The sequence below is a fragment of the Sciurus vulgaris genome (genome assembly GCF_902686455.1).
Source record: "Sciurus vulgaris genome assembly, chromosome: 7".
Lineage (NCBI taxonomy): Eukaryota > Metazoa > Chordata > Mammalia > Rodentia > Sciuridae > Sciurus > Sciurus vulgaris.
Window position 1 is genome coordinate 51,990,702 of NC_136467.1, and position 72,089 is coordinate 52,062,790.

A 72,089-nucleotide genomic window follows, 5' to 3' on the forward strand; every position below is an offset into this window, starting at 1 on the left:
AACATAATCAAAATGCAAGCTACTAATATTGATCATCAGAAAAGATGGAGGATGCATCTGGGGCTCTGTCAGTTTTCCCCAGTCCTAAAATGGGAATAAGTGTAGAGTAGCGGAATTCATTGGAAGTTCTTGGTTTAAAGGTGCAGGATTCTCAACCATATTGAGTCCTAGTCTTCTCATACACCATATCTGTTGAAGAGATTAAATATCATGAATTTTATTTCATGTCATTGTTAAGATAGAAATTAACATGACTCCAAAGCATACTGAACATATCAACATCCAGCTGGCAGAAATAAGAGGAAAGAATGTAGATGATAACAGAGAGGTTTTGAGCATGTGTAACACATCTGTCCATATTTCTTTGGCCAAAACACTGTCAAATGATCACAATAAACAGCAAGGGCAGCCGAAGAATAAAGTTTTACTGTTATTACTGTGTGTGCTCATCAGATTTTCTTCATTGTGACAAAGTACCTGAGAAAAATAACTCAAAGGAGGATTTATTTATTTTGGTTCATGGTTTCAGTTCACAGGCAAACTGGTCCACTGTCACTGAACCTATGGAATTGCAGAACCCCATGGTGGAAGGTCAGGGTAAGGCAAGCTGCTCACCTTTTGGTGGTGGGGAAGTGGAGTCAGGGAGGGTTGCAGGGATAATATGTACTCTTCAAGGAATTAACCCAAGGACCTACTTCCTTCAACTAGGTTCTACTTCTGATAGTTTCCACCACCTCCCAGTAGTCCCATCAGTTAGGAATCCATCAATGGACTTCCACTGAGGAAGTTAGAGCCCTCTTATTTAATTACTTTCCCAAAATCCCATCTCTGAACATTGTTGAAGTGAGGCCTACATCTCCCACATATGAGCCTTTGAGGGACATTTCATATCCACTCAATAATACCGTGTGCTCAGAAGGAAAAGAAAAATGCTTAGTGAATAATTAGCTCATTTCTGCCACAAGAATTGAAGAACAGGTTTTACATTGCAGGTCTCATCCTGTATGCCACATTTGTGGAGAGATATCTTTGCACAGACATTTCATGTGATTTCTGATACAAAGCTGTTTGCTTGGAGGAAGATTTTCACTCCATCAGTGTTGTGCTAGGATACATTATAAAGTGTGTGCTGATCCTTTTCAGATTTGGTCACAAATGTGAGAGAAGAAAGAATGAAGAGTAGTTTCTGTGATTCTAGGATCTACTTTAAGAATTTTCTTAGAAATAACACTCTTTATACATTCCCAGCCATCTTCATTAAGTGAAGAGTTGGAAGCTGACCGCAGTGTCCCGATCTGATGCTGGGGTGACCAATCTGATTCCACAAAAGAAATTGATCACTGGGACAAGCAATCCATACAATTCAGACCTTAATTCATTTATAGTAAATTTTTTGATGTACTTACAGCATTTTATTTTTCAAATGTATGATACTAATAACTGTTTCCATTTTAGTACATCAATTGTTTGTGCCAACTAGGTTTAGTTAAAAATGGCAAATTAATTCATGTTACATTTGATCAGAGAATATAAGAAATCTGTGAATGAAGTGAAATTGAGCTTTCTACCTATTTGATGAAAGCAATCACAATTTCATTTTACATCAGGAGAAATGATTCACAACTAATTATTTTCCTGACAACCAACATATAGATCCAAAACAACCACACTAACATTTACTATTAGGTGTTTTGTATTAGAAAATCTAAATTATTATGGAGGTATTTCTAAATCAATGAATGCTATGAACAGAATGATTTAAAATTGATTATATCTATAGCATCTTATGAATAAAATGAAAATTCAATTAATAATCAAGGTTTTAGCTTTGAGAATTAAACTTCCTAAGGTAGGTATTTTTTAAAGCTTTGAAATTCTTAGATCATGAATGATATGTAAGGCAAGTTTAAGAGCCATTTTCTTAAATGGAGGCCCCTTGCTTTTTCTATGCATCTCTTCAAAACTTGTCATTGGAAATTCCACTTATTTAGTTCACAGATGATTCCTATGATTTATAGCTCTGTAACACGAATATCCCTAGAGGCATTACTCACATAGATGCACATTTTATATTTAAACCCATGTTCTTTTTTTTTTTTTTTTTTTTTTTTTGCCTTTATGCTTTTTTTTTTTTTTTTTTTTATTGTAAACAAATGGGATACATGTTGTTTCTCTGTTTGTACATGGCGTAAAGGCATACCATTTGTGTAATCATAAATTTACATAGAGCAATGTTGTTTGATTCATTCTGTTATTTTTTTCCCTTCCCCCCACCCCTCCCACCCCTCTTTACCCTCTATACAGTAGTTCCTTCCTCCATACTTGCCCCCCTCCCTAACCAAAACTCTAACCCTTCCCTCCCCCCCATTATGTGTCAACCTCCACTTATTAGCGATATCATTCGTCCTTTGGCTTTTTGAGATTGGCTTATCTCACTTAGCATGATATTCTCCAATTTCATCCATTTGCCTGCAAATGTCATAATTTTATCATTCTTTATGGCTGAGTAATATTCCATAGTATATATATACCACAGTTTCTTTATCCACTCATCAATTGAAGGGCATCTAGGTTGGTTCCACAGTCTGGCTATTGTGAATTGAGCAGCTATGAACATTGATGTGGCTGTATTTCTGTAGTATGCAGATTTTAAGTCCTTTGGGTATAGGCCAAGGAGTGGGATAGCTGGGTCAAATGGTGGTTCCATTCCAAGTTTTCTAAGGAATCTCCACACTGCTTTCCATAGTGGCTGCACTAATTTGCAGCCCCACCAGCAGTGTATGAGTGTACCTTTCTCCCCACATCCTCGCCAACACCTGTTGTTGCTCGTATTCTTGATAATCGCCATTCTAATTGGGGTGAGATGGAACCTTAGGGTGGTTTTGATTTGCATTTCTCTTATTACTAGAGATGTTGAACATTTTTCCATATGTTTGTTGATTGCTTGTAGATCTTCTTCTGTGAAGTGTCTATTCATTTCCTTAGCCCATTTGTTGACTGGACTGTTTGAATTCTTGGAGTAGAGTTTTTTGAGTTCCTTATAGATTCTGGAGATTAGTGCTCTATCTGAAGTATGATTGGCAAAGATATTCTCCCACTCTGTAGGCTCTTTCTTCGCATTGCTGATAGTTTCCTTTGCTGAGAGAAAGCTTTTTAGTTTGAATCTATCCCAGTGGTTGATTCTAGCTTTTATTTCTTGTGCTATGGGAGTCCTGTTAAGGAAGTCTGGTCCTAGACCAACAAGATGAAGATTTGGACCTACTTTTTCTTCTATAATCTGCAGGGTCTCTGGTCTGATTCCGAGGTCCTTAATCCATTTTGAGTTTAGTTTCGTGCATGGTGAGAGATATGGGTTTAGTTTCATTCTGTTGCATATGGATTTCCAATTCTCCCAGCACCATTTGTTGAAGAGGCTATCTTTTCTCCATTGCATATTTTTGGCCCCTTTGTCTAGTATGAGAAAATTGTATTTATTTGGGTTTGTGTCCGTGTCCTCTATTCTGTACCATTGATCTACCTTTCTATTTTGGTACCAATACCATCCCGTTTTTGTTACTATTGCTTTGTAGTAGAGTTGAAGATCTGGTATTTCAATACCCCCTGTTTCACTCTTCCTGCTAAGGATTGCTTTAGCTATTCTGGGTTTCTTATTCTTCCAGATGAATTTCATAATTGCCTGCTCTATTTCTGTAAGGTACGTCATTGGGATTTTAATTGGAATTGCATTGAATTTGTATAGCACTTTAGGTAGTATGGCCATTTTGACAATATTAATTCTTCCTATCCAAGAACATGGAAGATCTTTCCATCTTCTAAGGTGTTCTTTAATTTCTTTCTTTAGTGTTGTATAGTTCTCATTGTAGAGGTCTTTCACCTCTTTTGTGAGATTGATTCCCAAGTATTTTATTTTTTTCGAGGCTATTGTGAATGGGGTAGTTTTCCTAATTTCTCTTTCTGAAGATTCATCACTTATGTATAAAAATGCGTTGGATTTATGGGCATTGATCTTGTAACCTGCTACTTTACTGAAATCACTTATGAGTTCTAAGAGTTTTCTGGTGGAATTTCCAGGTTCCTCTAAATATATAATCATGTCATCAGCGAACAGGGATAGTTTGAGTTCTTCTTTTCCAATTCGTATCCCTTTAATTTCTTTGGTTTGTCTAATTGCTCTGGCCAGAGTCTCAAGAACGATGTTGAATAGAAGTGGTGAAAGAGGGCATCCCTGCCTTGTTCCAGTTTTTAGGGGGAATGTTTTCAGTTTTTCACCATTTAGAATGATATTAGCCATGGGCTTAGCATAAATGGCCTTTACAATATTAAGGAATGTTCCCACTATCCCTATTTTTTCTAGTGTTTTGAGCATGAAGGGGTGCTGTATTTTATCAAATGCTTTTTCTGCATCTATTGAAATAATCATGTGATTCTTGACTTTAAGTCTATTAATATGGTGAATTACGTTTATTGATTTCCTGATGTTGAACCAACCTTGCATCCCTGGGATGAAACCCACTTGATCATGGTGCACTATCTTTTTAATATGTTTTTGTATACGATTTGCTAAAATTTTGTTGAGAATTTTTGCGTCGATGTTCATTAAGGATATTGGTCTGAAATTTTCTTTCCTTGATGAGTCTCTGTCTGGTTTAGGTATCAGTGTGATATTGGCTTCATAGAATGAGTTTGGGAGGGTTCCCTCCTCTTCTATTTTATGGAATACTTTGAGAAGTATTGGAATGAGCTCTTCCTTAAAGGTTTTGTAGAACTCGGCTGAGAACCCATCTGGTCCCGGACTTTTCTTTGTTGGTAGGCTTTTGATGACTTCTTCTATTTCAGTACTTGAAATTGGTCTATTTAAATTGTTTATGTCCTCCTCATTCAGTTTAGGCAATTCATATGTCTCTAGAAACCTGTTGATGTCTTCGAAATTTTCTATTTTGTTAGAGTATAGATTTTCAAAATAGCTTCTAATTATGTTTTGTATTTCCATCCTGTCTGTAGTGATATTTCCTTGTTCATTCCGAATTTTAGTGATTTGGGTTTTCTCTCGTCTTCTCTTTGTTAGTGTGGCTAAAGGTTTATCAATTTTGTTTATTTTTTCGAAGAACCAACTATTTATTTTGTCAATTTTTTGTATTGTTTCTTTTGTTTCAATTTCATTGATTTCAGCTCTGAGTTTAACTATTTCCTGTCTTCTACTACTTTTGGTGCTGTTCTGTTCTTCTTTTTCTAAGGCTTTGAGCTGTAGTGTTAGGTTGTTTATTTGTTGAGTTTTACTTCTTTTATTAAATGCGCTCCATGAAATAAATTTCCCTCTAAGTACTGCTTTCATAGTGTCCCAGAGGTTTTGATATGATGTTTCTTTGTTCTCATTTACCTCTAAGAATTTTTAAATTTCCTTCCTAATATCTTCTGTTATCCATTCATCATATAATAGCATATTGTTTAATCTCCAGATGTTGGAATAGTTTCTGTGTTTTACTCTTTCATTTATTTCTAACTTCAATCCATTATGATCTGATAGAATACATGCTAGTGTCTCTATCTTCTTGTATTTGCTAACATTAGCTTTGTGGCATAATATATGGTCTATTTTAGAGAAGGATCCATGTGCTGCTGAGAAGAAAGTGTATTCACTATTGGTTGGATGGAATATTCTATAAATGTCCGTTAAGTCTAAATTATTGATTGTGTTGTTGAGATCTATGGTTTCTTTGCTCAATTTTTGTCTGGAAGATCTGTCCAGTGGTGAGAGCGGCGTGTTAAAATCACCTAGTATTATTGTGTTGTGGTCTATTTGGTTTCTGAAATTGAGAAGGATTTGTTTGACATACATAGATGAGCCACTGTTTGGGGCATAGATGTTTATGATTGTTATATCTTGCTGATTTATGCTTCCCTTAAGCAGTATGAAATGACCTTCTTTATCCCTTCTGACTAACTTTGGCTTGAAGTCCACATTATCTGAAATGAGGATGGATACTCCAGCTTTTTTGCTGAGTCCATGTGCATGGTATGTTTTTCCCCATCCTTTCACCTTTAATCTATGGGTATCTTTTTCTATGAGGTGAGTCTCTTGCAGGCAACATATTGTTGGATCTTTCTTTTTAATCCAGTCTGCCAGTCTATGTCTTTTGATTGATGAATTCAGGCCATTAACATTCAGGGTTATTATAGAGAAATGATTTGGTTTCCCGGTCATTTGGTTCATTTTTAAAATTTTGTTTATTTATTTGTTTGACACAACTTGTTTCCTCCTTTATTTGACAATTCCTTTAGGATAATTCCTCCCTTTGCTGATTTGCTTCTTTGTTTTTCATCTCTTCCTCATGGAATATTTTGTTGAGAATGTTCTGTAATGCTGGCTTTCTTTTTGTAAATTCTTTTAGCTTTTGTTTATCATGGAAGGATTTTATTTCATCGTCAAATTTGAAGGTAAGTTTTGCTGGGTATAAGATTCTTGGTTGGCATCCATTTTCTTTCAGGGCTTGAAAAATGTTGTTCCAGGACCTTCTAGCTTTTAGGGTCTGGATTGAAAAATCTGCTGATATGCGTATTGGTTTCACCCTGAATGTAATTTGGTTCTTTTCTCTCACAGCCTTTAAAATTCTGTCTTTATTTTGTATGTTAGGTATTTTCATTATAATGTGCCTTGGTGTGGGTCTGTTGTAATTTTGTGTATTTGGAGTCCTGTAAGCCTCTTGAACTTGATTTTCCATTTCATTCTTCAGATTTGGGAAATTTTCTGATATTATTTCATTGAATAGGTTGTTCATTCCTTTGGCTTGTTTCTCTAGGCCTTCCTCAATCCCAATAATTCTTAAATTTGGCCTTTTCATGATATCCCATAGTTCTTGTAGATTCTGTTCATGATTTCTTACCATCTTCTCTGTTTGTTCAGCTTTGTTTTCAAGGTTAAATATTTTGTCTTCAATGTCTGAGGTTCTGACTTCCAGGTGTTCTATCCTATTGGATATGCTTTCTATGGAGTTCTTAATTTGGTTTATTGTTTCCTTCATGTCAAGGATTTCTGTTTGGTTTTTTTTCAATATCTCTAACTCTTTATTGAAATGATCTTTTGCTTCCTGTATTTGCTCTTTTAACTGTCGATTGGTGCGATCAATCAATGCTTGCATTTGCTCTTTCATCTCATCATTCAATGCTTGCATTTGCTCTTTCATCTCCTCGTTTGCTTCTCTGATCATTTTAATTATGTACATTCTGAACTCCTTTTCTGTCATTTCTTCTGCCATGCTGTCATTGGGTTTTATTGATGTAACATCTAGATTTGTTTGCAGCATTTTCTTTCCTTGTTTTCTCATGTTGTTCAGATATCAGTGGACCGCTGAGATATTGCAGATTTCCTCTGTTGATTTACAATGACCCTGAAGATTTCTATATATATCCCCTCTTAGCCTTCAGTAGGCTGAAGTCTTGGAGGAGGTTGATAATGCGGTGCTCCACAAGGAAGCTGCCTCTCTAGGAGTGGTGGCCTTCAGGTGGGGTATATTCCCTGCTAGTGGGCAGAGGTGCCTCCACTTGTTGACCAATGGTCATCCAAAGGGGACCTAGGCTGTGGGCTGAGGCAAGGCCTGTTTGGGCCTGAGTCTCTGGTTTTACCGACCTTGTGGGAAACCTCACCCAGCAGGGAAGACTCACCCGGTGGGGAGGTCTCGCTGGTCAGTTTCCTCCTAGAGGTTCCCCTCAATTTACAGCTACTGCCTGGGCTGGGCTGCCTTCCTCTGCAAAGTTTCCAGGGGCCCGGCCCTACCTCCTGGGCCTGGGAGCCTCACCCTTCGCAGATGAATCTCCTTAGGCTGCCCCTCCTCAGAGAATTTGCCCATAGGCCTGGAACCTTCGCTCCGCCCTAAGCCTGTCTCTGTGCGGCTCTTCCACCCAGAAGCCTCCTAGATCCTGGGACCCTGTTCTGCACCTAATCGCCTGGCTGCGTGGCCCCTCCTCTGAGCAGCCACCTGTGGCCCCGAACAATCGCTCTGAGTCCCAGAGACCCGCCACAGGCCTCTTCCTCCAGACAGCCGCCCAGTATGCCGGTGCGGTCACTAGGAGTCCAAGAAACTCACTTCGTGCCTCCTCCTCCCACCAACCACCCGTAGCCCGGGGCAATCAATCACTCCGAGTCGAAGTGACCCTGCCCGTTCCTCCTCCTTCTCCAGATAACCCCCCGGGTGTTCAGGAGCAGTCCCTCTGAGTGGCTCTGAATCCACGTGACCCGCTGCACGGGTCCTCTGGGCAACCGCCCGGAGCTCTGGTGTGGTCCCTCAAGACCAAGCGTCCCACCACGCTTCTCCTCCAGGCAGCCCCCCTGTGTTCAGGAGCTGTCACTTTAAGACCAAACAACTCACCACTCGCCTTCTCCTCTGAGCAGCCGCCTGGAGCGCTAATGCAGTCACTGCGAGTCCAAAGGACCCGCCGCGCTCCTTCTCCTCCTTCTCCTACTCCTCCGGGCAGGCCCCGGGGTTCAGAAGTGGTCAGGGTCCAAACAGCTCGCCACGCAGCCCCTTCTCTGGCAACCGCCTGTAGTTCCCGTATAGTCACCCGAATCCAAGCGGCTGCTCCTCTGGCAACCGCCTGCAGCTCTGGTGCAGTCTCTCCGAATCCAAGTGGCCACGCTCCTCTCCTCCTCCTCAGGGCAGGCCCCGGTGTCCTGAGTCCACACAGTTCTCCCCGCCACTCCTCCCCCGGGCAGCCGCCGGAGCCCCAGTGGCTGCTCCGAGTCCCAGCGCTGTGCCGAGCGGCCTCCTCTATGGCGCTCCAGCGGGGGGAGGGGCGTCTCGCCGGCAGTTCTACTTCACAAAGTTTCCTGCGTTCCGGGACCCCCGTCCCATCCGGGATGCCCCCCCAGGGGGTGAGAGTCACCCGGCTACTTTGAGTTGGTCCCAAGCGTCTCAATATCTCCTCTCTTGAATCCTGAGTTCTGGAGCAACACGTAATGCAGCCACCCTCTAGGCCGCCATCTTGAAAACCCCCCGCCTTTATGAACCCATGTTCTTTTAAGGTGTTATTTTTTCTTTAGAAGAATAGGTGGAGGAAAAAAATCCACACAATATTTCAATAATTTAATATATTCTGAGAACCAGTCACCTTCTTCTTTCAGGGATTTCCTCTTTCTCTCTCTCATAGGCTCCTCCCACCACAACATCTGTCTCTCCTCAATCAGTTGAACTTATATTAAAATTTAAAAAAAATCTATGGCTAGATTTCTCCAGGCAAAAGAAGGAAGACCCCGATCTCTTGCAAAGGGAAGCATTCTAACCCTACTCATCTTCACTCTTAGGCCACCAATAAATTCCGTTACCTTTCGCATCAGCCACTCAGTTGTGATGACAGAGGAACATCTAATACAGAAATTTAAAAACAGCATTAAGAATTCAAAAACAACATACAAGAAACTCAAGTTAGACTACCTCTTCTTATGTGCTTCATATATTTAGTATCTGCAAATTTTAATGATGTTAACCTCTATACCACATGTTGCAAAGTCAGCAGCCAGAATATAGAAGTGTCATATACTTTTCTTTTAAAAAGAGAGTACTTAGTAAGTTTGGACTCAGCAGTCATTAAATGAAGCAGTTATTACACTGAGTAAATGTTTTTCATGATCATTTTAATTTCCATAAACCTTTGGGTGGCAATTTTTTTCTATTGCAGAACTACTACTTAAAATATGTATTCTTACAATATTCACAGGTTGATAGGTATATTTAACAATTAGTTTATACTGATTCATTATGATATGTTGAAAGACATTTCCCTCTGTTTAATAACCATTTAAAAATATGTGAAGAGGTAATATACCTGGAATACTTCCTCCATATCAAAGCACATTGTAGCCACATGAAGAGATGGAATGCTTTCAGCCTCAAATACTTCTACTTTAGAAAAAGTGCCTGTGCTATGAAGAAATCATCCTTATAGCACTGCCACTAGTTTTCATTCCCTACAGCATCAACATCAAGAACAGACTCTGTTTGTATTTCCCTACAGCTTTTTATGTGTTTGTCAGGAGAAAGATAAAAATTTATGTTGTGAAGCATGTTTTATTTCAGGTGTTATCAAAAAGTAAATGCAATCATTTTCAGTACAGGTATTAAATTTGAAATAGAAAACATATGAACACTTCCCAAAAAAAGGATGAACAAAGAAGAGTATCCAATACTTAACACTATTACTGGAGGTCATCACTAGAGGAAAAAAGTTTTGATTAAAAATAAATTACTTTAATTCATCTAATATTCACAAATACTTATAAAATTATTACTACAACTCAGGCATTATGCATCAGACACTATATTAGAATTTGAAGATTTATTCCTGCATTCAAGGATGTGAAGGTATAGCAGGAACAGGAAATAGGTAGTAAAATCTATTATAGATCAGTATGTTCGTAAGAATGGAGTTATGTCCAGAACACTTGGAAAGAGAACAGAGGACAAGCATATAGCATGCCTGGGGGCCAAAATTCTAAAAAGGAAACAAGTGATTATAATTTTCAGGAGATGTGAAGTTGGACAAATCCATATAGAGGATAGAGAGAGAATTGTAGGCAACTGGGAAGACAAATATAAAAGGAAGAGAGACCAAGATATGTTTAAGGAACAAAGGCTGCTCAGCTTCACTGGAATTATGAAGTGCAACATGGGGGTGAGGGTCGCAGAGCTATGGATTGAGGCTGGAAATGATGTAAATGGTACCAATGAAGAGGATTTCATTTCAAAAGATGGCTCCCCAGGGTAAGTTCTTGAAGAACTATGAGTATAGAAATCAAAATAATGTTGTAAGTGAGCATGTGTGCCATAAAGAACATCACCTTGCATGCAGCGAAGAGGATGGGTAGGGTGTTTGTAAAGGTGGCAAAACAATAAGCAGGGTGAGTCACCTTGAGGTGACTACAGTTTCCAGAGGTAGGAACTTGGAGATGTTTAGAAGGTTGAATCAAAAGTGCTTGGTGATCCCACAGACATGGGTAGGAAAGAAATGTGAAGGAATGAAATGGTCCTTAGGTTCAAACATGTGCTTCCTCCACCGACTTTTCCCTTTCTTCACTTTCTTGGTATGTGGTTATTTCAGGGGTGTATCACTCCTCTGCTCTTTGACTATAGCCATGGGGTGGAAGGGATATGTAGTGAAGGACTGAATTTCAACTTTCTAATTCAAATTCAGTCGAGGCTGTCTCTTTTTTGAAGTATTTATCCTATAAGGCATGATTTTTAATGACTCAGACCCAATCTTTCTGATGTAGTTACAAGTGGATAGCACATACTCATGATATATTGAGATAATTAAAAGAAATACATATTATGTGAAGTGCTTAGCAGAGTGCCTAACAAATGGTAAGTGTGCTGTATATGATAGGTTTATTATAATGACAGTTAAAAATACTACATGGCAGGTCAAATAATTAGGAAAACATTAGTTTACTATACTTGGGAAGAGTTTAAACTGCCACCCTTAAGAGAAAACACCTTTCCATTTTCATTTTGAGATTAACATTGGTTTAGACTTGCTCAAAATGAGTTGACATATTATACTTCTTCAACAGTGAAAACACTTGTAAAAACAAAACTGTAATAGGTTAATTCGAACCATTTTCTGTTTCCCAAGAGTACTTTTATTATGTTTTTATTTCTCATAATGATACGGTTATAGAAAAAACAATCTGAGTGTTAACCAAATTAATGGTACTCATAAAAATTGTTAATTTGATGATGCGTTGATTTTATTATTAATGGTTTTTAATAAAACACTCTCCAATGGATGGTAACAAACAGCTTATAATTTTATAAAACTAATGTTATGTTTCAGAAAAAATATTATCATTTTCTTTTGATTTCAATACAGCTGATGTCCTTTCACTTGACAAAATAGTTACATGAAATTCACATTTCTTATATGTTTTCACATGCAACAATGAAAATATTGATTCCTTGTCTACAGGAAGTCATATGAATGATTGTAAAGAAAACCTAAAATTCCTTGTTTCATGTTTTTATTGCAATTCTTAGTTGAAGAAGAATAGTCCTCATATGAAAAGTGGAAAATATGCATTAATAAGAAGAAAAGGAAGTCTTTAAAGCTGAGAATATTAGAGAAAGCAGGCTGATGGACTAAAACATAATCTTTGACTAGTACAAATAGTGTCATGGTAAATAACTGAAGTCCCAAGGAGATTTGTATATGTGATAACTAAACACTGGTAAGAATCTCTAAGAAAAGGGCAGAATAGGAAAATCTCCATATCTTAAAAGATGGACAATGTAATAGAATATTTATTTCATTATGAATTAAAATAAAAACCAATTTTTTTTCTCCAAAGTTATAGTCAAAGGATGTTTATGTAGGTCTTGGAATAGAAACTCCCATAGATTTACTAAGGTCATGTCTTGACTACTGGTCTTTTTCTTTCCTTTCTGTGAACAAGACCAAAACTGATATCTCAGAGAATTTTTAACAATATTGTTACACATAATTTCTAAATTTGAGCATGAAATCAAAAATCTCTTGCTATAGCTTTAAGAATAACATGAGACATTATGTTCTTTGCAAGAATGCAGTTTGGAATGTTTATGTCAGTTTTAATACTAAGCATAATGAGTGTTAATTAGGAAATGGAGACTTTTTCTGAATCTGCTTCATTGAATAGATAGTTCTTTAAATTTTTAATCTAAGTAACATACAAAAATATTTATAACTCTCCTAATACAGAGTAGTTTGTGATTAAAACCCATAGTTCCTACCCCAGCCCAATCACAACTATAGAAGCTAGCATTTTGGTTTTGTCACTTTCGTTTTCTAAATCATGTATCCTCATTGCCATTAGCTGCCCCCGTTCTCCTCAATGATAGGTCCATACTAACATTTGTTGACGTACCAATTTATACATCAATTTATTTCTTGTCATTTTATGGCTTTAGATATGTAGCTTACTTTAAAATCTTCTTCATTCCTACCTCTTCTCACTAAAGTTACAGCACTACTTTTAATATTTTCAAAAAAATAAAGAATTTAAAAGAGGAATTGATAAATCAAAACCCATTGGCCAAATCAATCTTGCTACCAGCTTTTGTAAAGAGAAAAAAAATATATATGTTTTTTTGGAATGCAGCCCTAGCCACCTGTTTGTGGTTATATCTCTCCTATAATAGCTGATCTCTGTAGAGCAACAGGACCTATTACCAACAAATTTTAAAATATTTACTGCCAGGAACTCTAAAGAGAATACTTTGCCAGACCCTAGTTTAAACTCCTGTTTCAGTTTGTTGTTTATCAACTATAGATAGCATTACCGATTTCCTTTATTGCTTGACAAGTAAATACTACCCATAATCTCTCCTACGCTTCCCCATCCGTCTTCTATTCACCAACTGAAAGAAGCCCTAATAGTTCAAAATTTGAGCAACAAAATAGGATATTAAATCATAAACAAAAGTATAAAATAAATACCTGTGAGCACATATTACCATGATTGAAAATTAAAATGGTAAAGAAGAGACAAATGTTTTACACAGAAAGATTCTAAACAATTTATATTGTAAGTGCCCCCTCAAGAAGGTAGAACATAATTCCTCACCCCTCAGTATGGTCTTTTCTTACTGACTGGCTTCTACATAGTTCAGTAGAGAAAGGAGGAAAATAAAATAACTGCAATAGAAGGACCTGGAAACACTGTCTAAGGAGGGGAGAAAGTCCTTTTCTTCGCCACAAGAATGGCACTTCACCTTGTGGACTTCCTCCCCAGACCCACATAACCTCAGGAGAAGATCACCTCAACTCAAATCAAAGGCCATTTTACAAAACACCTGACCAGTAGTCTTCAAAAGGGAAAAACAAATGAAATATGAACATAGTATGGGGCTCGGTTAATACTGAATCAATATTAGTGGTGAATTGTGACAAATGTATTAAATTCACTTAAGATATTAACAATTAGGGAAATGCTACAGAGTGTTAGAGGGATTCTATACTCTGCAACATTTCTGTAAATTTTTCAATTAAATTGATTTTACCTGATAGATAAAACCCAAAAAGTGCGTATATATTAATGGGTTTCCTTGTGATGTCTTGATACATGTACACAGGTGTCATTGTGTTAAACATATCCCCAGACACATTTTTCACTTCTTTATGTTGAAAACGTTTAAAATTCTTCATTTTTTAGAAATATAGTACACAATTGGTGTCTATAATCACCCTACTATACAATAGTACACTTGAAGTTCTTACCCATATTTAACATCAGCTTAATACCCATTGATCATCCTTTCCTCTTCCTTCTCTCCCTCCACTTTACCTTTCCACTACCAATTTCAATTTAGATTTCTGTAAATTTTAATTCTAAAATAAAACGTTTATTGAGGAAAAAAAGCAATATAGTTTCTGTCTTTTTCTCTCCCTTGGGATATGTGTCTTAGGATCCCTGGGCTAACATGTAAGGTGTTTAGCAATCCTGAAGCCACCATGCTGGAAGGATTATATGGACAGACTGTACAGAGACAGAGATGCCTGAGGAGACCCAGCTGTTCATTCCAGATGTTTGAGCCTTCCCAGACCCAGGCATGTGAGAGTGAACTTCTGAATGACTCCAATCCAGTCTTTATACAGTCCCAGTTAACATAACAAAGAACAGAAATGAGAGGAGCCCTGCTCAAACTGCAGATTTGTGAGTAAATTAAATGTTGCTATTGTTTGAAGTATTAAATTTTTAAACTTTTTTTTTTTTGCATTGACAAATAAAAATCGTGTATATTTATGGTGTATAACATGATAACTTGATGCATGTGTACATTGTGGAATGACTAAATCAAGCTAATTAACATTTCCATTGTGGCTTGTCATGCACCATTAGCGTCTCAGAATATTGCTATATATTATGATTTTACAAAGAGATATCTAGAAAGTAGTTTTACAAGTATTACTGATTTTTCTTAATATTTGTCAAACTCTTTTAGTTTGAAAACATCTTGCTTAGCTCTAGAAATTTTCTTCTATTTTTACAATAATTTCATCTCCACTCTTTTCTGTCTTCCCCTCTTAGAACTCTAGTTCAATGCTGAGTACCTTAAATAGATACTGCATAAGTAACTGCTATCTTTTCTCTCAGATTTTTCCTAATTATGTGTTTTAATATATATTTGAAGAATTTCTTTCACTTTATCATCTAATAATTTTTCTATTATTAATTTAAACAGTATTTTAAATTTAAAAATTTTTTCTTTGATCCTTAATGTTATTAATGTTATGAATTATGTACTATATACACATATAGCATATATTCATACATTTTATGTGTATTATATAGATGCATAATACACACACATAAATCATTCTAAGGAGAAATTGTGCTATTTATGGCATTACCTTTATTTCCTTTCATATTTCAAAGTAATGCAATAAAATAGCTGACTTATTCCACTGTGTTCAAAAATGGATTTTATTAACTGGTAGATTGTGCCAAACTGTGAATAGGGCTGGATGTCAGTCACTGTGCCTGGAGTTTCCTAAATGGCAAAATACACCAGTTGTATTGACTTGGAGAATGATTTTCCTTTGACTGTTTGCTTTGTTGCATTTTTTTTGTTCCATTGCCTAACTTCTGCATAAAGGATGGAGGAGGTTTGTTGCACATACAGGAATTCAGTCATTCTTTCTCATTCTTTCTCTTTCACACTCACTTCTCTCTGCAGTCCTCTGTGGCCACTTGCTCTGTTGTCAGGGGCAGCTTTGTCCCCCCCTTGGTTGCAGCCACCTCTGGGCTCCATCAGTACATTTGTTTTTTTATCTTCAAGTCCTGCTCTGCTAACACCTCACTTTGTATTATGTTTGTGGTGGTAGAATTTTATCATCTTGATGCATTTATTATCATTTTAATAGGTATCAGTGGATAGGAAATAAAACTCTGAATTAAAAGTTGAAAACTGTGTTAATAACCCAAGAAAGCATATTAACTAAATGCAATTCAAATGTTCACAGTACATGAAATTGAAAGGGAGAGCTAAATACAAAATGCCAAATTCTAAAGGCTGAAATGGTTACTGGATATTATTATTGTTGCTATCATTTTTTTAATTACTATTTTCATCATTACCATTATTATTCCAGGTACTCTACTGAAAGTTTTACATATTTTGTCCATAAAACCATCCACTTCTCATCATGTGATCTGTTACTGTTCTAACCAAAAGCAACCATCATTTCTCAATTGATTCCTGCAAATGCCTAGTAAATGTTTCCATGCTCTCTTCACTTTCCATAAACAGAGTCATCAGAGAGATCTTTTAAAAATAAAGATCAAATCATGTGACTTCTTTGCTAAAACTGATCCAATCGGCTTGCTGAATAAAACCAGTCTTTTTTTTAATTTTTTTAATTAAAAATCATAAATTTACATAGGGCAGTATTGTTTGATTCATTCTGTTATTTTCTCCCCTTCCTCCCCACCCCTCCCACCCCTCTTTTCCCTCTTTACAGTCCTTCCTTCCTCCATTCTTACCACCTTCCTTATCCCTAACCCTAAACCTAACCCTAACCCTAACGCTAACCCCTCCCACCCCCCATTATATGTCCTTATCCGCTTATCAGCGAGATCATTCGTCCTTTAGTTTTTTAAGATTGACTTATCTCACTTAGCATGATATCCTCCAATTTCATCCATTTGCCTGCAAATGCCATAATTTTATCATTCTTTATGGCTGAGTAATATTCCATTGTATATATATGCCACAGTTTCTTTATCCATTCATCAACTGAAGGGCATCTAGGTTGGTTCCACAATCTGGCTATAGTGAATTGAGCAGCTATGAAGATTGATGTGGCTATATCTCTGTAGTATACTGATTTTAAGTCCTTTGGGTATAGGCCAAGGAGTGGGACAGCTGGGTCAAATGGTGATTCCATTCCAAGCTTTCTGAGGAATCTCCATACTGCTTTCCAGAGTGGCTGCACTAATTTGCAACCCCACCAGCAATGTATGAGTGTACCTTTTTCCCCACATCCTCACCAACACCTATTGTTGCTTGTGTTCTTGATAATCACCATTCTAATTGGGGTGAGATGAAATCTTAGGGTAGTTTTGATTTGCATTTCTCTTATTACTAGAGATGTTGAACATTTTTTCATATATCTGTTGATTGCTTGTACATCTTCTTCTGTGAAGTGTCTGTTCATTTCCTTAGCCCATTTGTTAATTGGATTATTTGTATTCTTGCTGTAGAGTGTTTTGAGTTCTTTATAGATTCTGGAAATTAGCGCTCTATCTGAAGTATGAGTGGTAAAGATATTCTCCCACTCTGTAGGCTCTCTCTTCACATTGCTGATAGTTTCCTTTGCTGAGAGAAAGCTTTTTAGTTTGAATCTATCCCAGTGGTTGATTCTAGCTTTTATTTCTTGTGCTATGGGAGTCCTGTTAAGGAAGTCTGATCCTAAGCCAACAAGTTGAAGGTTTGGACCTACTTTTTCTTCTATAAGATGCAGGGTCTCTGGTCTGATTCCGAGGTCCTTGATCCATTTTGAGTTGAGTTTTGTGCATGGTGAGAGATAGGAATTTAGTTTCATTCTGTTGCATATGGATTTCCAGTTTTCCCAGCACCATTTGTTGAAGAGGCTATCTTTTCTCCATTGCATATTTTTGGCACCTTTGTCTAGTATGAGAAAATTGTATTTATTTGGGTTTGTGTCCATGTCTTTTATTCTGTACCATTGATATACCTGTCTATTTTGGTACCAATACCATGCCATTTTTGTTACTATTGCTTTGTAATAGAGTTGAAGATCTCATAAGTGAATTCAGTAAAGTAGCAGGTTACAAGATCAATGCTCACAAATCCAATGCATTTTTATACATAAGTGATGAATCTTCAGAAAGAGAAATTAGGAAAACTACCCCATTCACAATAGCATTGAAAAAAATAAAATACTTGGGAATCAATCTCACAAAAGAGGTGAAAGACCTCTACAATGACAACTACAGAACACTAAAGAAAGAAATTAAAGAAAACCTTAGAAGATGGAAAGATCACCCATGTTCTTAGATAGGCAGAATTAATATTGTCAAAATGGCCATACTACCAAAAGTGCTATACAGATTCAATGCAATTCCAATTAAAATCCCAATGGTGTACCTTACAGAAATAGAGCAAGCAATTATGAAATTCATCTGGAAGAATAAGAAACCCAGAATAGCTAAAGCAATCCTCAGTAGAAAGAGCGAAGCAGGGGGTATCGCAGTACCAGATCTTCAACTCTAAAACCAGTCTTATAAAAATCAGTGAGCCTAACATACACTGGTCCCTGCCTAAATCCTGATTTCATCTCACATTTCTTCTCTTCCTTATCCCCATACTTCAGATGTATTTCCCTTCGCTCTAAGCACAGTAATTTTGATTTAATTGCTTGAAGTTAAAGCTTGTCCCTGTACCATCCTTTGCATGGATGGTATTTGCTCATCACTTGTCTCAGAGTGAAACCTTCCATTAAAAAGGTCCTCCCAACACCTCTGAATCTAATCAGAGTTTCCCTCCTAGTTCATCTGTGAACCTGGTAGTTACTTTTTTTTGGCCTATATATCTATGTATCTTCCACATTTACATCATTGCTTGCATGTTTAGCATTTATCTTTGTCAATAGAGTGTTGGACATGAGCAAAGGGAAATTTATTTCATTGTACAAGACTCATGGTCCTGACATCTAGTAGGGACTCAGAAATAACTGATTCAATGAGAGAATTGTATCCATTTTTACACAGAGTATACGAACAGTTTAAATAACTGACCCAAATTCATATAGCTAGTAAGTGGTAGAACCAGATTCAGACATTTAGTTAGGGATTGGCAAGTTTTCATTACAATGATGAAATAAATTAAAATTGTTTCATTTCAAGTTTTCTCAAGACTCCATACTGCTTTCCAGAGTGATTGTTTCAATTTGCAGTTCTACCAGTGATGTTTGAGGGTATGGTTTTCCCCCATATCCTTGCCAACATTTATTGTTATTTGTATTCTTGATAATTGCCATTATGACTGGAGTAAAATGGAATCTCAGTGTAGTTTTAATTTGTATTTCTCTAATTGCTAAAGATGTTGAACTTTTTTTTCATATATTTTTTAAACTCATTTTCTTTTGTTTGGTTCCTTTGTCCATTTATTGACTGGTTTGTTTGTTTATTTTTGTGTTGTTTTTGAGTTCTTTATATATCTTGGAAATTAATGACCTTATAGCAGCTCAATTCACAATAGCTAAGCTATGGAACCAACATAGGTACTCTTCAATAGATGAGTGGACAAAGAAAATGTGTTATATATACACAATGGAGTATTATTCAGCCATAAAGAAGAATGACTATGACATTTGTTGGCAAATGGACAGATCTGGAGACTCTCATGCTGTGTGAAGTAAACCAGTTTCAAACAACTAAAGGGTGAATATTTTCTCTTATTTGTGGAAGCTAACCCACAATAAGGAGTGGGTGAGAGGAAGAATAGAAGTGCAGTAGAATTAGATAATGGGAAATGGAAGGAAAGGACGGGGCGCAGGAAAAGGAAAAGCAGTGGAATGACTCTGACATGATTTTCCCATGTACATATATGAAGATAACAGTGAATCCCCCACCATCATGTACATCTATAAGAATGGGCCTCTATCTAGAATAAGATACATTCCATGCTTATATATTTATGTCAAAGTGGATTCTGCTATCATGTATAACTAAAAAGAACCAATAAATTAAAACAAGAAATTAAAATAAAATAAGCATAATGTCTCAACATAAAATGAATCAATTTCCAAACCACCTCAAGCAAATACTGCTGCCCCAAGGGTGGCCTCCTCAACATGGTGAATTGGAATCCCAAGGTTCTTGTTTCATATGGCTCTCCCTTCTTATTGCTGTATCTAACCAGCATAAAGGAAAGAGAACATAGGATAGTTTTGTAGGTCAAGGCAGGAGGTGTCACATCACACTTGCTTTTCACTGAGGTCTGCTAGCTAGACCTCAGTCATATAACCTATACAATTATATGCAACTGCAAGTGAGTGTGGGTAAAATGGTATTGTGGGCTAAAATATTCCTCTCCTAAGAAAAAGATAAAAATCCTTACCTCCAATACCTCAGAATGTGATTGTATTTGAAAATAAAGCCATTGCAGATATCATTAAATTTAGAATGAGTTCATACAGGAGTAGAGTCAGTCTCTAATCCAGTATGACTGGTGTCCTTATAGGAAGATGGCCATGTTAGCACATAGGGAGAAGCACTTTGTGAAGATAGAGGCAGAGATTGGAGGGTTGCACCTACCAGACAAGAAATAAAAAGGATTACCAACACCAACAACCACCAGAAGCCAGGAGAGAGGCAAAGGACACATTCTTCCCCACAGCCCTCAGAGCTGGCCAAACATGACACACCACTTCAGACCTCCAACCTCCAGGACTGTGGCAGAGTAAATCTGTGATTTTTAAACCACAGAGTCTATGCTATTCTGTACAGCAGCCCTAGGAAACTTACCAAGTGACCTCCCTGGGTCCCCTAGGAAACTAATCCATGTGGCCTACCTGTGTGCCTGGCAAGAATCAGAAAAAGATTTTGTTGAATGGAGAATAGTCTCTACCACACCAAGTCTGATTTCAAAACATATGCTGTCACATAGTTTCATAAGATGAAGTTTAGTAAATAAAAATCGATTTGAGTTCAAATAAACATATGGATAGGAGCAACTAGAGGAAACATCAATTTACAGCAAGACTAAAAAAGACAAAAGAAAAAAAAAGTAGAAATGAAGACAAACAGTGAGAACCTGAGCTGAGCCTGAATGTTGTATGACATTGTAGAAATGAAAAAATAGAAAACAGACACAGAAATAGCACTGTGTCCATAATGTCTGTTTTTCTCTAGTGCATTCAAATCAAGAATATTGTGCCCAGGTATAAAAACCTAGATATACCAAAGTCTACACAGAGCTCCAATCCAGGGTGGAGAGGGAACTGAAAAACCTACATTTACGAGGACCAAGTGAAGGGAGTGAAAACATTAAGCAGGAAAGTAACCATTCAAGAAGGATGTGCTTTGGGAAATATTTTTCAAGAGAAAGAGAATTCTTATTTTAATTAGGTCCGAATTCTGAAGCTGGAGCTAATAAACACAAATACAATTACAAAGACAGAATTTGACTCAGGATAAGAAGGTATTCTATAAAAAAATCAGGATTTTCCTGAGGCAGGCTCTGTTAACAACTATGCAAGTGAATTTCAATACAAGTAAAACATTCATAGAAAGGCTGGAAAGAGTAGGGACTTCACAGTGAAAAATAGGCACAGAGGGTAAAGTGAGAGGTATTATATCATCCCTACAGAGTCTTCCAAATCGATTAACTGATTTTGGCGAGATTTTAGGGGAGCTCCTTGAATTCAGTGCCTTAGGTCAAGGTGTATTTTCATGAAGACCAAATTCTAGGACACAATATGATGTAGTAGGGCAGAGCTCTCAGATTGGAGACCTGAAAACTTGGTTCTAAACCTCTCTGGGGCTCAGTCTCCTATCTCTAAAATGGAGCTAAAGATAGGTACTCTGCCTTCTCAGAATTTTGTCAATCAGATTAAATAAATTTAGGTACATGTTTTCTAAAATACTAAACAAGTGTCAGTTACTAGTAATAACACGCTTAGTTTAGAAGGGTGTGTGTGTGTGTGTGTGTGTGTGTGTGTGTGCGTGCTTGCAGGTGTGTGTGTTAGCAAATTGGTTTCTAGAGAACCTGATATCTTAGTTGAATTATCCATGTCTGAATTTCCCTAGAACACATATTCATTGCACCTGAAGTTTATCAGAGGAATAGCAGAGATTCAACAAATCATACAGTAAACAAACACTTTCTCCTATTTCATACTGTGTATCACTTTACCTAGGAATCTTCTACACAATATTTTCAAAAGTTTATAGAATAATAAAATTTCCATATAAAAGAAACAAATTATTACTTGTTAGGTCAGCAATCCACAGGACTGAAAACATAAAGAGATTAAGGTGGTACAATTAAGCAGATTTAAATAGAACAGCTTTTAACAGAGATGCACCCCAGATGCTATCCATTCAAGGAGACTCAAAGGATGTACGTTCAAAATTCTTCTTGAGACATTGCTAAGCTTCTCTACCCCTTTTCTTGATTTGCACAAAATTTCAGGGGCGGGGGAATAAGCCAACAAATAAACACCTCTTTGAATTTCATTAAGCCATCATGTGATTTATTCATCCCTAAAAGCATGGTTAGAAAGTGCCTGGGGGATTTACAAAGCCATACTTAGTCTAATCTACACAAATACACAGAATCTTCTTGAAATGCATTTCGTTCCAATGCTTTCTAGTTAAATCAGGGGAGCAGAATCATTCAGTAGGACTATAGTTGTAGCTTCAGGCCATGCAAACTGCATTACTAAACTACACTTTTCTCTTTTCATCTTACGAAGTTGATTCAAGGAATTGTTTTTAATGATCAGAATCTGTGACTACTCTGAATACTTTATAGTTAATTTGCTTTGGGATGGAATATGCTCTATTTAACCAATAGACGAGTGAAAATAAATTGGTATTTCAGTCTGAGTCCATCAAGGAAAGTAGAAACCCTTTAAAGTTGAGAAAACTTAATGTGGCAAATTGATGATGGAAGAAACAATAACTCAGTTTGTTAAGCCAACCTAAAGATTATCAATAACTTGAAGCCTCTACACATTTCCTAGGCTGGAATGAAGAAGAAAGGAAGAGATTTTATTTAAGTTCAGAATCTAGAGTTACCCAACAGAAGTTGGAAAAGTAGCAAACTCTTCTTTTTTCCTAATAGAAACTGGAGCCATAAACTGGATAACTGCTTCTGGATACATTTCCTGAGGCAGGAAAGAATTAACCAGAATTTTTATTGTCCCCGAATTCTTCAGTCTCCTCCCATGATGTCTTTTGAACAAACACAAGAAAGTTTAGCTTGATCAGAAGGTTGGGAAGTGACATATGTAGTTTGGGTCTTCTGTGACACACAGCTTAGCAGAGGAAGGGCAGGAATGGATCTGAAGGCAGGTATGCCCAGGAGCAGCACAGAGGAGTTCCCACATAGATCCCCAAATCCCAAGTATTAGCTCAAATTTTAATTATGTCTCCATGCTGAAGGGTCTTATAAAAATTATATTTTTGGGCTGGGGATATAGCTCAGTTGGTAGAGTGCCTGCCTCGCAAGTACAAGGCCCTGGGTTCAATCCCCAGCACTGAAAAAAAAAAAAAAAAAAAAAAAAAAAAAAAATTATATTTTTCAAAGAACCTTACTAAATGAGAATTAAGAACTGAAATCTTGGCAGAAAAATAAAACTTTTAGTTTTGTAAGAAGAACATTCAAGGCAAACTAAACTCTTCCATTTACAAACATGTTCATCTTTATCAGGGTTCTTAAGATAATGTATTTCCTACAACTCATGTTGAGTCAAGTATTAAAAACCTGATCTTATAGACTTCCTGCCACGCTGGTGACCTTTGCTTTTGCAAGTTGATAGTGACACTATTCCTCTGTAGTGGCATCATAAAATGTACACTCTTTGCCACAAAGAGCACTTGGATAGATCCATATGAACTAGTCCCAACAGTATGAAAAACTTATGTCCCACATTCATAGCACACATAATCTTCATATACAACCAAACACATATGATTTTAGAATTCTGATAAACTAATAATTGTGATAAACCATTGTGACAATTAGAGAGAAACCAAAAACTTTCAGATATTCAGTATAAATTTCTGCTTAATCTCAAAGCTCCTTGTTGAAAAAGATATATGGAAATTTTGCCTCCTTAATGGCAACTATCCAGATGTTTGGGAATATTCAGAAGTTCCTTAGAGTATTTTTCATATTCATCAAGCTAACAGGGAATTAAGTCTCAGAAGACAATAAGTAGCTAAGAAAACATCTTATGACTGTTCTCTTTCTTTTTGAAATATTTTTAGATTTTTACATTTATGGGCTATGCTCTACCTAGATAATTTTTAAAATGTAGATGAATAGGAGTAAATAAGCTTCAATATCATTGAAATTAACCTTGAAAGCACACCACAAAGCCCATCCCTTGACCTCTTTCCATTTATCTTGCCCTAGCCTGCTAATAGGATCTCTTTTTCATTCTCTCTTCCCTTGATCAGGGCACCATGAATTTACGAATACTATTTATTGAGGGAGAGCACGTGTCTAGTCCTGTACTAAGCATTTTACAAGGATATCTCCCTTAATCTTCAAAATAATCTATGGTGTAGGGACTCTGTTCATGTATTCGTTTAATTATTTATTCAATGGATTGTTTTTAAGTGTTTTCTTTGTGCTAAGTGATGAAAATCCTGATACTATTATCATTTTACAAGAAGAAGATGCACATTTTAAAAGTTATTCCCATTTTAAAGAACACCAAACACATCTAGCAAAGTTCCACAGGATCACAAAATCTAGTAAATAGAGCCCCTGGAGTTCCAGCATAGAACATCTGAATCTCATTGTCAACAGTCTTAACTAGTGTATGGTTTGAGGTCTTCTGCCTTTATGTTCTGTGTAACCCTTTCTAAAGACAGACTTTAAGTCTGCATTAAAGTGCAACAGTTTGATAAACATCAATACACAGTGAACTGTGGGTATTGATTTTTCTTGCCTTGCAAGCTCTCTTGCTCATTTTCCCTGATTATAGACCTTGTCCCTTGGTCACATGTAGTGGACAAAAGATCTATTCCTGGCCAGCATGGTAGGTAGTGTAAAGTTGTAATCCAGGTAACAGTTATTGGTCCATGGAGAGTACATGTGACACAAATCAAGTAGATGAGATTACCTCAGATCAATATATGGATAACAGGAGAAAAAGGGCTCTCTCTTGCTCTTTCATGATTATTGATAGTGAGGTTGCTGAATATAGGAAAGACCTCTCTGCAGAAGAGAATGAGGCTTGCATGCAAAGCAAATGAAAGATATGAACAGAGAGAAAAGAGAGAGGGAAACAGGAGCAAGAGAGAAAAGAGAGACTTTCTGATAGCATTGAACTCCAATTCCAGGTCTTTTTAAAAAATTCTGTGAATACCTAAAACATCCACAGAACAAAAAAAATTTCATTTTGTTATTTATATGAATTTTAATTGAATCTATTTTCAAGCATGGAATCACAACCAATTCTTCCTTCAAATATCATTTGTATAAAATGTAAAGCTTAAGCAAGTGAGTTTCCATTGTGGGATATCTTGACATTGATAAGGCAATGCAGAAGGTATCTATTTGTGTTGGAAGACTTTTTTCCTATCAAATATGCCTCTTGACTTCTTTGATTACCTGTTGTCCTGGTATTTCTTACTTTACTGAATCAAATTGGACCAGTAGTTACTGGACCAGTAACTTCACAGTGGGGATTCTAGTCTGTTTTATTTGGCTGATATAATGTATGGGACTGGGATGTTTTTAGGTAAGATGGGAACTAGTTAGTTATTCATAGTTTCTACCATTACTGTTTTTTAACATCATGCCTATGTTATTTCTTCCTCGTCCTGAAGACACTAAAGGTTTATGTTTCCTAGATTAGATATTTCCTTGCCACACTGATCCTCCATCAAAACTTCCTGATTTTACTCCCTATTGCCTCAAGACTTGACTTTGTTTTCCAAGATAAAGTTTGTTTTTCTGTTAGATTAATCTATTTGAATATGTTAGATATCAATTTTAGTGGGGTTTTAAAAAAAATTCTACCTAGATAAGGGTACACAGATTAAAAGGTCAGAATATGAATTAAGTAAAAATACCATGTCTTACATTGAAGGAATAATAAAAGTAATAGAAACTTCAAAACTGAGATTAACAAGAATTTATTTGGGGGTTGATAGAAACAATTATTGCTCTTCATATTCATCTAAAAGTGAGTATTTTTCTTTGTCTACCAATTAATAACCCAGTATCTCTTGTTTTTATGTCTTGGGAAGGGAACTTAAATTTCATCATAAAAATCAGCAAACCAATAATGGGATCCTAATTTGAACAAGTTAAACTTATTCTGTATATGTATATGTCAAAATATACTCTACTGTCATGCATATCCAGAAAGAACTAATTTAAAAAAGAATAATACACCAGAAGTCAGAGATTGCAAATTAAAATAGCCAAAGAAAAATGAACAAACCTGATCATCCAAAAGAAATTTTATATAAAATTCTGTCAATTAGTATTTATTTTATGATTGTGAAACATATAGTTGATAAGGTTACAACATACTACTAATGCTATACATTGTAATTCTAAGTCAAATCATTTTCTTCATAGATCTAATTTATTTGACAACCATTATGCAGGTGATTTTAATATTACAAATATACAGCTTAAAACTGAATAGTGTGTTTACTATGGGGCTAGTAGAACGGGAACTGATTCTTTGAGTTTAAAAAAATGCATATAATGGCTTCAAGGAGGTAAAATGCAAATGAATACTTAGGATCATCCAGTCTCCATTTAGATGAATGCAGTAAAATGGTGCAGGAAAACAGTTCAGGGTACTGACTAGGGTACAGTTGAAATTATAAACTATGGATTCTGAGGGTTTTGAAATGGTTTGGGTTTGCTCCCCAGAGGTTCATGTGCTGGAAGCTTACTTCTTAGTTTGACAGTGTTGAAATGTGGTAGAACCTTTAAGATGTAGGGTCTAGTGGAAAGTACTTAGGTCATAAGTCATCATCCTCAGAAGGGATTAGTGCTGATGTTATGGGTAGGTTGATTCTCATGAGAATGAGCTGTTAGAGAAAGAACAAACCTGACCCTAAACCTCTCTGTCTTCCTGCCTCACTAGGTGATCTCTTTTGCACATACTCACATACTCTTGACATAGTGAAGCTATCCACCACAATGCCCTCTTCATGAATTGAACAAATGGACTTTCAGCACCAAAACTGAGTAAATAAACATTTTTTTCTTATAGAGTACATAGTCCCAGATATTTTGTAATAGCAACAAAAAATGGACTAATAAAGATTTTAAACTATATTATGAGTAAAGTTAAGTAAAACAAGGCTTAGTTGATTGGGAAAAGTAGAACAATATAAGTAAAAGAATGGACTAGTGAATGGATAGTTGAATGGATGGATGAATGGATAGATGGATGAATAGAACAAAAAAACTTCTAGAACAAATTCAGATATTTGTCAGTTGACATGATGTGTTTAATTTTAAAAAGTCATCATGCTAAGTGAGATAAGCCAATCTCAAAAAGCCAAAGGACGAATGATATCGCTAATAAGTGGAGGATGACACATAATGGGGGGGAGGGAAGGGTTAGTGTTAGGGTTAGAGTTAGGGTTAGGGAGGGGGGCAAGTATGGAGGAAGGAACTACTGTATAGAGGGTAAAGAAGGGTGGGAGGGGTGGGGGGAAGGGAAAAAAATAACAGAATGAATCAAACAACATTACCCTATGTAAATTTATGATGACACAAATGGTATGCCTTTACGCCATGTACATGTACAAACAGAGAAACAACATGTATCCCATTTGTTTACAATAAAAAAAAATTAAAAAAAAAAGTCAAAACAAAACCCTACATTTTTGTAGCAAAAGTTTGAAAGAAAATAAAGAATAGTCTATCCTCCTGATTATCAAATATTAATTCAGTCAATTTCCTAAATATTCAGTATAAATTCTTTTTTTTTCAAATTTTATTTTATTTTATTTATATATATATATTATTGTAAACAAATGGGATACATGTTGTTTCTCTGTTTGTACATGGCGTAAAGGCATACCATTTGTGTAATCATAAATTTACATAGAGTAATGTTGTTTGATTCATTCTGTTATTTTTTCCCTTCCCCCCACCCCTCCCACCCCTCTTTTCCCTCTATACAGTAGTTCCTTCCTCCCTACTTGCCCCCCTCCCTAACCCTAACTCTAACCCTAACACTAACCCTTCCCTCCCCCCATTATGTGTCATCATCCACTTATTAGCGATATCATTCGTCCTTTCGCTTTTTGAGATTGGATTATCTCACTTAGCATGATATTCTCCAATTTCATCCATTTGCCTGCAAATGCCATAATTTTATCATTCTTTATGGCTGAGTAATATACCATTGTATATATATACCACAGTTTCTTTATCCATTCATCAATTGAAGGACATCTAGGTTGGTTCCACAGTCTGGCTATTGTGAATTGAGCAGCTATGAGCATTGATGTGGCTGTATCTCTGTAGAATGCTGATTTTAAGTCCTTTGGGTATAGGCCAAGGAGTGGGATAACTGGGTCAAATGGTGGTTCCATTCCAAGTTTTCTAAGAAATCTCCACACTGCTTTCCAGAGTGGCTGCACTAATTTCCAACCCCACCAGCAATGTATGAGTGTACCTTTCTCCCCACATCCTCGCCAACACCTGTTGTTGCTCGTATTCTTGATAATCGCCATTCTAATTGGGGTGAGATGGAATCTTAGGGTGGTTTTGATTTGCATTTCTCTTATTTCTAGAGATGTTGAACATTTTTTCATATGTTCATTGATTGCTTGTAGATCTTCTTCTGTGAAGTGTCTATTCATTTCCTTAGCCCATTTGTCGACTGGATTATTTGTATTCTTGGAGTAGAGTTTTTTGAGTTCTTTATAGATTCTGGAGATTAGTGCTCTATCTGAAGTATGATTGGCAAAGATATTTTCCCACTCTGTAGGCTCTTTCTTCGCATTGCTGATAGTTTCCTTTGCTGAGAGAAAGCTTTTTAGTTTGAATCTATCCCAGTGGTTGATTCTAGCTTTTATTTTTTGGGCTATGGGAGTCCTGTTAAGGAAGTCTGGTCCTAGGCCGATATGTTGAAGATCTGCACCTACTTTTTCTTCTATAAGATGCAAGGTCTCTGGTCTGATTCCGAGGTTCTTAATCCATTTTGAGTTTAGTTTTGTGCAGGGTGAGAGATATGGGTTTAGTTTCATTCTGTTGCATATGGATTCCAATTCTCCCAGTACCATTTGTTGAAGAAGCTATCTTTTCTCCATTGCATATTTTTGTCCCCTTTGTCTAGTATGAGAAAATTGGATTTATTTGGGTTTGTGTCCGTGTCCTCTATTCTGTACCATTGATCTACCTTTCTATTTTGGTACCAATACCATGCCGTTTTTGTTACTATTGCTTTGTGGTAGAGTTGAAGATCTGGTATTGCAATACCCCCTGTTTCACTCTTCCTGCTAAGGATTGCTTTAGCTATTCTGGGTTTCTTATTCTTCCAGATGAATTTCATGATTGCTTGCTCTATTTCTGTAAGGTACGTCATTGGAATTTTAATTGGAATTGCATTGAATTTGTATAGCACTTTAGGTAATGTGGCCATTTTGACAATATTACTTCTTCCTATCCAAGAACATGGAAGATGTTTCCATCTTCTAAGGTGTTCTTTAATTTCTTTCTTTAGTGTTCTGTAGTTGTCATTGTAGAGGTCTTTCACCTCTTTTGTGAGATTGATTCCCAAGTATTTTATTTTTTTCGAGGCTATTGTGAATGGGGTAGTTTTCCTAATTTCTCTTTCTGAAGATTCATCACTTATGTATAAAAATGCGTTGGATTTATAAGCATTGATCTTGTAACCTGCTACTTTACTGAATTCACTTATGAGTTCTAAGAGTTTTCTGGTGGAATTTCCAGGTTCCTCTAAATATATAATCATGTCATCAGCGAACAGGGATAGTTTGAGTTCTTCTTTTCCAATTCGTATCCCTTTAATTTCTTTGGTTTGTCTAATTGCTCTGGCTAGAGTCTCAAGAACGATGTTAAATAGAAGTGGTGTATAAAGTAGTATAAATTCTTAGTCAAGAATATTTCCATTCCTTCCTGTAGATAAATACTTGGGGAATTGTACTAGCATATGCTGTGGTTCTTTTATTATGATACTGAATTTTGGATCTCCTACTCCTTGTCAGTTTTAAATGGCAACACTTTCTTGATGTTACACATAGTACAACCTCTTCTAACTTTAAAGTGGTGTTTTTCCCCAGCCCAAAAGAACAGAAAATTGACACTGCCAGAATCTGAATAGGTTGATTTTTTAAATGGATTACTCCTTTTATTTATGCAACTATGAAAAGTATTAGGAACAGAGATCTTAATGGAAACTTATCTTTCTGCTACTTAGAAGCATAAAGTCCAGGAGAGGAGTCAAACATGTAAATAGTGAAATGATGTAGGTATAAGTAGAATTCACTGGGATCTCAAAAATGGGAAAATCTAACTACCTACTGAATTAGAAGTTCATAAATTAAGCAACATTTGTGCCATATCTTGATGGTTATGTCTTGAAAGAGAGTGTGTAGGATACGAGTGTTGATCAGAAAATAATCACCTATCTGCCTCTACCCTTTTAGGTAGAACTGCTCACACTGATAGTGGCTTTGGTCATTTGTTTTGCTTCAGTCAGTGAAACTGAGCAGACATAATGAAAGCTGACTCCTTAAAGGGGTGGGTGTGGCTTAGTGTGGATGCTTACATCTGGTAATGTACCAGAAAGAAAATGCACTCTGTACAGCTGCAGGACCAAGGAGAACAAGAAAACACATGGAGCTGACCTAATTCCAATCTACAGCCTGGAGCCAAGCCCAGCAGATCCCAGCTGAGCTCAGCCTGAGACAGAGAGACACACTCAATGCCTACGTGGCAAATGAAAATGTGTACCGCTTTAAGTCACTGAAAAGGATTTTGAGGTAGTTTCTTGTGCTTTATTATGCCACATAACCAAATAATACTGCTCAAATGGTTGGTTTGTTTGAGAGAATACCATGTGGAAGAGCCTGTGACCATAAGGGAAGGTAGAAGCTGTAAGACAGTTTAAACAGTGAAATCTGAATTGGACTAGATTTCATTGATGATTGGAAGCCATAGAAGTATTTTTTCACAGAAAGAATGTCAGCGTCATGCTCCACAGAGTTAATCCTGTAGCTTCATCTGTGTGCCTATCTACCAGCAAACTCATTCAACATATATTAATGAGCACCAACAATGTACCAAATATCTGAGATGTATTAGTAAATTGAAATAAGATCTCTACTCTAAGGAAAATGGACAATGAATGATAAACATTGTAAGAGACATACATGGTATATTTAAGAAGAGACAAGTGCTATGAAAAGTATAAGAAAAAAAGCAGAGCATGAAAAGGAGACTTTCTATTTGTTAAAGGTTGGTCGAAGTGGGTCTCAGGGAGAAGGCAAATCATCTCGGAATCTGCAGTAATCAAGGATGCTTCAAGATTGGCAGCTATCTTATAGCTATAAACATCTAGCCAAAAAGTCTTTGTAAATGACTCTATAATTAAAGGTGTAAACTGTTCCTTAGAAGAAGGTTATGATTCACACAAACATCAGACTGAGAGAAGTTGTAGAACGTCATGACTCCCACAATAACAGCAAAGATGTCTCTGTCAATATGTACACAGTCCTATTTTGTGATAAAGTGGTTCATGAATAGGCAGTAACTGCTGCTCTGGGGCCACCTGGCATCTTGTGAGGGAACATATTTTCAGTACCATAATCCAAATCTTCACTTGTGAGAAACTGTGGTTTATACTCATCACTGTGTATAGCAGAACATTGGCAATCAACCCCTATTTGGCATTCTGGAAGGTGTTTTTATGCTGGAGAATTCAAACACTATACCAGGCCCTTCTCCATAAAATGGTTGAACAGACTCTTGGTTTCAAGCTAAATTTTATATTAAGGAAAATGTTATGAAAGTATTTGGATGTGGTTGAAGGGGCCCAGAGTTCTTTCTTTGCTTTACAGTGACACAGCATGGATCACGAGTATCTTAATGTTTTGTTTTGGTTTAAGTGGAACTATACTGGTAGCAACTCAGTACAGATGCTGCAGAGTAAGATAATGCATAATTCTTGTTTATTTTTTTCAAGTAGCATAGACTTATATACAACTTATAGCAAGTTAATTCTTGGCACTTAGCCTTGATACCCTCCTCTTGATCACTTTCATGTACATATATATATGTATATATATATGTATATATATATACATATATGTATATATGGGTATATGTATATATATGGTATATATACATATACCATATGTATATATATAGGGTATATATGTATATATATAGGGTATATGTATATATATATATGTATGTATGTTATATGTTAATGATAACCTCAAATAAATATGTCACCCAGATTTAACAGGATATTGCCATACTTGCTATCCATTTTCAGTTTTATTTTATTATTATTTTTATGAGACAAAAATGCATGTAGTGCTTGGTACAATTCCTGGTATAGATAAGCATGATATTTTATTATATGAAATTTCTTTTTCAAGTATTCATTCATAAAATAATTTTAATTTTACCTAAAATGGAGTATTTTTGAAATATAAAATTCTGGAAAAAAGGAGATTTTTTTATCTGAAGAGTGAAATAAGACAGAGATCATTTATTTGACTAAAAAGGACCACTGTCAATCACAGAAAAGGACAAGCAAATATCACTGCAACAGTATAACTACAACCAAGAGGAGAATGCTTTACTACCACTGTACACAAGGAAAGGAAGCAAACAGATTTAGAAAGCTTGGAAGTTACCAAGTTGAATTACCCAGAGTCTATTGCTGAGCAGGATTGCTCTTACAGGCAGATCTTCAAAGTATCCTGACTTCTAGGCTAGGCAAAACTTAATATTAGGACACTGGAAAACACACAGAAGCCAAAGGCTCAGTGCCTTAACTTGTCCTGTCCTTTCCCTTAGCTCTCCTACTTGAAGAAGTTCTGCTGGTGAATTTCGTTGTGTGACTGCTTTACCCAGGTTCCCTACAACACAGCACTGCTGGGTTGCTTTCCTAGCTTTTATTTTCATTTCTTATTTAAATATGTAATTTTAATTGATATACCTAATAATATGAGTTGTACATATTAAAGGGTACCATGAGATGTTTTAATACATGTATATATCGTGTAATGTTTAAACAGGTTAAACATATTTATCTATCATTTCTATGAGGTGAAAACTTTCAAAATTCTTTCCTCTAGCTTTTCTTTGGGGGGTGTGTCCTGGGGATTGAACTCAGGGGTGTTAAACCACTGAGCCACATCTCAGTCCTATTTTGTATTTTATTTAGAGACAGGGTCTCACTAAGTTGCTTAGGGTCTCGCTAAATGGCTGAACTGCCTTTGAACTCGTGATCTTCCCGCCTCAGTCTCCTGAGCTGCTGTGATTACAGGTATGCACCATCTTCTAGATTTTTAAGCTGCACAGGACTTTACTGTCAACTTATAGCACACCAGACATTCTAGCTCCTGTGTAACTGCAGCATAGGTCCCATTGATGACCATTTCCCTATTCATAGCCCAACCTCACTCACCCCAACCTCTTTAACCTCCACCCTACTCTTAACTACCAAACTACCATCTTATTCAGCAGTCCCACTCCTGGGTACATATCCAAGAGAAATGAAGTCAGTATGTCAAAGAGACATTTGCACCACCATGTTCATTGCAGTATTACTCACAAAAGTCAAGAGATGGAAACAATCTAATCATCCATCAAATGATGAATGAATAAAGAAATACAGTGCACATACACAAAGGAATACTCCTCAACCATAAAAAAGAATGAAATCCTTTCCTTTGTGACAACACAGATAGAACTGGAGATCATTAGGTTAAGTGACATAGGCTAGGCATAGAAAGACAAGAATCACGTGATTTCATTCATATGGCATCAAAATAGTTGATCTCATAGAAGTTGCTTGTTTTTTGAAAACCCTGCCTTCTTGGCTAACATGGCATAACTCTGTTCAAATGGTCCTCTCGTTTCTATTGTTTCTCATTTGGTACCTTTACTTCTCCTTCCTCCTCATTTCAAATGAGAGCACAACCTCTCTTGGTCCATCCTTTTTCTACTCTCTACATCCTCTCAATTGGCATTTACATATATTCCCCAAGTTTCAGAAAAATATGTCAAATGGGTAACCCTCAAATCTACCTGAGCCCACCCAAGCTCCAGTTTTATAATCCCCAACGTCACCCAGACTATTGTACCTGGAAGTTCAAGTGATACTTCAAACAAACCCTTGCTTTACTTGTCCTCACTTACCTTAATGTAAATTCATATTTCAAAATTATACAACCTATTCATATCTGTATTATAATAATCCTTTTTAGAGGGTACATGGAATAAGACCAGTTTGTCTAAGTTTAAATCTCATTTAAGCCACTTGTATCAAATGGATTTGAGCAAGTTCTCAAAATTCATGACTTTTAGTTTTCTACATATAAAAGAGAGGTAATAATAATATCCATCCAGAAAAGTTGTTGTGAAGATCACGTAAAACATATATAAAACGGCTAGGGCATCATCTGATATATGAAAGGCACATAATGGATGATTAAATAAATACATTTATTTGAAGCTTGTTGTTTAGATTAGTGATACTTTTTAAGTTCTACTTTAAGCCACTGAATATTTGGGTATCATGATCCAGATACACTCTATTCATAAGTGGCTATTTGCTACATAATTCTGCAGGGGATATGTGAATTTTGTGAAATCAAAAATCATGATAGCATAGCAGTAATTTAACACCCAGGCTATTTTGTCTTTCTGCTCCCAACAGCTATGACCTTGATAGATCTGTTTACTGCTCATGAAGATTAAGCCAAGAGGTGAGAGGGAAGGAAGAACACATGCAACTGAACCGCCACCCCAAAATGCCTCCTTGCCAAAATAACAAGTGAGAAGTTGCTGGGTGTGGGGTGCTACAGGCAGATGAAGTGGTGGGAGAACGCAGGGTGGTGGGCTGTGAAGGAAGGATGCAAGAGAGGAGGAGGGAACTGAGGGAGAATGGGAAAAGGGGGATGGGGAAGATTGGGGCAGAGGAAGAAGTTTTCTAAGGAAGGTGAGATGATGATGGGAGGAGGAGAGGGTGACCCACAGGAGAGAGAAGATGGATTGTGGAGATCCCTTTGGAGGAAATGCTGGTAGAGAAGGTAGTAAAAATTACAAAGATTAGATAACAGCACTTATTTCTTGATAAGCACTTTACCCATAGTGCCCTAAGTAACATACTTAAATATCATCTCTGAAGCAAACACCATTTTTATACCCTGATGATAATTATCCTTGAACTGGTTACTATGTGAGAACATCGATTTATACTACCATATGTCTTTTATATGTGACCCCTCCCATACTCGATGTGACCATGAACATGTTTTGTCTTTTAAAGGAAAAAAAGATAAAATTAAATATTTAACCTATTACACACACACACACACACACACACACACACACACTTTACACACCTGGTATATATGTATACACTTACTATCACAGAAAAAGCATTTAGAATGTTTAGTCCAGATTTTGTATTTATAAGACAAGTTCCCATTTTAAGTGACTCCTAAACAAGAAGCAGAATGGTATATATTCTTATACTTTATCATCACACTGGAAAGGACAAAAACAACTCAATCGTGGGGTATTCTTGGGTAAAGCTTTCTTCATGTGTGAAAACCTATTGACTTATTTTAAGTATAAGTAGGTGTCAAATATTTCATAGGATATACTAATATTAAAATTTGTTTACTGTTTATTTAAACTTCTAACTTAACTGGGTCTACATTTTATCTGGCAACTCTATTTTGGGCAAGTCATTCAATTTGCATTTCATGAGGTTCTCACACAGTAGTATGGGACTTTCTCTTAGTCAAAGCACATTGTACATATTGTTTTTTTCTGTGACTGGAAGAAAAGGAATGGATAAGGTGGTAGTTATTTAGGAATTTTAGCTCAGAAAGATCAATATTCATGTGTTCTCAGTCTCAGGGGTTGGCATTGAGCATCCCAAGATATTTGTAGCCTCTCATGAGTCATGTTTAGAAATCTAGATTGGGTGTTGTAAAGATGAATTGTGTTATATATATCCCACTGAGCCAATTCTTGAATATTCTTAATTCAATAATAAAAATAGATGGCATTTATTGAGTACTACCTGTAAAAGTAAGTGCTTTAAATACAATAGCTATTCTGAGTCTCACAACACTCATATGGTAAAATACTACAATTTTATTGCTCATTTTTGGGGCAAGGAAACTGAAGGATAGAGAAATTGAACAACTTGTCCATAGTTACACATCTAGTAAAAGGTGGAGCTGGGATTTGGACTTAGACTTGCACATCTTAAGATACATGATAGTGATTTGGTTTTCAGGTCAGAAAAGAGTAGGAAGGATCGAACCATCAAGTTAGGTCAACAGGGCACTGAAAGCTCAATAATCCTCTTTGTTCTACTGTGCTTTCTGACCTATAAAAGCAACTTAGAAACTGTAGAATCACAAAATATCTCCCCCTCATTTCATGCTAGGATTTGAAATAAAGCCTACAAATCTGTGGTCAAAAGCAAAAAGTGCTAAATGAGCTTTTCTTACTTCAATCAACATTTGTAGTTTGATCCAAGAATCAGAATAAGGCTTGTCTCCTTTCAGTTCCTCTTAGACGTAGACTCTGAAGACTTCCTGTCCCAGCCAGAGACCAGTTCAGTCAGCTCCTGGGAGAAGTGCCATTTCTCAATAAAACCAAATTATAGATCAGTAGAGGAAATGACAAATAAACTTTCTCTTGACAGAGATAGAAAGGTTCATTTAGCCAGGTTACTTCATGAAAAAGACAGCCATTTCTCTTGATAGACCTTCATCAAAAATAATATGGACCTAGAAAACAAAGTCTTTGTTTAAGCAAAGAATATATATTATCAGATAAACACTGAGTTGCTGGTTTAGCTTTTTTTGTTCTGAGCTGAAGAGAACTTGTTCAAAATCTTACTGCAAAGTTCAAACATGAATATGCAGAACTGTCTTCTTGTTAAGATCCAGAGCAAGAATCAGCCTTTTCTATTTACCTTAAAATAATAATCAACAGAAATTTAAAACTTGTGTTAAAAATTTTCCTAAACCATTACTTTATTTTATTATGTCTTAGTGATATCTAGCATGCACACCAAGTAGAGATAAATCTCAAGTTACAGGATGAAAGAGATGATTCCATTTCAAAAATTCTTTTCTTCAAAAAGTGATTTATTTCTTGGTGTACCCTGAAATTAACCCTATTTGAATAGTTGAGGTCACAAACTGATCACTTACAATACAAAAGTGAGCGAACCATTATGGAGAACACTATAGAACATTTTCTTTCAGAATTTCCCACAGGTTTGTGAAGATCCAGGAGGCATGAATGCCAGGTGGGTGAATTTTCACACAGGACTTCTTCTTTTCAGAAGAAGGAAGTTTGGACTCCCTAGAAGACTTCAGGGAAGGAGCGCCAGTTTTCTCAAATAATGCCATTCCAAATGGTTTTCAAGATCACAAATCAAGCAGGCAAGTGGCCTAAAGGAAGTTTTAGTAACTAGCTCCAAATGAATGCATTTATTTATTCATCAAGTATCTTTTATCTTTCAGATCATGCTCTGGATGAGCTTCATATCTGTTAAGCCGTATCTCCACATCTGCTCTTCCTGATGGACACCATTGCCAGTTTTACTTGTAAGGAGACTACTTAGGTTTATTAAGTTGAAAACTTGCTGAAGGCCATTAGATACAAGTAACTTAAATGGGATTTAAACTCAGACTTAACTCATTTCAAGTCCCTTCTAGAAAGGATTATTATTTTAAAAATATGAGGTGAGAATATAATTTTAAAAATCTGAGTTTACATTTAAGTAAGTTGGAAAAAGTCAGAGTTTGCTGATGATCTCCCCAAACCTCCAGAATATATATAAACAGATAAGTCCTTAAAGTTTTTGAAGAAAATATTCCAGTATTGAAACCACAGAACAGTGTAGCTCATACAAGGAACTTGGAAGACAATCATAATTCTGATGAAATTGAGATAAACAGGGTAAAAGAAAACATCCTGGAGTTGATGCATTATTATTATTATTATTAATTATTTAACTTAAGGGGTGTCTGTAGGAAGAAAGGTTGAAAGTTTATACTCACATAGATAAATGTTAGATTGGGAGGTGAATATGGTATGGGAAGCTGGGAAATGTGACATTTGGAGTTCTTACACCACTGCCTGTTGCTACTCAGAATTCTCAGTCAGGCAACCAGAGGAAAGTATGCATTTATACCCCACCAATTCTTTACCTTGAACTTGATTTCTCATAGGGGCTCAGTTGGCTCCTACTGTTGAAAGTAACTCCTGACCTGGAGAAGTTAGGCATTTCTTGGGGGGAAAGAAAGAGAAAGAGAGAGAGAGATGAGGGAGGAGGAGGAGAGAGAGAGAGAAAGGTGAGGGGGGCAAAGAAGACATGGAGGGACAATTTCTTACAATCGATTTTGCCACAAGCTGTCGCAGCTACATTAAACAAAAAGTCTTCCCTCCCTGACTTCTTCAGAGTGGCTGGAGAGAAAGGACACCCGAGAGACACCTCCACTATTGAGAAAGGCCATGCTCTCTCTTCAGAAGAATTGTCCCTTGGAAAAAAGCCTGAAACAAATACAGAGAGGATCCAAAAATAAGAACTTCCCATTTGGCAGACTCTCATGGTCTTGACATTCTTTCCTCCCTCCTCATGCACCTGAATGGTTAAATAGAAAATATTAATATCAAGTCTTCTTGCTCAAGTTAAAAAGGAAGAAATCAAATATAGTTTAAGTATATAGAAAGGACTGGCTCAAGAATAATTCAATTATATTATTTTGAAATCAAATATAGACCTAAAAGATAGATTCATATCCAAATTCAGCACCAGAAATAAAGGAATTACAGCATTAAAACAAGGTTGAAGAAGATACTTTGGAAAAGTATTTGCTCCAGGAAAATAGAAGATGTTATTCTACCTTCTTGAGCAAAGAAGAGGGTGTGTGTGTGTGTGTGTGTGTGTAACATACATGTATATGAAGAGAGAAAATACAGTTTGAAAAATAAGGTTAAAAAACAGCCTCAGGTTTTTTTCAAAATACTGTTTGCAACAGCACATTGCCCCGCTTTGTTATTCGCACAAAAACAGTTGGCTTTTACATCACTTTGAAAAAAACACAGAATATTGACAACAAAATTTCTATACCTATCCTGTAACATGAGTTCATTATATTCAGAGGATAAATTTTTATTATGTGACAAAATAAAAGGAATTATGCTTACTACTTCAAAAGTTCCCAACAGTATATAACAACTAATAAGTCATAGATAAGACTAGGGGAAACTGATCTTCATAGTGTGTGTGTATGTGTATGAGTGTGTGTGCCATTTGATCTAGGCAAAGTTGGGCAAAATTGATAACATCACATGTACCTTGTCTGATTCCATGTGACTCAGGAGTAGTAATTAAAACCCATGATGGGAAGATACCAGAGGGAAGAACTCTGCCTGCCCATGAGGAACCACTTCCTGACAATTCAGACTGCCAAGAAACGAATGTGTCCCTATTAAGATTCCTTCAAATTCAGACTCAGTCATCATTTGCAGCATTAACATTGACGAGAATTGCATATGAGTAGGCTATAGGATTTGATTTAAATCCTGTGTAAAGCTCCTTCTGATTTAGAAGTTTGGGGATTCTTCTAAATTAAACTCATGTAGAGTGAGATAATATGGAAAGAAAGCAGGTTATCTGGAGGAAGATAAAATATGAGGAGCAAGGTAGCCACACTTTAAAGCTCCCTTTGAAGATCGATTTGCCAATTTCAAAGCTCTTCTCCTGAAAATTTGATGGCAATTTCATGATATTAAATCATATAATATATATCCTTTGGGAGCAGAACAAAATTGGAATAATAAGCATATCTTAAGAGCACAGTAGTATATTTTAATATTAGTGAGTATGCAGGGGGAAAAACTATAGGCAGACACTGGCAATAAATGTGGAGTGATCTGATTCTAGCCTTTACCAAATACACTTCAAAGTGCGTTTGTGTTGTGATGAAAAATAAACACATGCAAATTTAATATTTCTGATTTTAGAATTAGCCATCTGACAGTTTCTTTACACCAACTTATTTTAAGAATGATTATGCTTATGGAAACATACAGATGTTAAACCTGATGAATTTTTAATAACTATTGGCACAATCTCTCTAATTAATTTCAAGGAAACATTTTTCTGTTTTATTTTGAAAGAATAATTATTAACAATTGGGCTCTGTAAGCATCTTAGTTTTTTCAGGTCATTGCTTTTGCTCTTTTTCATGTAAAAATTGGCTTTTAATTTAGTAAGAAGGGGTGAAAAGGGAATTTGACAATTTTTATTGGGGAGAAGAAAAAAAACTGAAAAGTCTGTTCATTCTTTAGCTTTTATCTTTATTTAGAAAGACAAGGAGTTATTGTGTTTTTGATTTTGTGTAATGAAAAAACCCAAGGCCAGGTGTAAAATTGGAGGGATGTTTAGAGAAGTAAATTCAAATCAACAATTAATGATGACATCATGGTCATATTGTTGCTTTTTCCACCACTGCTGACAGTCCTTGCTAGTACAAGAAAGGACAGCACCAGAGAAGTGACATGAAGAACATCACACTGCTAAATTCAGGCATTTTCAATCTGCATATTTATGTATAAGTGTCATTCTTTCTTTCTGAACTTCAAAAATGACACACACACACACACACACACGTACAGACAATTTATTAGGTATGCAAATAGAATATATTTGATTTTTTAGGTCTAATGTATTTTTTTGTCTTCTAATGGCCTAAGTTAATGTAAATAAAAAGGATATTGGTAATGATGATTAAGACATGTAAAGCATTATTTTATTCATTTGCTCAATTAATGCATATCCCGTGTATTATTAGACAGTTCTCTAAATGTCTCTGACACGGTACTTGTGTTTGGAAATCCTTGGTATATATAAAATAACACTAGTCATTCTAGCTAAGTTTATTAGGTATTAGACAGAAAAATAAAACAGTGACAGATGTAACCCTAATATCTTTTTAGCGCCATAATGCCATGTTAGGCTCTCATTGGCTTTCACCCTAACTTTAATAGAAGTCTTCTAATTATTTTCCTTTTCTTCATTCTAATTGGAAGTTAAAGTACCCAGGTTAATAAACTGCAGTCCTTACTCAGAAGTGGCTCTACTGAGGAACTAATCCAGGCCAGTAAGTCCAATCACCATCTTCACCAAGTAACTCCTATATTTTTATGCCTCACCCAGGTCTCTTCCCTGAGTTTCATATTCAAATAATTCAGTTTAACACACAGCTCTCAAATAAGGTCCAAAATGATACCCCAAACTCAATTTGTTTAGAACTACATATATTTTCCCCCCAACTCCCCTGATGCCCTGCCAACCAAGATTTCTTCCACCTTCTCTAAAATTCTTCAAAGACCATTGTTCTTTCTGGACTACCTAAAGATTTCAGAGTTAAATATATGACTCTTAACATGTGGTTTTAATTTACCAAATTTTAAAAATATTTTAAAGAAACACTCCATTTCTTTCTGTTGATCCCCCTTTTTGGATGTTGGTCCCTCCTCTGGAGAGATTTCCTCTCATTGTCAATACTCTTGATGGTTGTGATGGCTGAGTCATGAAAGAATTTTGTCACAATAAGGAATTAACTTCCCCATCTTTGTAATTCATAGTTTTCATAATAATTTGCAACATTCTGACTTTAATTAAGCTAAATATATGTCATGTTAAAGAGAAGAGTATATTTCACTTCTTTTGGAAAGCTCAACACATCTTGCAACAGTCCCAGGAACATGTAAAATCTAAATAATTAATTATAAAGGATATGAAGCATTGCATTCTCTCTAGCTATATCTTACTCTTAAAGGAATATTTTCCCAGTTGTTTAGTGGTTTTCTGTATATCTGTTTTTTTCATATTGGATAGAGATTGGAAATATTGAAAAATATAAAGAAGAAATCAAAACTGCCTATGATTTCATTACCCTTGTTTGTTTCCTTATCAACTCTATTCTTATACTTAGTTTTTTTGTATAGTTGAACATAGCATAGATTTTTTTTATAATATACCTGTTTTGTGGCCTAGATTTCCACAATTTTTCAAGCAATTTAAATTAACATCATCTTATTAATCATAAACATAGATAAATATAGATACTATCAATGATGCTCCCATTGTATTTTAAAATATGAGTTAGTAAACACCTAAAGTACTTTAGAAGTAGAATACAGTAAGTGCAAATAAAGGCTGCAAGAAGAAAGGAACTAAAATAGTTCCATGTATTTTCCTTTGATTCTTTATATATATATATGTATATATATAAAATTCAAGCTTAGAACATGAAGATTCTGGGAAATTTGTACTCATGTCTCTAAGAATACAAATAAAAGAAAACCATAATTGTGAAATAAATGTGCTTTCTTATTCATTCACTTAAAAAAGTATTGAACACCTGACACTGTAGATCTATAGTGAACAGGTCTTGCAATGTGAAGTCCTTATGAAACTTATATTCAAACTGGGGAAAGAGTATATGCTTAAATACTTGGAGTTATAAAGTGCTAAGAAGGAATTGAAAGGGAGCTATCTTAGAAAACAGGAAGAGGGATCCAACTTAGAAAGGACCAGCTACAAGAAAGGCAGAGGAACTATTCTTGAGAGAAGAATATAAAGGACAGAGAGCTGAGGAAAGACAGGCTGTGCTATCATTTAGGAAAGCACAGAAGTTCAAATGCCTTACCAAAGCCAGCATTAAAGTGCAGAGCAGCATGGCAGAGTCTGGAGAGAGGTAGGACTTGGATCACAATGGGCCATATATTTCATCTTAGCTATTCTGCATGAATACAATAATTTACCTATTATATAATTAGATCTATAATACATCTAAATACAAAGCTTCTTAGGCTTTACTCCCATCATTTCATTGTTTACTTATGTATGTACACATGTAAAGATAGCAGTTAAAATCCACAAATTTGATTATGAATTAGTACATTTTCTAATTCAGTCGTTTCTTTAACTTGCTATAAAAACACATATTTTTTAAAAAAATTGGATAACAATGAATGCATTTAATTCAGTGATGTGTACAGAAATGTGCATTGAGTCTGAATTACTACAAAAACAGATGAGGACGTGAAATTCAAATATATTGGAGGAAATTTATACCTAATATCGATTACAGCTCGTCTGTATTTTATCTTCCTTAAATAAAATAATGGAAATAGAAGTCCATGAAAATGGAAAATACGTCTGAATATTATCTTGGTAAATTATTTTAATTGCTTTAAATCTCTAAGATCTCATATTAAATCACATGGATGATTCTAAACAGCATGAATTATTCACAATTTTTTTAATCTGTAGGCTATATCTTACTACTCTGACATTCCTTGGCTATCTTTGCTCCCATATATTTCAGCTGAATTATGACCTGCCCGAAACTTTGTAAACCTGGCCAAAGTGTTCTCAACACTAGTGCCATTGTAGACACGCAGTGTTTACATAATGCATTCTTTATTACCTCCCTTGACCTTAATCTGTTTTCGGCCTGCATTTCCACCGCCTTCTTTTCATGAACTTCCCATTCATACGGCACACCCAGATTCATGACATGATGTTCACTTTCAGCTTCTCACGTGATGGTGGTCAGATGGAGGAGTAGCCCCAGGTCAAGAAGCGCCCAAGAGCTGATTTTTTTGATTTTTATTCCCCACCTCCCCCTCGCAAAGCAATGGGATTTATCAAGAGATGGGAGCAAAGTGGGCTAGAGTGGGTTGGGGTAGGAATGAAATATGTGTCACCTTCCTATGGAAAGGTGGCCATGATATGATAGAGGGCCCCATGACCCCCAGGCTGTCAGCCGCACACTCTCTGGCCAGAAAGCTGGAGAATGAAGACTTCTTGGGCTAGGAAAGAGCAATAACCTTAGGTAGAAATGAAAAATCACTTGTAAAGAACTGGTGTTCCCATGATAGGCTTGGAAATGCGTAAGTATCAATTTTATACCTAAAAATTGAAGCAATACAGATCTGAAAAAATGCCCACCTTCCAGAGGTAATCCTTTAACTATAAGAGAAGTAAGGAATATGCTAGGCAGGTGTTGCAAAACTGCTTTGACAAGGAGGTGGGGTAAGTTTTTTGGAGGAAGTGACTCTGGATAAGCACCTGTTAACAAGAAAAAGGCATGCCTAATTTCTCTGTGAAAGAATGCTGGTAATCATGTTTTAAAGAACCAAGCAATAATCCTTCCATGGATCTCATGCAAAAGGAACAAGGAGATTTACCTAGAGTCTCAGGGTAATTGAATATATGAAGTAAAAAAAAAAAAAAAGAATATTTAGAATTTAATATTCACATATTTTACTGTACTGTGGTATAACAAAATGACATTCCTTTGATTAGCAAAATGTTTAATAGAATGTTTGATATCATGTACAAATAACCAGAGGGTTACCCTGGCACTGTCATTGGATAAACTAACCCACTTGAGATAAAATGGATTCAAAACATCTCTAAGGCCAAAAGGTTCTGAAAAGTGAGTCTCTGTGAAAGGTCATATTCTTGAGTGAGCTTTGAGCCCTAAACTATGTATCCTGTTTGCTGGCAACCTTAGACAAGTCAAATAGCTGATTGACTTCCTCATCTGAAATAAGAATAATAATACCTACAGTAAAGAGTCAATGAGAGTATCAAATGTATGTGTAATTTTCTATGATGCTATTAATTACACAGAACCTAACATAATTAATATGCTATTAAAATTATATTAGCATATCTAACCAACCCTTGGTTTTCAAATGACTGTGAAGCACCACAGTATTTTCTTTCAAAAGTTTGTTCTCTCATGTGTTACTCATTTCTGCCTCCAGAGTAACTCCAGGAAGTCTGATATTTAACACTTATTTTCAAGCCCTCCATTACATTATAGCATCTCTCTTCCTTACCAACATGTGCTACTGAAAAGCTTGCTATGTACTTTTTATCTCTTCTCTTATTAAGTATATTTTAAGTAGAAAATTGAATTATTCTTGAGTTATTTGTAACAGCTTATTTTTCTTCATTTTTGCTGTTGTTAATACTTCCAAAATGCCCAGAGTTTGTTCAACATTGGACCATGATTTAGCACATTCTTTGTACTTCAAAGGTAGTTAAGCATCCTTCCTTCTCACCAATGGCTCTAAAGCTAGCTGCCTTTTTTCAGAGTCAGCCAGAAGTGTGATGAGCTTGCAGCAAGCAGGATTTAAAGAGCTAGAATCAAAGAGTACACTCAGCATTACTGCAGTATATACCCCAAAGGAATGGCAAATGGCACATGAGTGAGAGCTAATGGCTGATGTCTTATGGAGCATGACAGTGATTTTCCAACAGTTGGCTGTGTGGATTTTGAGGCTATTCTTTGGAAGACACATTATACCCATCCATAGAAATTTTAATCACTGCATAATACAGGCTGAAATTATTTGAACTAGCTTTATTGTTTTATGATTGGTTTTACATTTCCTCTGAGAGCTTGTAAAATAAATATTATAGGTAAATGCGCATACACATAAATACATACACATGAAGAAAAAAGAATTAAAACCATTTTCAAATTCTAGACATATAGTCATTGATACATTTATCCAACACAAATGGTTTTCCAATCCAGGTTCAGAACACATTGTTCAATACTGAATCTACATGCCATGCATTTTTCCTTCTTTTGCTGAAGGTTCTTTTATTGACAGGTGTGAGAACACACATGCCTTCAGGAAGAAGAGTGGAGGCAGGAGGATTCAACAAAGCCCCCTTTGGCAAAATTGGACACAGTTTTAGCAATACATAAAATTACTGTTACTTGGTTTATGGGCTTAACTCCACTGAGGTAACTAAGCACTTAATTCCATTTTCACTGGGAAAACAAATTGCTGAGCTAGTCTGACACCTCTATAGATGTTATCTGCTTCATCTCCCTGAGGCTTCTGAGCTACTTATACATCTTTCCAATATTTAGTGCTACTAAAAATGGTGCTGGCAATGTTTGCCTACCACTAACGAATGATTTTAAAGAAAGTAAAAAATCAAGATAATGATGAAAATACTTAAATAATTTATTTGGGGAAGAGGAAATTAAGATTACTGCATACTCTATTAATTTTTTGCTGCTGTTTTTCTATCATTTTTTTTTCTGTTGCTAACCAGTCCCACAATTACTTTTAGCTTCTCATCTTAGAAAAACTATACTATAATCTCTCCACTTTGTTGAGAATTTTATTTTCTTTATCTACTTAATTTGAAAGATCCTACCCTTAAGACCTAAAAAAATAGTTTCTTGTGAACTTATGATTCTAATCCATACCCAATTTCTACTTTTATGGGGGAAATTTGGGAAAATCACAAGTTTCAAGTTTATTTTTTTAATAAAATGCATTTAGCAAGTCCTTTGGCTTGTTTATCCTAATTCTGTTACACATCTGTGAAACACACACATAAAACAAGTGAAACTTTATATAGATACACTGTTCTTGTACACATAAAAATATATATAATTCCACATATAGCATCAAAATTGTTAACGTACATGAATTATTCAAGCAATGTAGACCAATATTATTTCTATCATCTAAAAGTATTTTACATTTTGGAAATGATAAACTACTTTAAAACTTTTCAGGAAAGATAAAAAAGAGGAATTAGTCATAACGTCAACTAAATGACCATTGTAATCATTTTTAGGTTTCTCCCATCTAAGAACAAACTGATCTCAGTGTGTTTCCTTACTATATGTATTTTGCTTTGCCCTCACCCATATTTCTAAAATCTGATCCCAACATAAATTTTCAAAGTCTTCCCAGCTTTTATCTCTGGGACAATTAAAGATGTCTGACAAATATTCCCAAACTCAGAACTTGGGTAGCCAAGACGTCTCCTGGAAAAGCAACTGTTTCTGCCTGGTCTTTACTGAGATGGTCATTTTGGAGACGCCCCCTTTCTCCCCACACTGACACTCTTCTCACTGAGCCTGCCAATAACTGAGGCAGAATAAAACAGCAAAGCAGTGTAGCTGACGATGACTCCTGCTGTTGCCATCGTTCTCTGGCACAATTTTGCTGAATCCACTCATGCTGATTTGCACTCTCCATCTCTCAATGTGATTTTAGTAAAATAGCCGGGATTCTAGATTCTTCCAAGATTAAGCAATAACCCACAAGATGGGGGCCAGTGCTGGTGATGATGCCAAAGACCAAGGTCACCACCATCATCTGTACTGTATTCCTACATCTCCCTCCAGCTTGGCCCATTGTCCTTGCACCTCTGCTCTGCCTGCTTAGGTATTTTCATGACAGGCTTCTTTCAAAAGAGGCAAGATCTATTGTACCTCTCAAGTGAGCACATGCTAGGCTCATGTCAGGACACCATCAAAAGTACATGTCCCTCATTTTGCTGTGCTCCATTTAGAAATACCATATGCAAAGCACATTACTTGGATCTAGGGATGCAAAGTAAATGAAGCAGTTTAAGTTTTATTCACAGGGAGTTTATGTCTTCTGCCGGGAGACAGATGGCAAACAAACATTTGAAATACTGATGAGTGTTGTAAAAAGCAAAGCACAGGCTGTTATATGACACTGCAGAAAGCGGATCTAATGTCAGGCAAAGATTGTGAATCAGCAGAGTCATGTATGAGTATGTAATTCTGTGGGTCAGTTTTCTGACCTGTCTTTATTTTGTTCTAAGTAGGACCACTTCGTTGTATCACATGGAATGATCTCATAAATTTAAATTTCCAGAAGAACATGATGGAAGTAACCATAAAATATGGGTTTGACTATTGGAAAGAACATTTTAGTAAAAAACATCAGCATGTACAGCACACAAAACAATTAACAATAGTAGAAATACTAACGACCATTTTTATCACTCTCGGGCATTGTTCAAATACTTTATGGCATTTTTATTTGTTCTTCACATCAACAATTTTTTTGATTTTTATTTTAAAAGACTGCATCTTGACTCATCGTACACAAATGGGGTACAGCTTTTCATTTCTGTGGTGGTACACAGTGTAGATTCACACCATTTGTGTAATCATACATATACATAGGGTAATAATGTCTGTCTCAGTCCACTACCTCTCCTTTCCCCACACCCTCCCTCCCCATTTCCCTTTACACAATCCAAAGTTCCTCCATTCCTCTTTTACACCCCACCCCCCATTATGTTTAATCATCCACTTATCAGAGAAATCATTTGGCCTTTGGTTTTTGGGGATAGGTTTATTTTACTTAACATGATATTGTCCAATTCCATCCATTTACCAGCAAATGACATAATTTTATTCTTCTTTATGGCTGAGTAGTACACCATTGTGTATATATATCACAGTTTCTTTATCCATTCATTAATTAAAGGGCATCTAGATTGGTTCCACAATCTAGCTATTGTGAATTCAGCAGCTGTAAACATTGATCACATCAATAATATTAACAAAATACTAAAATTATATATTTTTAGATAAAGAGACTTTTTTGATGAAGAGACTTAGATTCCAATGATGTGCCAAAGTTAATACAACCCAGTTAATGAGCAATACAAGATATGAAAGCATTTTTGCCAACTCAAAAATATGAACTCTTAAGTACTATATATAACAGTGCTTTCTGAACTGTAGATACTGATCCAGTGAAGGGTCAAGAAATCAATTTACTGAGGTTCTTTTTGTTTTAAACACTATAAGAGTAAAAGGACAAAGATATTAGAATACATCATATCAAGAGGATAAGCATTTTTTAGAAAAGAACTTTTGATGCAGTAAAATCAGTGTAAGAGTGTGAACTTGTTGCAATATAAAAAAATAATTTTATTTGGGGGATTCAAGAATGTGATGGACAGCATTATTTCCAAAAGTCAGTAAAATAAAATAAAAACTGAACCCATTATTGCATACAGCAAAAGGAAAATGAAGAAAAACTATTAGGATTGTAGAGATTCAGTGATGGAAAGCTTTGCAGGTTGTGCTATGCATTTAAACTTTTTCTAAAAACAGTGGAAATCTACTGAGGAATTTAGTTAAGGGAGTGATGTTATACATTTTTCAAAGATTGTTTTGGATTGAAGTGAGACCAGAAAGATCCAGAGATATTGTCCAGGAAAATATTGTGATTATTCAGGAAAGTAAAGATGGTGTTTTGGATAAAGGTATGGCAGTAACATGAAGAAATTTGGAAAGAGGATAGAGGTATTTGGCGGGAAGATTTGGCAAAACAACTCTTAGATGATTTTCTCTGCTTTTATTTGCATGCTATTAGAGTGTAGAACCAGTTTTTAACCTGCCCTTTCTCCATCATTAGCATCATTTGATAGAGCTTTAGAATGTTACTTAAGAGTATTTAAAAATATGTAATGTTCATCATCAATTACAATTTTTATAACGAAAGTACCACATGCAAGTTTTAAGGAAAGAAATCTACACAAAAGTGATTATGTAGTAAAAATTAGAACTCAACCCTGAAAAAATGTTTGCATAAATGAAATTTTTATTAACTGTACATAATACACTATTCTCAATTTGAGGTGAAGACCACATACTTTCTTTGCATTATGCAAACATTTCAAAAACTTTTATGTTCCTGACTGCCTATGTTTTCGTAAGGATATACTGTAATGCACCCAATCACAAATCAAAATTACAATTATGTTTGATTGTAACTTATTTCATACTAAAGTGAACTAAAACATTTTTTTAAAATACCTGATTGTCTAAAACCATAAACTAAAAAGCAAGAGAGCTCAAGAGTAGGAAAGAAAAAGAACAAAAGAAAGGAGGAGAAGAATGGGAAGGCAGTGAAGGAAGTTGTTTTATAAATAAGCCGACTACACTAAACCAAAGAAAGAAAGTCAATATGTCAATATCAGAACCTGAGTAAAGAATTATGTAACTGGGGCTGGGGAGATAGCTCAGTTGGTAGAGTGCTTGCCTCGCAAGCACAAGGCCCTGGGTTCAATCCCCAGCACCACAAAAAAAAAAAAAAAAAAAAAAGGAAGTATGTATTTTGTTATAGTTTCTGTTTTGGTTAATAATTAAACATTCACATTTCCTGTTTTCCAAAGAAGTCCTCAAAATCACAATGAATTTCTATTAAAATAAGATTAGCTACTATAGTTATGTAATTTAAACAAAATGTAATTTAACAAAACTATAGATCATATGATCTATAAAATAAGGATCATAGTACCTATGCCATAGGCTTGTGAAAGAGTTGGTACATGATTCACATTAAGAAGAGAGAGAGAAAGGATGGCCATTTACTGATATTTCTATTTTGAAAAAGACTTTTTAAAATTCAATTTTAAGTTTCTTTATTTAAATGGGTATATGAATAATTGGATGGAGTGCATTGATATTCATTTGCTCCCAGAATTAGGAGTGTTTTTGTCAAAGAAACCAGTTGAAGGACATCCTGCTTCATCCCTCTGAAGATTCAGCCAGCCCTGTGATCACGTCAGCCTCTAACATTTTCACCACCATTTAGTGTGCTGAGAAGTGACTCTGAAACTTCTCACTTATTCAGCCTGAGGCTCAGAGTGACCCTCACTACCCAGAATCTTCCACTAAATAAGATGTTTTTAGTTACAAAATCATTATACTTTAGTGCATGTAATGGTCATGTTTACTACATTTATGTGAACAATACATGTTATGTTGATATCATTACAAAAAGAAGATAAACATTTTTTTCTTGATTACCCTTATTTTTATTTGTATATAAGACAATAATTTTGCTAAAATAAAGACAAAATAGACAACTTTCCCATCAAAAAAGTAGTTTTTTATATGAGCCTGAATAAAAGTAGGTAGTTTTAAAACTGGTATACTGCTTCAACATGAGAGAAAAGAATAATGAGGAGGTACATCTATTTGTATAAGTACACAGATATTTATGTACACATACACACCATCTATATATAGATATATGTGTGTGAATATGTTAGTATTAGTCATTCATATTTATTACTTTGTGCACACGTGTGAATATATGCAAGTAAAACCATAGACGAAATAAATATGTGGCAGAATCATGTAAATAATCTACACTTGCATCCAGATGATAAGGTGTTATATCTTGAAATATTAATAAACACATAAGAAGTCAGTAATTCTGATTTACTCTATCCTATTTTCAAAATTACACACAAAATAATGTAAGTCATCATTTCTTGAATGGTAGCCATTAGAGGTCATTCTACTAGATTATCAGATTATTTTGCCACTTTAGTGATGTTAGAATTATTATTTCCTTTTCAAATTAAAGAAACCAAGCAATAGTGATGGTTGGTAAATTGCAATCAAAACATAATGCTTCTTGCCTTCATTTAAAACTATTCTCCTTTTTAGAACCATGATGAACATGGCATTCTCCAGAGTTGTTTGAAAATTCAAAACTTATTGTCACTCATCAGTTTACTCCTACTGATGATGAAAATATCCTTTTATGGTGTCTTTTTTTGTACTCCATATATCATCCTATTATATGAAATTCTGTTCTCTATTTTTATTTTGTACTAAATAAATATCATAATTTTAAAACCAGGGTTCAAATAAACTGCCACATATAACAATGCTTCCATTTCCTCAACAAACAGAAACTTTAAGGTGGGCAGAGAGTACTAGTCATAGAGTGAACCCCATAGCACCTAGGTTAATGCAAACTATACTGCTCTTCATTAAATAGCTATGCTTCCATAGATATTTTTCATGAGTGTTATCAGAGACATATAATAGTTTGCCAACTATCAGGTCCTTCAATATAAGATAACTTAGTAAATTTGAAGCATGTTTAATTCATTCCAGTAGATTGCTCTGCCCATCAGTGTTTAGATCATTTCTCTATTTGTGATTTATACAAGACCAATAATAATATCCTTAGTATCCATTAGCATACCAGATGAGCTTCATGAGGATCACAGAATTATAGATTTATATACATAAAAATATGTACATTTATATATATAAATATATAGCTTTTATATAGATTTATATATGTGTGTGTATGTATATATATACACATACACACACACACACACACACATATATATATATATACACAGTTCCCTTAATATGCTTCTCCGGGTTTAGTGCCAAATTACAGAGTATGTGAATAAAGAAACTTTATGTAAAATATGCACCAAAATATTGTACTTCTTGACATTCGGTAAAATGAACAAAAACTACTGCTCTACACTTGGAAAAATTACATACAGAATTAAGAGCATTTATCACCAATAATTTTAGATAATACAAGATTAGCAAAACAAAAAGAATGCGTTCAGTGAATATTAAAACCTTGCTAGTACATGCTCACGTATCTAATATAGATACTTATTTAAGCATACTTTCTTTTACTGGGAGACCACAAAGTTCATTTTTCTTTATACAAAGGAAATACAAAGTCAACAAATAAAATTACTAAGGATGATTGGAACTTTTAGATAAATAAGAAATGCAATATGAAGTAATTCACTTTGAGAATAGCCTTCATTTTTGTATGGTTGTGAAATCTCAGAGGTTTTCTGCTCAAGATGTCCTGTAAAACACTGATGCCCTCCTAGGATTTTAAATTCTTGGACATGCCCCCAAATAGTCCACATACCTGTAAACTGAGAACAGGATTCATCATACATAAAGAATGCAGGAACATCAGGCACAGGGAAGGAAAATACATATGGTATTTCACAGAGCACAACATGAAGCTGAGTTGCTCTTTGTATTCAGACTTGAGATGAAATTCAGAGCCTATAAAATCTAAAGACCCCAAACAATAACAAAGTCATTGAGAGGTTTTCAAGCTTCTCCCAATTCTGGAATATTGAATCAGGTCAAATGCAGAAGATGCATATTTAATTGGTTATACTTGAGTCGTATTTCTCTTCTTGGCAGTTCAAATTCTATATAGAGACAAAGAAAAGGGAAAAATACTTTGAATTTAACAGACATTAGGCAAGATTAAAGAGTTCACTGAAATGGTAAGCTTGAATTTACCGATTATATACACAAAAATAAGACAATTATAGTAAGACAATTATGTGCAAACGTGTGCACGAATAATTCTCTTCTCTCTCTCTCTCTCTCAGAAGTATATGATGAGTCTTAAAATTAAACAGTAGGTTTCAGGCAAATGGATTCAAGTGCAAAGTGTTGTCATTTCAATCTTAGGAAGTCTGTTAGTTGCTCATACATTTTTTTTTTCCTATTGTTTGTTGTGGAACTATGTTACAGAGTGTTGATTCTGATATAAATATGAACTTCAGATGAAGCTTTACCTTTATAAATTGCTTTTAGTGTAAAATTTTCAAAACTGAGGAAAAAATAAAAGCTTACTCTGATGGCTACCTTCTTGCAAAAGGCCAGGACAAAATTTAACTGAACCTGACAGTAATTTACCATATTTTCCTGAGTATGACTAAATATGGTAGAATTCCTCTTGAAGAACTGAATTGTTTGTTTTATTTTTACAGGACTTTTAGAAGACTGATGTTGATGAATTGTCTTAAAAATTGGCTTGTTCTGTTACATGATAAGAAATTACCTGTCTTTCTTACTCTGTCTAAATTAGTCTAAAAGGAAATTACATAAAATTTCAAAAGATTTATTTATTCACATCTTAGCCTTTTATTTTATGCTGTAAATCACAATTTATTTTTTAACAAAGCAATATGACAATTTTGAATTTGATATACATTTACCAATGAGATGCATTCTTTGAGGAACTATAAAGAAAAGAAAAATCAGACCCTCCCCAAAAATAACAGAAATAACCACTACTTTCATAATTTCCCCTCAAATTAACTCCCTTCCTGCATTTCAAGTATATGTTCATTCATAGGACTCTTTCTTGAGTGTCCTCCATGTTTCAAGAGCTAAAACATTCTCTGGGAACATCAAGTTAAAACAGTTATAGAGCTCACCTCCAAAGAACTTCTGGAAAATGTAGGAGACCTCCAAGAACTGGAAATAACAACATAATTGGAAAAGTGTTTGTGGTAGAGGAACACAGTTTACAAAACTTTGGTAGAGTAATTTGGTTGATCCAAGAAAGTTTGAGAAGGCTTCTAAAATAGGGTAATACTTTAAGTCTTCAATAGCAATCATTTAAGTAAAGATCTTCCAGATAAAAGAAATTATCTGAAATGACTTAAAAAGTACAAGAGGACATACCTCACTCAGGAAACTGTAAGACTATCTATAAAGCTGGATAAAACTTACCTCTTGAGGCTGTAGCAAGAGATTAAAATAGAAATGTATAAAAAGATCAGAAAGGTCCTTGTAAACACTCCTAAATATTTGAACTTTTGCTTAAATGCAAAAATGAAGCAACTGGATGATTTTAATCAGATGTTAATAAAGTTTACATTTTAGGAATGTCACTCTGGAAGTTGCATGATGGATGATCTAATAGAAATTAAGATAAATCAATTAAAAAGCTCTTCCAGTTTCCTAGGTAAGAGATAAGGCAAGCCTGAAGTAATGGGATCTTATTGGAATGGAGAACAGGCATATTTATAACAGAGAAAAGACAGGATTTGGTGACAAGTTGGATGACCTAATGGAAAAAGAGAAGTTTGGGGTTAGTCCCAAATTTCTGACTTGGAGAACTGAATGAATGTGAATGAATGTGTTACTATTTAATAAGATAAGAAGCACAAAGTTCAGCCATGAAATGTCAAGGGTTTGGGTTGAAATATGGTAAGAACAGTTTTTTAAATGTTCTTAAGTCTCAGTTTGACTTAATGTCATAGAATTGTTGATTAAGAAGCTGAAAATAAGGTTTTGGAACACAATACACAAACCTGAGCTACAGAGAGAAAATAGAAGATAGATTTTAAAAGACTTTTGTGCACAAAGTCTCTGGGAAAATATTCAGAATAAAATGAACAAAAGGCCACTATAAAATTACATTCCCACATATTAAATTTATTTTTTTAATATTTTCTTTTTGTTTTTTTCCAGAGAAAAGCAGAGAGACAATAGTGATTCCAAGCCTCAGTCATATTTATTTTCCTACAGAGGATATCAGAGTGTGTTGAAAGAGTCACTGAAGCTTTACAAGAGGGAATAATTTTAATTCCATGCCTGTTAGGTTGTACATAAGCTCTTCTCCCCAGGTGTTCCATGAAAGGTTGTTTTTGTCCTTTCATGTATGATTTGGATTACCCACTTGCTGTCTTATAGAAACAGAAATGAAGTGGAGTGCCTAAATAACTTGATGCAGCTCAAGTAATATATTAAGATGAAAATCAGGCCTAAATATTAACATTGTTCTCTGATGATCCTGTGCTACAGTTATTACATTTGTCATTCTTCTGAGAAAATGAATGACTGAATCAGGTTAAATACTATGTAAATATCAGAATGACTCCTCTAAAGGCCCCCAGAGTATATGACTTGGTTACCTTTGGCTCAGATAGATAACAGTGCTGAAGTCATTGCTATGTGCTCACCAATTTTTTTCTTTCCCTTTTAGGAGCACATCAATCTACATTGCCCAACCTCTCCTGGGGATAGACAGTTTCCATGTTTGAATTTGGGGTATTGTGGAAATTTAAGTGAGTTAAGTCACTTCTGAGTCATATTAGTTTTGTAAATCTATATGCAGGCTTCAGTTTGATGTGCTTTTGATGTGCAAAAGTCTGGTTTTATTGTGAAATCTTTATTATAATTTCACAACAATACAAAAACGGTTTCTTTCTGAGAGAAAGGCCCACATCGCCAAGGGAACTGAAAGCCAGACAGAGAAGTCCCTTGCAATGCAGGAGGTTGAAATGCTGGAGATGCCACTGCAGATCAAAGTGCTTAGGTGCATGCAGCAGAGTCAGCGCTGGAAAAGTAGAGGAGAATCTCAAAATGTTTTCAAAATGTTGCCTAGAGTGACAAATCTGTAGGAACCAAGAATAAAAGCAAAGCCCCCAGGGTACATATATAATTGACCACTAATGGTTAAGGCTGAGCCAGTGAGAAAAAGGCTGATGCCCAAGACCAGGCAAAATTGAGGACACCTCTATGGAAGCTAGTGAAAATAGAGAATCACACTTATTGCAGACAACCTTCTCCTAACATCACAATGACTGTATTATAATTTAGATCAGTGTTAGCCAGCCTTTCATTGTTGTGACAAAATACCTAAGAAAATTAACTTAGAGGAGGAAAAACCTATTTTAGTTTGCAACTCTAGAGGCCCCAGTCCATGGTCAGCTGGCCCCACTGCTATGGAACTTGCATTGAAGTAGAACGTCATCTCAGAGATGGTGTGATGGAACAAAGCTGCCCACTTCCTGGTGGTCAAGAAGCAGGGTTGGGTGAGGAGGAGTCAGGAACAAGATTTATCCTTCCAGAGCACACTCCGAGTGATCTACTTCTTCCAACTAAGCCCCACCTCCTACAGTTTTTATTACCTCCTAATAGTCCATTTAGTTATGAGGCCATCAATGGATTGATCTATTGGTGAGATCAGAGTCCTCATGATCCAATTACTTCCCCCAAATCCCCACCTCTGAAATTGCTATAAGGGGGAACAAGCCTTCAACCCGTAAGCCTTTAATGGACATGCCATATCTAAACCCTAACAATCACCTTCAGGGAGAAGGGGGGGAAATGAGGAAAAAGGAGAAGGAAAACAAATGACATTAGTTTAAGTCCTTAATTGTCCACATTAAACTTGGAAATAAATAGTTTCTAAATGAACATTAGAACTAGTAACTTAAGGAGAAGCCCAAATTGAAGTCACCCTAGAGAAATACTTAAAATGACATCTACAATGCTACGAGATGTAACATCTTCCCTAAAACACTCAAACAGATACTTTTTTAATTTATATTTCAATAGCTACTGATATTTTAAAGATTAAAAAAGAAGAAAGGGAAAAGAATGACTTGAATAAAATCCCACTTAATGTAAAGGAGGTCAATGGAGGCATGCTGACCTCATATGCTGGAGACTTCCTTTTTCTTTCGGCTTAACTTAGGTTTTTCCCATGACTTTCATCCTTCTTTCATCAGATTCTTTCACATTCCAAACACCATGCTAAGGAAACCTCATCTGCACCGCATCATGAAGAGCCGAGACCATATCGCAGGCCTGCTTCCAAGCTCCATACCCTCATGCACAGCATCGGGGACCACAGCTTTATCTCCCAGTGGCTCCAAATTGGCATGTGTTCTTTACCCCAATTCCTCTGGCTTTTTCTGTCTCTTCCACAGAAATAAAATAAATCTAAATGTTGGCTGAAATTTATTTTCCTTCTTCCTGCTGATCTCATATGAATTCCTCTTCTTCACCCTTACTCTCCCTTTTCATTTCCTCCTTGACTTTGTGTGATTTCAGATTTCTATTATTTCTTTTCAGGATCATGGAACGGCCTTCCCACATCAGATTTAGGTATCTTACTCTCCAAACTCAACACCCACTCTGCCCCAATACAGTTTCTATGTTCTTTTCAAAATGATATTCCTAAAATGCAATTTGGTCATATCCTCACTTTCCTGTGTTAACTGGTGCAGAGTTTGTCCCTCAGGGTAAACTCCATAGTTCACTTTTCATGACCCTTCATGAGCTGCCTCTTGCCTAGATTTGAAACATCCTTTTTTTCCCCAACATAGTGATCCCTGAAGAGTTCCATAAATGTGTTCTGTTTTTAAACTCTCTGTATTTTCTACAAGAAAACCATGCCTGCTTTCTTAAAAAATTCTTCCCTAATAGGTCTGTCCAATACACTAATACCTAGTTGTCTTTGAAGATTTCCTTCAAGAATTATATACTCCTGAATTTTGGGAGGGTAGTGTTAAAAACCATCGCTTTGATGAAGGATCACAAAAAATCATCTTCCCCCAACTCAGCCCCCACCAAAAAAAAGAATACCTGGCAATTATCTATTAATTTCCTTTATAATTACATGTTGAAATCATTTATTTTGTTTTATGTAATAATAGAATTGTTTCTTGGAATCAGACTAGAGACTCTGCATCTTATACAAGAAAAAGTAGGTCCAAATCTTCAACTTGTTGGCTTAGGATCAGACTTCCTGAACAGGACTCCCATAGCACAAGAAATAAAAGCAAGAATCAACAATTGGGATAGATTCAAACTAAAAAGCTTTCTCTCAGCAAAGGAAATTATCAGTAATGTGAAGAGAGAGCCTACAGAGTGGGAAAATATCTTTGCCACTTATACTTCAGATAGAGCGCTAATTTCCAGAATCTATAAAGAACTCAAAAAACTCTACACCAAGAATACAAATAATCCAATCAACAAATGGGCTAAGGAAATAAACAGACACTTCACAGAAGAAGATGTAGAAGCAATCAACAGATATATGAAAAAATGTTCAACATCTCTAGTAATAAGAGAAATGCAAATCAAAACTACCCTAAGATTCCACCTCACCCCAATTAGAATGGCAATTATCAAGAACACAAGCAACAATAGGTGTTGGTGAGGATGTGGGGAGAAAGGTACACTCATACATTGCTGGTGGGGTTGCAAATTAGTGCAGCCACTCTGGAAAGCAGTATGGAGATTCCTCAGAAAGCTTGGAATGGAATCACCATTTGACCCAGCTATCCCACTCCTTGGCCTATACCCAAAGGACTTAATATCAGCATACTACAGAGATACAGCCACATCAATGTTCATTGCTGCTCAATTTACCATAGCCAGATTGTGGAACCAACCTAGATGCCCTTCAGTTGATGAATGGATAAAGAAACTGTGGCATATATATACAATGGAATATTACTCAGCCATAAAGAATGATAAAATTATGGCATTTGCAGGCAAATGAATGAAATTGGAGAATATCATGCTAAGTGAGATAAGCCAATCTCAAAAAACTAAAGGACGAATGATCTCGCTGATAAGCGGATGAGGACATATAATGGGGGGTGGGAGGGGTTAGCGTTAGGGTTAGGGTTAGGGTTAGGGTTAGGGATAAGGAGGGTGGTAAGAATAGAGGAAGGAAGGACTGTATAGAGGGAAAAGAGGGGTGGGAGGGGTGGGGGGAAGGGAAAAAAATAACAGAATGAATCAAACAACATTGCCCTATGTAAATTTATGATTACACAAATGGTATGCTTTGACTCCATGTACAAACAGAGAAACAGCATGTATCCCATTTGTTTACAATAAAAATAAATAAATAAAAAAATAATAGAATTGTTACTATACCTCTCTTGTGATATTCCATAATTACTTTCCAAATAAAATTTGGTTTTAGTTTCTTTCAACATTATTTTTACCTGTTATCCTCACCTCACTTCAATTCCTTTCCCAGCATACTTACTCTTTTCCAGTGATTTCAAATGTCTGGATTAAATACAACTTGTATATTTTAAAATTTGTAATGACACATGCTGTCTGTACAAGTAAATGTGTGTGCCCTTTTCCATATATGAGATATTGCTTTAAAGACTATAGTTTCTTAAATGAAATTATGGCATTTACAGGAAAATGGATGGAGCTAGAAACCATCATGTTAAGTGAAATAAGTCAAGCTCAGAAGGTTAAAGGTCATATGTTTTCTCTCATATGCAGAAGCTGGAGAGAAAAAAGGAAAACAAAGGTGAAAGTGGATCTCCTAAACCTCAAAGGAAATCAGTAGTGGAAAGGGACCAAGGGGTGGAAGGTGCGGAAGGAGGGGGAAGTGCTGGGGAATGATATTGGCCAAAGTATATTGTTATATTGTGTGCATGTACAAATATGTATAATAGTAAATCCTTTCCATATGTACAACTATAACACATCAATAAAAAGTGTAGGAAAAAATAAAGACTATGGTTTCTTATTATTTGCAGTAACAGCATTTTTCCAGTTCTGTCCATACTGCTATATGTAAATCTGATTATTTTGGAGTACCACATGGTATTTCATCATAGGCATACCAAACATTTTAAACTTCCCCATCCTCCCGAGGATAAATAAAGTTGCCTTCAATTTCTCTACTCCAAAAAATGGTCTCAAGAATGTGTTCTAACCTTTTGTCCAATGGGAAATTTACTCTGAGATATGCTGAGTAGAATTGATTGATCTCGAGGAATATGGATACCTTATTTTATGTAGTAATTTCTAAATATTTTTAAGAATACCTTCTCCAATTTACACTCCCAGCAACAGTACGTAAGTGTCCTTGTATGTGCAGGTTAACATTCCTTATTATGTTTTAGCCATTGCATATAGTTTTTATCCTTAGTTCTCTTGGGAAACAGAAAACCTCAATATTGATGAAAATTACGACCAAACTTAGTTTCTATCTTTGGTATTTGTGCTTCTTGGAGTCTTGTTTCAGCTATCCTTCCCAATCCAAAAATCACAGACATATTCCTGTTATTATCATGATTCCTGTTATCTAGATGTTCAAGCATTCTGCTGGTATCCATTATTTGTATTCATTTACTTTTCTCCCACCCATTTCTCTTGTTACTCCTAATTAATCCCTTCTGCACCTTCTTGGAAAGTTCTTTTACCCAGTCTCCAACTCCCTAATTCATTCTGCTGATGCACATAATTTGTCATTCAACCCACCCATTGTTTTTGTGTCCGCAGCTTTTTTCCTCCAATACCTGCACATATTCTTTAAAATTCTTCTGTTTTGCTTCAGGTTTTAAATTTTCCTTATCTTTGGAGGAATACTTCTAATACGAAGTTTAGATTTTTGTTATTTTTGATGTACTAAGTTTGAATTTTTTAGTAGCAATTTTTCCCTTAGTGATTTATATTGCATGGTCTTTGAGCTTCTCAGTTAACTGGGAGGAACTTGTATTTTATTGAATCTATCAATTGCTTTGACTATGTTTTTTTTCAGAGAAAAGTTATGAAAACCCAGGGACAACTTGTGCTTTTCTTGCTTGAAAGAGGTTGTTATTTTATTTCATTCTAGATTCATAGTCCCTCCAGACCTGTCTCACTTTTAGGAAACTTCCAGTAACTATTATTTCATCATAGCTTTCATCCTGAACCTTTGCTTATACTCTAATAAGTTCATAGGGAGGGAAACAAAGTCTGTAAATGCAGGAATATTCTGAACTCCCTGGGCTGTGTATGCACTGATAGAAGACCCCCTCCACAGCCAGACTCCAATGTTCTTTCTTATCCTGCTGTGCTAGAACTGCTACATTCCTGCAGATAGAGATGAAAGTTTGGGGAGAATAAGGAGCATAAATAGAAAGTTTAACCTAGACTCTGTCTCATTTGAAGTTCCTGTGCTTCCCCAATTTGTGAAATCCCCCCACTTTCTAGTTTCATCAAGACCCAACCATCTTTGGTCTTTTGAAAGATTTTTCAGTTTTGTTATTGCTGATTGAATAGAGTTTCTCATGACTTTAGCTTTACACACTCCAAGAAATGCAATAATTCACAATGTATTGCATACTCTGGTGAGGAATCCTTTGCTAAGAGCACAGTGTGAATAGCATCCACTAGAATTTTTCAATGATGGACTTGTCTCCGAATTCACTGACCTCCTGTGCTGTCCTATACCTAGAGGGATAAAGGAGCCTGTGGTAGCTGAAGACAGTAGTTTTTATACATGAAATCCTTTACCTACTAACAGTTCCTTTAGAATGAAGACTCTTGTGTCAATCTATAACCAGAATGAGTTGTACATCTAACACTTAAAAACTCTTTTAAAAGTCAATTTGCTAAATGAAATAGGGAAGAAAGGAGAGAAAATTTCCTTATGGGAATCAGAGAGAGAAAGTAAGAGATAGAGAGTGACAGGAAATAAAAAAGGAAATAAGAACAGAGAATAATTGGAAATTGTAGGGTCAACAACACTGTTAATATGCTACACTCTTGGATTTACTCCCGTTCAAAAAAAAACCTCAAAAAAAGTATTTTTCTTAAATATATTCATAGGATCTGTTTGTTATCAACTATCATCCAAAACATGTAGCATTTCAAATCATTCTCTACCTTATTGGAAAGAACTAAAAAATCACAACTTTCCTCATAAGCAACTTATTAAAAGGTTTTAAAATTAGGACTCAGATTGTTAAAACTATTGGCTTTAGTGTGATTTTATTAACTTATTTTTCCTTAGAATACAACTAATTAATTCAGGGCTAATGCACATCAATGAAAATACTTACTAAACCTTATATATGTGGTTCTTTATTGCACATAATCACAAACATCATAAGGTTCCTCTGCCTGGGATATATAATATGGCTATAACACAGACTTCCAACCATCACAACCCACTCTGACTCCACAACCACACAGAGACCATTATTCAAAAGACTATTGACAGAGCAGACTTCTTACCTCAGGAAATCCATACAGTTAGTGTTTAATATGCACATTTTATTCTTCGGATTCATAAAGTTGTACTAGTAGATTTCTTATCACTCTTGGAAAAAGATTTTAAGTAAATGTCAGTCACAAGTACTCCATTAGGAGCATCCTGAGTGGAGTCGCATAAGCAGATTTTTTTTTTTTTTTCTTGGCTTTAACTCATAGGAAGTCATAGGGTTTTAACTAAACCTTCAGATTAGTTTAAAAAGCATAAGGTAAAAGTGCACCAAAACACATCCAGGGGTATTTCAGTGCCAAAAACAACCTTAACGTAAGAAAGCCTTATCTATCTAGAACACAGACTTCAAGATAATGTGGTGTGGCAAGGAGCAGGGCCTACAGTCCAGCAGAGTTACTGACATGGATATAAATGACTTCCCAGAACTTAAGGAGACAATTTGGATCAGAGTCGCTCAAGGAGTCATTAGAGGAAGAGGTTTACATAGTTCCAGCTGCCCTAAATATCCAAGACTTTTGAATCAGGGAAACAAATAAATTAAAAGCTATCTGTGGGGAAAAGAAAAAGTTTCTGTAAGTTGAATATTAATGAAGTTACTCATAAGGCAAATTTGGGAGGATTAATTTTGTTCTTTATTAGGTATTAGTCAAATTTTCCTAATTACTTTTTAAAAAATATGATAGTCCCTGTATATATTTGTTCCCCTGTAAGAATGGAGTGTAACCAGACTGCTTACATTTTATTCAGAATTTTCAGGCAGATTTAATTTTTTGTTCTTATCTGACAAGTGCTTTTATTGAAATTGTGGTTTATATTTCAGGTAAATAGAGTACAGAGACATAGGAAAGCACTGTCAGCATCAATCAATTTTCTGTTCTGCTTTGAATTGGAATAAGACATTCCTTAGTGACAGTAAGAAACCACACTTTATAAAAGGGAGACAAGAGCCAGATAGTTTTTGGTTTTTATCTTCAAATCTTGTCAAATTTTTCCAGCTAAAAATTCTTTCTTTAAACTAAAACAGAGATGAGGTCCTCATCCATATATTTAAATTCTGATTGTTTATCAAAACATGATCTCCTTTCTTCCCTTCAATGAGATGGGGTCTCAGGCAACTAAGACCTTCTAAGTCTGTTTCTCTTTCTTAATTTAGTGACAAATGACTTCTAATATATTGTTCTCCTAGTGTCTTTAAAAGGGAACAATTGAATGCCTCATATAAATAATATTTGCAGCTGGTAAAATCCAGTCAACTTCACAAAATATTTACCAAACGCTGTCCTCAGAATAGAGTTCTTTTCAATCTTTTCCAACTATGCCATATGAATATGAATATGTACATGCATGTGTATAGCTAAACAGATCATTTTATTATAAATTGTGTTAGAATGTTATAATATAGCAAGCGCATAACATTGGCTTAAAATGAAAGAGGCTATAAAGAAGTCCAATAACTTATCACAATTTAATTCTTATAAACAATTTTAGATGAGTTTTTTTTTAATTTTTTTAAGTTCAGACAGAAAATCTTCAAGTAGTAAAGTTTGGGAGTTTATGCACATACACTTTCATTGTGTGTGTGTGTCTGTTGTGTCTGTTTATTAATTAATTTTTCCAAAGATATCATGTATAAGGGATGAAACTATAAAAGTTTTCAATATGCTATTGAATTCGAGATGATTATTAAGTAGATTAAAGAAAGTGAAACAAGAAGTTTTATGAAACAACCCTCATAGTTGCATGAAGAAGTACATAATTGTATGAAATATTTAATGAATTTATTATCTATTTTGAAAATGAATTAAAGTATGAATATAAATTGTTGAACAAAGTTAAATAAAATTTGAAAGCATTGTCATACATTTGACAGAAAAACTCACTATCATACTCATGACCTACTTACACTGAATACATAGGATTAATAAAAAAAAGGAAGCACTGTATAGAGGGAAAAGAGGGGTGGGAGGGGTGGGGGGAAGGGAAAAAATAACAGAATGAATCAAACAACATTACTCTATGTAAATTTATGATTACGCAAATGGTATGCCTTTACGCCATGTACAAACAGAAACAACATGTATCCCATTTGTTTACAATAAAATAAAAAAAAAAAGAATACAAGCAACAATAGGTGTTGGAGAGGATGTGGGGAAAAAGGTACACTCATACATTGCTGGTGGGGTTGCAAATTAGTGCAGCCACTCTGGAAAGCAGTGTGAAGATTCCTTAGAAAACTTGGAATGGACCCACCATTTGACCCAGCTATCCCACTCCTTGGCCTATACCCAAAGGACTTAAAATCAGCATACTACAGAGATACAGCCACATCAATGTTCATAGCTGCTCAATTCACAATTGCCAGATTGTGGAACCAACCTAGATATCCTCCAATTGATGAAGGGATAAAGAATCTGTGGTATATATATACAATGGAATACTACTCAGCTATAAAGAATAATAAAATTATGGTATTTGCAGGCAAATGGATGAAATTGGACAATATCATGCTAAGTGAGATAAGCCAATCTCAAAAATCCAAAAGGCTAATGATCTCACTGATAAGCGGATGATGACACATAATGGGGAGTGGGAGGGGGGCAAGAATGGAGGAAGGAGGGACTGTATAAAGGGAAAAGAGGGGTGGGAGGGGTGGGGGGGAAGGAAAAAAATAACAGAACGAATCAAACATCATTACCCTATGTGAATGTATGATTACACAAATGGTATGCTATTACTCCATGTACAAACAGAAACAACATGTATCCCATTGTTTACAATAAAAATAAAATAAATATCTACTAAATATATAAAAAAATAAAATAAAAAACAGAAAACCAGACAATGAATATCTACATCTTTAAAGAAGAAAGATGCAATTTAAATTTTAAAATAACAACCAGGCACAGTGGCATATGCCTATAATCCTAGTGGTTCCAGAGGTTGACAGGAGAATTGTGAGTGAGTTCAAAGCCAGCCTCAGCAAAAGCAAGGTACTAAGCAACTCAGTGAGACCCTGTTTCTAAATAAAATACAAAATAGGTCTGAGGATGTGTCTGAGTGGTTGAGTGCCCCTGAGTTCAATCCCCAGTAACCCCCCCTCCATCAAAATAATAACTCAATTATAACTAAAAATAATCATTGTAATGATTATGTTGGTACCTGTCTTTTCTCTCTCTTGTTCTTTTTTAATGATTGTTCATATTTATCTAGTGTGATGGAGTCCCCAACACTGTGACACCCTCTTGGAAAGCAAACAAAGCCTTTAAAAATGATCATATATTTTGACCAATAATTCTATTTTCAGGAATTCTTCTATGGATATAAATACAGGAAAGTTTTATTTTTATAAAGAGTTTTTGCCAGCCTCCTCTATATTAACAAAACTTTCAACAGGTAAAATACCTAACCACAGAGGAATCATTAATTAAACTGATAGAACGTTCTGGAACCCATCCAACTTATGTTTTTGAAACATTTTCAATGGCACAGGAAAATGTTTGCAACATAGTTCCAAGTAAAAAAAGCAAACAAAAATTACGAATACAGTATGTGTGAAAGACAATTCTTGATAATACAAAAGTTAACTCAGCTCCCGTGCAATTTTTTTTCATTTCTCAAAGGGATAAACTAGGAGTATTTAATTCATAGACTTACAGTGTGTATTAACTAAGATTCTACATGTAAACTAACTGGTTCTAAACCTTGTACATAGCAAACACCATATAAATGCCAGTTACTATTGTTAAGAGTTTGTTTTTATTGGAGTATGAGGTCCGAAACAAATAAGAGGGAAATTGTTTGCATTCAGAAGGTTTTTTCTTTCTCTGTGTATAAAGCAAGCAATGATAATCAACAATTTCAAATTTAGGGAAGGGAAACTAAACAATGGATCACCTGTTTCTAGGAAATGAAAGAACTGACATCATCATTATAGCCAGAACAGTCAAACATCAGATTCTCAAGGTACATCGGGTCTCAAATGAAACACCAGGTAACAACTGTGTCCATTAGCTAAAATCGATGAGTGAAAAGAGCCAGTCATTCATATATTTGCCTAGCACCAGCCTCTGTTGGGCTCCCTCAGCCCAACAGATAGTCCCCTGATGTTCAGAATAGTCCCCTGATGTTCTCCACCAAGGCTCTCTGGTTTCTATCAAAAGAGCAGAATCCACTATGTCTAAGGCTATAGAGAAGGAAAATGTAGCCCAGCACCTTTTCAGTGGTTGAGAAGTTACTTGAGATGAAGTGAAACCAAAAAATGAAGACTAACCTTCTTTGGCTGAGAGGTAGATGACTTCACCAATGAACTGATGAAAGAGAATGAGCCAATAACTGGTCTCCTATACAGGTGCCCACCATGCCAGGGGGAGTTCATTCTCAGCTTGCACAGAAGTCTTCTAGTACTTTTTGATTTTTTTTTTTTTTGACCTTTTTTGTTTGCTTGTTCACCAACAAATCTTCTCGGAAAGTATTTGTTCCCTATTTTATGTATGTAGAAATTGGGATTCAGTGAGATTTCCTGACTTATTCAATGCTTCAGCTAGTAAAGGCAAGAGCAAGATTCAAAGAGTTGCCTTGATTTTTCCAGTTTTCTTCTGACTCTCATGCTAAAGCACAGGTCACCTTCACTGGGCTCACAAACTATAGCTCAGCTACTTAGCTCACATTTTGAAGTATCCACACTCCTACTGTTTATAAAGCCAATGGCCAGCTTCACACTGCGACGGTGCTGAAGAGAGAGGGACATAGATGTCCTTTCTCTGTTGCAATCTTTTACCAACTCTGTAACTTCACACAGAGACTTCTTTCTCATGTCCATTCTAGGAAAATATTTCTGAAATTGTTTTCTTCCTGGAACGGGGTAAGCAGGGTCATCACCAATCCAGGAGAAGAAAATGAGATCACAGGTCAACAAACAACCCCTCCCCAGAAACAAATAAAGACATCTGTGGAATGACAGCTCTGATTCCCACCATATGTAATAATTTACAAACAGCTCATTTTCTTCTCAGATCACTTCACAGTTTTTTTTCCCAAGATCATTGATGAGTAATTGCGCTTCATTTGTTCAACAAAAGAAACATTTTAGAATTTTTCAAAAAATGAAGATGACTCAAGTTTCCACTTCTAGAAAGATCACTGTGAAGTAGCACTTTTTCAGCTCCCACTCTTTGAAGCGTTAATCTTAGGATCTGATTCCCAGCCCCAGCACCATTACATCAAGTACATGATACATTTAGGACATGGCTTATTTAGCTCTGGCTTGAAAAACACATTATAAATGACTCAAGAATTTTCTCACTGAAAGCAGATATATAATATTGGGATCAGAAACACTATATAGGAGTTTTACGTATAGTCATTACCTCTTTTAAAAATCTTTTGAAATTTCTTCCTGCCCATTTTAATATGTACACCATATTTTCAATTGTTCCTTTTTTCTATAATCCAATGAAGACCACTATGGGATAAATGCCTAACATTTGATGTTCAGCTGTGTTAACTTCATATAAGGAAGGCAAGCCATCTTCAGCTAGTTTGAATAAAATGAAAAGGAGATTGTTTTAGTAAGTAAGAACATTTTAAAGGATGGCCTTCATAGTCAGCTCTAGTTATATCATTTAGAAATGGGGAGGAATTACTATTAGAATAATTCATACTATTAGAATAATTTATTTTCAACCTAAGTTTGAGAAAGCCTTCCAAGGTCTGCAGGGTCTATATAATGCTATCTATAGTTATTATGATGATCATCTAAAAAACGATTCATCCATATTCTAGATTACTGAGTGGTCCTTCTTGCAGTCTAAAACTACAAACCAATGTCAATATTGCATATCTTATAAGTGAGTCTAAAGCTGTGTGAACAAATATTTTCGAATTCTGTGATTTAGGGAAAAGTAAGTATTGGAGGAATTGAGTTATCACATAGAAGATTAGAAACTTGAACAACAGTAGCCACAACAAAAAATGCCACAGAGGGCACTGTCACCATACTGGGGAGAATATATTAATAACTAGAGCAATATATATGAAACTAAAATTTTAATTTTCCTAGAGAAATCATCCATTCATTGAATTAAAATTTCAGTGATACTATCACATTAAAGTGAACTTGACAGCTTTGCAGAATTATTAAGTGATTTCTCATTAAACAGATATTTAAGAATTGCTCACCATCGGTTTAATTTAATTAATAAGTTCGATTATCCTAAATAATGGAGGCTTAAAGTTTTGTTGTTTTTTTTTAAATGAGAGGTAATAATTTTGCATATGTATGGGGTACAGTGTTCCAATACCACATGAGCACAATCATTGGTAGACTCTTTAAAAAATGATCTTATAGGAGTAGAAAGTAGGATGGTGATTACCAGAGGCTAAAAGAGACAGAGAGGATGGAGGATTGGGAGCAGTTAGACAACAGGTATGAAATTAGAGATCGCAAAGTTTCAAATACTATTTTAGCAACATACCTAGGCAAACCAGCATCCTCTGCATTAATATTAATGAATTCAAAATACAGAAATTTATTCCACATAGGCCTAAGCAGAAGTGACAATATTAAGATGACTTAATGTGCTGAGGAGGCCAATGCGGGGATTTTCCGACACCCAGGCTCTGGTCCTGCGGGGCCCTCATGCTATCATTTTGAGCACAGTGCTGAGCCTCCCTGAGCCTCAACATTAACTTAACAGAATTTAGATTATTAAGAAGCCCTAGGCATCTGATATAAATTTGTGTATCACATTCTTAGTTCTTTAAAATATCTGCACTCCGGATAATGTATTTTTATAATATTCCAACAGAGTATCTTCATCTTCAAATTGAGGAATAGGTTGAATAATTTCAATGATATTCTAGATAAAATGCTTAAAAGAAAGAGGCCTAGCAAATTCATTAATCGTTATCATTTGAAGACTATGTTACAATAATCTTCTATGAAAGAGCATACATAATATGTATAATCGTTGATATTTTGATACAGTGGGAACTTCATTAACTATTTAATTGCCTGATAAAACTTCAAAGGGTAGTCATTTGTCTCTGAGAAACATCGTTCATTTAAATTTGGTGGAGATAATGTGTGCATGTTTGAGCAAAGTCAACTAATAGAGATGAAAAACAATGCTTATGTCGACAAAGGCACAAAATTTTGCAGGTCCTCTGGAACATTAATTTCTTAGAAAACAAACTTTTACTACACATATGAATAGCTTGTAACCGGAAGACTCCTCGAATTACTTCTTCCTTTGTGTAAAAAAAATAAATAAATAAATAAAATAAATACTTGACTATAGTAATTATTAATTAGGGACCATTTTGTTCCCCAAGGAACATTTGATAATGTCTTTAGATGGTTTTCTTGTCACAAACTGGGAAAGTGTTTTTGGCCCATAGTGGGAGGCCAGGGACATTGCTAAACAGGTCACAATGTGCAGAACAATCTGCTATAATGAAGGATCTTCGCTCTCCAAATACCAATAACACAAAGATTGAGAAACTTCACTGTAAGGTTCAAGTGCAAGTTCCCAATCCCTTCTGTATCAGGCCTTTCAAAAGGCCGAAGAATACTTTTCTTTGCTTCCTCTCCCTACAAATCCTGAACTTGAGGTTTTTATTCAACAAACATAATCTTTTCTTTTTATTTTTCAGTCACACTCTATCAATTTCAAATAAAGAACTGAAAACATTTAAAGTTCTAATATACAGAATCATTTCTGTTTTTTGGCAAATACAATCATTTCATTACAGGGTCTGTAGAGTGACTTCCTTTTTTCTCAGTTAGGCTTTTGTTTTGTTTAGATTGCTCTCCATGTCTTTCTATACTTCTACACTAGTTGAGGAAACTAGTGCAATCTTCCTTATTTCACACCCAATTTTAGTGTGTATAAATTGGGGTAACCAAGGCCCCAGGAAGAATAAGTCAAAAGGGTTAGGGGTTGAGGGAGATTTTATATTGACGTTTAAAATGTGTTGGACATGCCTGCATGTTTTTCCAGATTTGTCTAATATTACTTCTCTCTTTTCTTTTAGATTAGACAAATCACTATTGCTTAGACTTAACTAATTTTTCTTTAGTGTTTCCATTTTCTGAAGGAGTCCCAAATCAATATCTGGGTAAACCATAATGGAGCCTGTTGGTGCAATCTTGCAGGATTGCAGCGCCACCTACAGGAAGCCATGTGCATACTATTATTTGACTAAGCTAGAAAGCGTTGATAGGCAAATCATAAAAAAGGGTAATGAACAAGTTCAGAAAACAAAATAAAGAAAGAAACAAGGCAAATGTTTGCATTATATCATCTGTCTTTCAATTGTGAATTTCTGAGGTGTTTTAAAAGCAATTAAATTCTTAATGTCCAACTCCATAGAGAAAGATTATTTCCAAAAATCTGGATTTAAAACCAAACAAAATAAAAAAAAATCACATCATTTAAGCAAGAAAACCATTCCTTCATTTGAAAGAAAAATTGTTGGAAAATAAATTAGATAAAAATGCAAACTGATAAAATTTTGAAAAATCAATACAAAAATTATATAGATTAGTCTGTAATTAAAAACATGAATCATTAAACTCATATCAAAAGGCTTCATTGGAAGATACTCTTGTTTTTCCTTCCCCACTCTCTTCATAGATTTATTTAATTGAGGACCCTCTTTCTGGTTTTGGCAAAAGCCGGTTTTTTTTTCACATTTAAAATTCAACTACCGTTTTTTCTTCTTTCTTTTTCTTTCTTTCTTTTTTTTTTCTAGTTATGACAACAAATGTCAAGTTTATGCTTTTATCTTTATTCCTTTTCATTATGCCTGTGACGTTAGTAATGGACAATTGTTACATAGATTCATGAGCGTAAAATATTATCTGCAAAAACCTTAGGAGAGTCAAAGGTGTGTTTGGTCCAAGACAACAGTGAGCTTGTGGAGAGTATCCTGCCAGAAGGACATTTAACTCCTGAAGGCCAAGAATTTAAACCATCCAGAGAGGTAAATTTTGGTAATGACATCATTAAAATCTAACTGCCCACTGTGTATGGGCTGTGCAATCTCACTCTGTGATATAGTGGAAGACAGTTCACCATAAATCTTTTTCACTAATAGATGCTCATTGGTTTCTTTTAGTAGTTTTATGTAACACATTAAAATAGGGTCTTGTCTGTTCCTACCAGGGAGGGAAAAGCAGGAGGAGCAGAAGATATTTTTAGAGTGAAGACCAGCCAAGCAAATTAAATCACACCATCAAGCTTAATGGAGTTTGAGAGACCAAGGGCCAATTATTAGTTCATAATAATGACCTTCAATCCAATGTCAAGGAAATGTGTATTCACAGAACTGACTTTCCATGCCTGCCCCTGCCCCTGTCTCTCTCTCCTTGGAGCTTAACCACAGAGAGACAGAAGCAATGGAGAAGATAGGGGTCTGTAATCAATTAAAATGACCATGTTGCTTCCTTTTATAGTTTAAATAAATGTATTTTCCCAATAATGGTAATTCTTTAATTAAGGACTAAAATGGCATGTCAAAAGTTAGCCACATGGAGTCTTCCAAGAACCTAGGTAAAATAATTTTCATCAAAGTTGGTCCTGAATGGATTTACAATTATTTATATTCTGGAAGAAACATGCTGGTGGTAATAGAATAAAAGCTGTGGGAGGTAGTGTCAATAAAACAATTAAAAGTGTTGAATGGCCTTCAGAGTGATGTCAGTCTTAGAAGTAGTAAGAGAAATTTATACTTTTTCTGTCCTATTCTGCTGAAATAGGATAGATAAGGGAGATAGCTTGTCTAATTTAGGGAACTTCAAACTGACCCTAGACAAACAGGTTAGAAGTAAACATGACTTCATCTTTGAAAACTTAAGATCCGTGTTTATGTGCA

General features: G+C 35.5%; 2 long non-coding RNA genes across 2 annotated transcripts; both read left to right on the forward strand.

The window, feature by feature from the left end:
* Positions 1–10,659: 10,659 nt before the first annotated feature.
* Positions 10,660–56,225, forward strand: LOC306666303. Its single transcript, XR_013765268.1, has 5 exons — positions 10,660–10,751; positions 14,430–14,677; positions 32,766–32,847; positions 34,633–34,681; positions 54,923–56,225. It is a non-coding gene; the product is annotated as an uncharacterized lncRNA (long non-coding RNA).
* LOC306666304 lies at positions 18,903–27,228 on the forward strand. The gene is made up of 2 exons (XR_013765269.1): positions 18,903–18,963; positions 26,839–27,228. It is a non-coding gene; the product is annotated as an uncharacterized lncRNA (long non-coding RNA).
* Positions 56,226–72,089: the final 15,864 nt, after the last annotated feature.